The sequence below is a fragment of the Empidonax traillii genome, unplaced genomic scaffold (genome assembly GCF_003031625.1).
Source record: "Empidonax traillii isolate 1590-97213 ecotype Southwest subspecies unplaced genomic scaffold, ASM303162v1 scaffold830:size275092, whole genome shotgun sequence".
Taxonomy (NCBI): domain Eukaryota; kingdom Metazoa; phylum Chordata; class Aves; order Passeriformes; family Tyrannidae; genus Empidonax; species Empidonax traillii.
In genome coordinates, this window is record NW_020956023.1 from 98,624 (window position 1) to 165,188 (window position 66,565).

At 42.1% G+C, this 66,565-nt stretch overlaps 2 protein-coding genes and 1 long non-coding RNA gene across 8 annotated transcripts; 2 read left to right on the top strand and 1 right to left on the bottom strand.

Annotated features, from left to right (window-relative positions):
* The first annotated feature begins 6,099 nt into the window (after nucleotides 1-6,099).
* On the top strand, nucleotides 6,100-9,285 carry LOC114066916. Its single transcript, XR_003573260.1, has 3 exons — nucleotides 6,100-6,202; nucleotides 6,285-6,339; nucleotides 9,193-9,285. It is a non-coding gene; the product is annotated as an uncharacterized LOC114066916 (long non-coding RNA).
* A 3,061-nt stretch (nucleotides 9,286-12,346) lies between these two features.
* On the top strand, nucleotides 12,347-40,682 carry MFSD6 (major facilitator superfamily domain containing 6). 5 transcript variants are annotated; one of them, XM_027901977.1, is made up of 8 exons: nucleotides 12,347-12,583; nucleotides 20,667-22,262; nucleotides 27,310-27,407; nucleotides 32,848-33,009; nucleotides 33,594-33,692; nucleotides 35,835-36,115; nucleotides 38,202-38,220; nucleotides 38,438-38,556. In XM_027901977.1, the coding sequence occupies exons 2-8, from the start codon at nucleotides 20,719-20,721 to the stop codon at nucleotides 38,446-38,448; spliced, it is 2,214 nt and encodes a 737-aa protein (XP_027757778.1). In that variant the 5' UTR covers nucleotides 12,347-12,583; nucleotides 20,667-20,718; the 3' UTR covers nucleotides 38,449-38,556. The 5 variants fall into 5 exon arrangements, with proteins under 5 accessions (XP_027757778.1, XP_027757779.1, XP_027757774.1 ...); XM_027901978.1 differs by having other exon boundaries at nucleotides 38,197-38,220; nucleotides 38,438-38,489; XM_027901973.1 differs by lacking the exon at nucleotides 38,202-38,220 and having other exon boundaries at nucleotides 12,348-12,583; nucleotides 38,438-40,682.
* A 2,749-nt stretch (nucleotides 40,683-43,431) lies between these two features.
* NEMP2 (nuclear envelope integral membrane protein 2) lies at nucleotides 43,432-54,652 on the bottom strand. 2 transcript variants are annotated; one of them, XM_027901979.1, is made up of 9 exons: nucleotides 54,508-54,652; nucleotides 52,092-52,207; nucleotides 51,169-51,397; nucleotides 50,918-50,990; nucleotides 49,830-49,923; nucleotides 49,014-49,128; nucleotides 48,161-48,386; nucleotides 45,978-46,154; nucleotides 43,432-44,161 (listed from the first exon to the last, which is right to left on the bottom strand). In XM_027901979.1, the coding sequence occupies exons 1-9, from the start codon at nucleotides 54,635-54,637 to the stop codon at nucleotides 43,939-43,941; spliced, it is 1,383 nt and encodes a 460-aa protein (XP_027757780.1). In that variant the 5' UTR covers nucleotides 54,638-54,652; the 3' UTR covers nucleotides 43,432-43,938. The 2 variants fall into 2 exon arrangements, with proteins under 2 accessions (XP_027757780.1, XP_027757781.1); XM_027901980.1 differs by having other exon boundaries at nucleotides 51,169-51,390; nucleotides 52,085-52,207.
* Nucleotides 54,653-66,565: the final 11,913 nt, after the last annotated feature.

Here is a 66,565-nt window from a genome sequence, read left to right on the forward strand (position 1 = left end):
TATGTAAGATTCCTTTTGGCCTCCCCATTTTGTCTGTTGTTCAGCTGGAACGTGACATGATTCGGTGTTGAACCATCTGCTTCCCTCTCAGGGGTCGTAGTGAATGCCTAGTTACCTATTTCGTTTCAGTCAAAATCACAGTGAATTAAGCACAAAAGCATTTGATGCTAATTAGTAGCTTTCTGACAGACCAGGAATTTGAGCACCTCAGATGTTTATTTCAAGAATTTGTTACTCTAAATTAAAGTGAGGCTCTTCAGCAGGGCAGTTTGGCTGACAGAGTGACAGTATCTTATTAAATGGATGTGATGTATTCAAACCTTTGCATGTTTCCCATCTGACACCTCACAGAGGTATTAATTTTCCCTTGAAAAGATCTACATTTGATTTTAAAAGTAAGCATTAAGAATACTTTTTAAAATTTCTTTCTGTTTTATTTCAATCTGTAGTACAATGAAAACTGCTCATAAAATAATGAATTGAAGAACATTGCCTAGGGAAAGGTATCTCATTTATTGCCACAAATGATGCAGAGGACAGCAAAGCAAATTGGAGAACTTAGAAATGAGGGAAAAAACAGGTCAGTAGAATAAATAGAGGCCTTTGAGCTATTAAGGATAAGCATATATCATTCACTGCTGCAGATATATAAATTATCAGTGTCCAATATGGGCTAATAATGGGCTTTGATGCAACTCAGCTTACCAGCTCTGTGTATAATGGTTAACCTGGTGGAAAGGATGTGTAGCAAGTCAGAAGGAAAAGTGTTTGTTTGCCTTTTTTTGTTTTGTTTTGGTTTTTTTTTTTAAGAAATATAGTCATCCTGGATCATAAACAAACGTGCAGTGGCAGGGATGGGGACAAGTACTTGGTTGCTTGAGCACTTACTGAGTGGACATAGTTCCCCAGTGAAGAACAGCAGTGGCAGCTGTGGCAGGGCACAATAGAGACTGAAGTTGTTCACAAGGAAATACATGGTCTGCATTATCATTAGATCCTCCCTGTAATCTCAGGATCTGCCCCATGGATTTCATGATGCCACTGGTTCTCCTGTGCAGGCCCAGGCTGTCCAGCTCTCACTGTGTCTCTGCACCAGCAGCCTGGAATGGAGGTGCATCTTCCTAAGAGCACTGTATGGGAATATATATAATTATTTCAGAAATAACATGGAACTCAATGTGATTTAGTCATACTTTGACACACCTCTGTCTGCCAAGAAAAATGCAGGCACTCCCTTATAGAACTGTTGCTAAGAGCACTTCTTCAGGCTCTAGGAGCGAGAAGGTGCTTTATTGTATGGTTAACTGCCGGAGTTAACAGCAGGGTTTCAATCTGGGACCTGCCAAGAAATTAAAGCATGTAATTAAAGGCTGTGCTTCTGCCTAGGAGATGTCACACCATGTAGAATTAGTCTGGGACATTATTCTTAAATTTAAGACACTTTGAAAAGGGATTTTATTGACAATTGTAGCCTAAAAAAAAAAATAAGAGAAAGTTCTGGCCAGCATCAAGAAGAAACATCTTTTATTTGTTTTATTCTAAATTTAAATAATTTTCTAAGAAAGCAGAGACTTTAAGTTAAAACAAACAAACAAACAAAAAACAACACACAAAAAAAGCCCAACCTTTTTCAACCTGAAATGTTAATGGAAATTTTTTACCCCTTGACTGAGCAGGAGAATCATGAAATTTATTTGGTCTGTGCTTTCCCTTTCCTGTGACAGCACTAACATTCCTGTAGCTTTTGTGAGCCCTTTGGAACGTTTACCATTGATGAGTTACCTTCCTAATAAGAGACAGGTGAATTTTGCAGGTACAGCTGTCTGACTTCTCAATTACAATGGCAACGTACAATTTTCAACATATTTCAAATAGTCAGAAGAAGCAGACATTGAAAAATAACTTTGTAGCCTTTTCTCTATTCTGCTTTAGTTTTCGCTTCTGTATTTGACTGTCTCATTGTAATATCAACATTAAACTTATAGCTGAAACAGAAAGATGCAATACACTGGTGATAACAAATGGTATCTTGTAATTACTCCTATTATTGAGCTAAAGCATAAATATAGTTTATCTCTATGTTTGTGGTGCATATACCACAAAAAAACCACATAGTACAATGACCCAGGATTATGGGATCCAGAGAGAGAAGGATTCAGATGCTTTGAGTTTCTGTTACAAATCAAGACATGGAATATATTTCCCACTTCTTTAAGAAAGAAAAGCTGTTCTGTAAACTGTTATGAACAGATATCCAACCAGAGCCTTCTATATATGTTAGAAGGGACACGTGCTTTTTCTTTCTAAGCAAATAATTTGACTGTGGCTTTACAGGTGAGCCTGTAACACTGCTATCTATCAGTTCTGCTGAAGGAAATGAGCCTGTTTTTTAGCACAGGACAAACAAATCCACAATATATTAAAACGCACTGACTCAGCCACACTCCTCTCTTCGGGAGTACTTCAATTATCTTTTTTTTTTTTTCAGAGGAATTTACCACCGAAGAATTTCTCACCTTCTTCACTCCAGTGTGCAGTTTCAGGAGGTTGCAGAAGCAGCCAGCTGTCTGTTACACAGGAACCATTTGCTTTTGTTAGTTATTCACAATCAGCAGTCATAATGCTTGTAGGTAACATAATTACCACAGAATGACTGCAACAATGGACTGTGACTTTGCCACGGCATAATTACAACCAGAAGCAGATCTCTCAGGAATATGTGGCGTTATTTCTAGAAGTTGTAGGAAAACATCCTCCCTAGAAGGTGCCTCTTTATCTTAAATACCTGGAAACCTGTTGCCAAAGACTAGAGTGACCCCCACTGTTTAACCTTCACCTTTCTTGTTTAGGAAGGGGAACTGTTTGCAGATCCGTGACAAACTTTCACACCTGTCTAGTAGGTAGGATGTGGGCAATATTTACTTATCTCAGAAAAAAACTATAGCTCAGATGTGGTTTTCAAGAGTTTCAGCTGAGGAAACAGCTGAATTGAAACTGTAGTTCTCGTTTCCCAAATAGGCCTGGGTTAATTAGTAGCCAACCTTCCAATACCCATCTCCTTTGTTGCCATTTCCATATAAACCATGTGTATTTGTTCAGCCAGTGCTATTGCAAGGAGATCACCCCCACCCTGCTCAAGTCCAAAGGTTTACCAGTTCTGTTTGGCTTATAAATATGAGTAAGATAAGACAGGTTTTGTAAACAAATTATTTCATTGTATTTTGGTGATATTGCATTGACTTAAAATTTGGTGCTGTTGGGTCAAAATTTAAAATACATTGCAGTTTGAAGTCTTTGGAATTCTTCTCTAGTATTTGGAATGGTAGTTCATGCTTAAATTAATAATTTAGAAAGTAAGTAAGAGGTACAAGGGAGACAGAAAACCTATGTGTTATGTACATTTATATCTATCCACATTTTCATTTTTGCTAATAGAAATTATAAATAACACACTTCACTGGAGAATTTTCAAGATCAGGAGTCTTACTTCTCAGAGGGCTGTCTGAAGGGTTTTTAGCCATCAGGAGGGCTGATTCACAATTGTGTTCCACAGTGTTTAGTTTAATTGTTTAACTTTTTTATTCCACTACAACCTGAACAACAAAACCCCCCTGTGGTTCAGAGCTGATGGCATTTGCACTCTCTTTAATGGTATTATTCAGCACACATGCTCCAAAGAAAGAAGGAACTGAGACCTTAGGCTTTCCTTAACATTCCCTGATGTTACTGTTATCAGTGGCCAAGGCTTTGGAAGACACAAGGAACATTTGACGACCGTTTTTGTGACTTAGATACAACAAGAAGGGGCCAGCTGATGATAATTTGCTCTGGCTTCTCCTTCTCACTCATAAACTAATGGACCTGCACTAGTAGGAAATGCTGCTGTTTTAAATACATTAGAATGGCTCTGCCATTCAGGAATAGGAAAAGTGCCTTCCCAACTCAGCACACCTGTAAACTATTGTTTAAGGCAAAGTATGAGGATTAGTAACAGTTATGACATGGTGGCCCAAGGAGCTGGAGGGCCCATGACACCAGTACTGGCCCAAAGGTGAGCTGCAAAACCAAAGCTAGTGTTTACATGAAACATTTCATTATAACACATGATATTTTGAAAAACTGAAGGGAAAATAAACTGTGGTACAAAATGTTTGAGAACTAATAATTTATTGTTATTCTAGAATCTTTTAATTGTTCCCCAGAAGATTACAGGTTTTAGTAAAGAAAAAGTCTAGTAACCTGGGGCTTCTCTTCTCTGCATGTGTCCAGCCTCCCCCAGAACCTGACAAGCTTTCAGCATCCATGGTATCTTTCCAAGCTTTTGACAGGTCTCCCACCAGCTTCATTTGATTTTTCCTATTTCCATGTATGAGAAGAAAGAGTAAATGAATTTGCTTTCTTTGATTCAGGACACCATAAATCTGCTTCATCCCTGCTAATTTGCCTCTTTTTCTGACTGGTGAATACTAGGCTACTCAACTGTTCCAGGCAGAGAAGTCAGCCCAAGCTTTTAAGCATCCTTCTCTGTACCTTTTCCAACACTAATATAGTATTTTTTGAAATGAGGAAAACCTCCTGATTTTTTTTCCCCTGTAATGCTCATGGGATCCATGCCTGAATTTTTCTGCATATGAAAAAAACAAACAAACAAGCAACATATATTATGCTAAAATAGAATTATTTCTTACTCTGCAATTGGTTTTGCACATACTTATTTTTTCCTCCCCCAGAAGTGCTTTGACAGTTTCAAACCTCCTGGTAACAAACAGTTAACAGCATGTTGTAGCAAGACAAGAAATCCTCAGGGAGCTAGGTTGTACATCCTAAAAGCAGATAAAATTGTCCAACCCTACAGGCAAGAGACATTTTTTCAACTATTTATAGAACAGGGGGAAGAGAAGGGAAAGAAGAAAAGGAATTAGTAAATGACTTTTAAAAGCATAGGTACTTAGAATTCATAGTTGATGTGCTGATTTAGGAAGTCAGGAGGTATGACATTGAAAAAAGGTAAGAAACATTAATGCTGTTACATAGACAAAGACTATGTTTTTTCTGCTTTTGTCACCTTCCTGTGTTTTGGGTTTTTTTCTTTTCCCACCCCACCATTTCAAAGGCATATCCTTGGAATGACGCATCAATTTTCTGTCTGCTTGAGGTTTAGAAATAGCTGAGTTGTTATAAATAGATCACAATCTGCAGGAGACAAAGAGAATGCAAATACTGTAAAAGCTTCGCTGAAAAATTTAGATGTGGACTGAGATTTCGGCTGTCTCCTGGAGTAGAAGCAGTCGGTTTGAAATGCTTTATTAAGCAGGGCAGAGGAGCCCGTGCTCTGTGTGCAGCGGTGGGGAACAGCCAGGTGGAGTCAGGCGGCGCTTGTGGTCACGGTGCCAAGCAGAGAACGCCGTCCAGCCCCGTCCCCGGGAGCTCACAGTTCCGTGACGTGGGAAGGAGGCACCTTGCTGTTCCTCATTGCGCAGCTGAAACACAAGAGGCACTTACTCCTTTAGACACTGCAGAGCCACTGAGTCACAACGTTTTTACACCATCATTTTTCTGGCAGTACTCGTGTGCTCCGATTTGGTAGCGTTCATCGAGTTTGCTCCCTTTTTCCACTCTGCCTCCAAAACATCTTAATTTTAGTGAGGTGGTGTGTAGCATATGGTTGAAACCCTGCCCTTGTCCAACAAGACAGTGAGAAAAAAAAAACAAACTGGGAAACAGTTTAATATCCTTTTTTTTTCTGACTACTTCCTTTGTAAGGTCATTTAGATCCTGCTGACGCTTCCAAACAAACTTTGGAAGATCAGGGAGTTGCCCTGCACTGAAACCTGATACCTGGGAGTGGTACTGTTCCTGCAGCCATATACATAAAGCTGAAGTCCATTTTTTTAATCTTCCACTATATAATTCTGTTAGAAAGACTGAGAAAGATGCTTTGGTGAGTAAAATAAGACATTAAATGGAAGGGACAAACTTTCTCTAAGATTTTTTTTTTTCTGTTTTGAAGAGAAGCTGCTTCCTGAAACTAGGCTGGGTTTCACAGCAGCTACATCATGGCAACAAACTTGACATAAGCTATACTAAATCTCTGCCAAACACGATGTCACACCACTAATGTAGGGCCTGGTCTTGTCTAGGTCTGTCTCAAACTGTCACTGGTTTTAACAGAAGTTTAGGCCAATACACACTGCAGAATCAGGTTCTTCAAACCTAAATTAGCATTCTGTTGAAAACTAAACATATGTTGGAGTTTTTTTCACTGTCAATAATTTTGTTTCCAGGTTTGGAAAAGAAACATTGCTGGGGAGGAATCCAATGAATTTATTAATGAGCTCAGTAAGTATGGAGCTATTAATATCCTCTGAGATTTTTGTTTGTCTTATTTTTATCTTCAACTTCAGACTCTGAAGTAAACAGATGTTCTGAAGCTTTCCACTGAGAATAACTACAGTATGCTGTCTTAAATACATTGTGATCATTTGGATATTGTAGGAAACAAGTAAATAGCTGTGTAAAATATTTCTGAAACAATATGTACCATTACATGAAGTCTTCATATCACATTACACTGATAGCCAAAAAGAAAGCAAAAACATTTAAAGCATTTTTTATATGTTATCAGGGATCTTTCTCTCCAGACAGAAATCTGAATACAAAAATGGAAAAAAGCGCAAACCTTTATTTTCTAACATTATCAGAGAACATTTAATCTGCTATTACTATTCCATGGCATGACTGACAATATGGTTTACCTGTCCTTAACACATTTTCAATAGTTGAGTGCTTCTGTTTGCCTAAAAAGCTTCTATTTATTTCACAATCACTTTTGATCAGAGATACTGCTTTGAGTCTCAGTGGGACTGACGTCTGTGGCAATTCTCCTACTGACACTACTGAGGTCCTTTGTTCTTTGCACAGAGGAATATCATCTCAAGAGCTTGAGAAGGGCATCAATAAGCTCCTCATTGTTTTTCCACTTTGCGGAGGGGGAACTGTTTGAAATTCACCTTGAAACTAAATTCAAGTAGCAGTATCACGTGGATGTCCTCTCACTAACCAAGACGTTAAAAGAGGTTAACCCATCAGTTATGCTGGAGGTCATGAGACAAAATATAGAATAAAAAGATCAGTATGCTATTGGGGGAAAGAGGTCAGATGGTTGGCTAACACTGACTCCCTTCTGTATGAAAAGTGGCATTTACTGCTCTTATTTATAATGAGGCAAACTCAGCTCTGCAGCGAGTTAGATGTGAGGCCTCTGAAGTCAGCAGCTAGCCTTGGTCTGAATTTGGGGCAATGTGTCCCCTCAGTACAAAGGATTTTTTCACTGCTTATGACACACAAGTAGTTTTCATCAAAAATCACATTTACGTGTACTAAACAAAAATGTCTGTCTTAGTCTTGGTCTAGGTTTACAAAGCTACATTGTAGAAGGCCTGTATTTAGTCAGGGAGATAAGATTATACAACTGCACTAGAATCTGATTAAAATTTAAAAAATAAATAAAAAAAAAACCTACAAAAACTAGTTCAACTGAAAAGTACTCTTGAGTTATCATTATTTTTTTAGATATATAAATGGTGAGAGCTAGTCCTTGTATTAAATGAGAAGAGTATGTAGTGCTGTGTAAAATCAGAAGTCATGTTCTTCAATAATTTTTCAATATGTAGAATCCTGAGCCTCAATTAAAATTTGTTTTGGCCAGGAAATATTTTGCTGTGCAGTGGCATTATATTTCCTTTAAAAGCTGTTTTCAGAAATTTAATTTTGTGAAAAAGCTGCGAACTCAAATTCCCATTGACCTGAAGTCACTGACTAGTAATTAGGAAAGCAGGGATATCTGACCCTCTATGTTTCTTTTGTGGATGTAAAGGACAATGATAGTAAAGAATTTCTTGCTCGAACGCTGGTATTTGCTCCACCTCTTGCTCTCAGATGGGATTAGAGAGACATGGTCAGTTTGCTGTCCCTTAGTCATATACCTGCAGTTATTAAACATGTCAGACATAACAGTTACTTTGTACACTCGGAACACAGCGTAGAAGACAAATCTTTGTGTTACTAAAGCCACGGAGAGCAAGGACCTGTTGTGCAGGACATGGCTGGCAGAGGAGGTGGGGGTGTATGACCTATTTTTAAGTACTCTGCCTGCCCTGCTCATTTGCATTTTTGTTTTAACACTTCTAAGTGTTTGTTTAGAATAAGATGTATGTGCATGGGGGAGCTATTTGTTTAAGTTTTAGTTGGATCTTTCCTGGGGACCCCACACTATAAGAGAGGGTGTAAGTGGATCCTTCTCAAAGCTCTGACTGGTTAAGATTCCCTCCCTCCAATTCCATCAGTGCCAGCCACTGCTGCTCGCACTACATTTTAAGAATTTAATATTTGTGAGACTGTCACTGCACAGCAAATTCAATACCTACCAGTGGATTCAAAGGTTCTTGAGGTGAGGAAAGGCTGACTGCTGTATAAGCAGATACCATACAAACAAACATCTAAATTTAAGGGGAAAAAAAGAGGAAAAAGGTCTATCCAGTAGGAGGAAGTTTGTATATACACACACAATAAACACAGTCACAGTATACACACTTTCTGTATTGTTTTATGCACTGATTTTCCCTTCTCTTTGCTAATGAATGTAATGCTTCCAAAAGTATTTGATCAAAAATTAGAGGAAGGGAGTCCTCTGCTTCTCTGCCAAACCAGACAGATCACTGCTATGGTTGTCTCACTGGCTGGGAATATTTTGTCCTTGGCTACCATTAACATTGCTGCAGCTGTGTATGATTTGCTGATTCACTGGGTGACTGTTCCTGAGTTCCTCTGTTGGGATTTTTCTCTTACTGGTGACATAGTTGCATTTCATCTTTGAAACACTAGGGAAAAGTCACATTTTTCCTCCTACTGACTTAGAGTCTTCCCAGATGTACAAACTGTTGTGTTATGAAGAACTTCCTCAAGAGGAAGAAATAAATGTCGTAGTTGCCTTAATGTAGAGCATCTCTTAGCAGAGGCTTGACAAAAAAAAAGTAGTTTTCATGTTATGCAAAATATATTAAAGATCTGATGGAAATGAAAGCTTTTCTGTTTTCTTTATTGTACTCTGGGGCAAGTTCTAGCAGCATAAATCTCACCTTCAGCTTATCTTTCTAATCTTACTGATGTAAATTTTTCGGGGTTTTGGCTCAGAGTTAAAAGCTGGTAAAGGACAGCAGAATATTTCGGGTCAACCAGAAATTCTTGATTTCAAAGTACAGCTCCAGCTTATGAAAGAAACCTGAAAGTTTTTCTATATGTTAAAATTTGAGCTCCTAGAAATGATTTCCATAAGACAGGGCTTTACCTTTGTCACTATTGCAAACTATCAGAAGCACAAGATGCCCATATCATTCATATAACCTACCAGCTGTTTTTTAGATGAAAGTTGTCTGTCTTATGCTATATTTGCTTTATTTCTCCTCTAACCTAAGGAACAAGCCATGGAGTCAGCTGACACTACGGAGTCCTTTTCAAGCCAAATCTAATATGTGCAGTCCCAGCAGCTATTTGTATACAATTTCGTTTATTTTCCTTTTAAGAGGTAACTAACTTTTCAGTTTACTTGGTACTTTCTTTTGACATTAAATTTGGTTATTTTTTGTTTAAGCCATAAAGCATTTGTAACTATTTTTGGCAAGCAATCTCACCGTGATATACGGTCAAGTTGGATGGGGAACATAAATAGAAATCTTTATAAAGTGACATATGCATTGAAGAAACCCCCCCAGGAACACACAGGCATGGATAAGTTTAATCCAGTGTGGCTTTACAGTACAGAGCTGATTATATGGCATGTGTATTTATGATTTATATTTATTTTTTTAAGTATTATTTCTGAGTATTCTAATATCCAGGGGTCAGGTACATATTTATTAATGCCACTTTATTAGCCAAGAGCAAAAGATTGTTGTTTGGTATGTCACATTTATATATCACATTTTACTGTGATATATAGAGCCTGAACCAGAGGTCTTTGAAAAAGAGATATTTCGATTAATTTAAATGGATTTTACACCTGACTCAGCTTGTTATTTTGTTTTATACTAGCAACTATTTTAATAGAAAACTTTATATTTCAAGTAACTTACAACTACATTTCCTTTCCTCTGAACATGCTTTGCCTAGAAATATTTTTGATAAAAATACAACAGGACAGTTTGTGTGCCGAGCAGCAGTTTCTCCATTTTTGATAACCCTCATTTCCATAGCTGAAAGAACTCTCTGAGCAAGTGTAACAATGTATAACAGGCTGTAATACAGATGTTTACACACAATCTCACTGAAAGAAATAACCATGCAGAGCCCCCCTAGGTTCAGTTTTGCTCAGGCTAGAGTAGCTTGTCAGGCTGGAATAATGGTGTTCTGTGGTCAGGCTTTTCACAACACTTCCCACACTGCTGGATTGGGCTTTTAAACTCAGTAAGAAAACATTTAAATATATATATTTAAAATTACATTTTTATACAATGTATTATTTATAATATATAGATTTATATATAATATACATAAGATTTTTATGTATATATATATTTATATATAAAGAAAACATTGTACATCACTCAGTCATATTCTGTACTCTGGTCCTCAGCTGTAACTTCTTTTTCACGTACCTGGTTATGCAACTGCCTGCAAAGAAATGTTACATATTTTGTTTTCAAAAATAATTTTTTTTTTTTTTAAATCTAGGAAATGTCCCTGGCACCTCCAAAGCCCAGTAGAAGGAAGGGGGATGATCAGGATGCAAGTCCTAAAAAACACAACTCCAAGAAAAGGTAAAACACAGCTCCAAGGAAGGGAAAAACACAGCTGGAGAAGATGGTCACATTCTTAGTGTGTGGTGGGCAATGTTGAGTTATCAAGAGTTTAGGGAAAGACTGTTTTTATGGCTCCAGTAAATGTAGTCTGTGACTACAAAATCAGCTTTCCCTTTTCAGTTCACAAACAATGACTGGAAATTATTTGAAATACATGTTCTCCCTAAAAGCATTTGTAGTATTTTGCCAAGAAAGTCTCTATCAAGATTAAATAATTTCAGTTGGAGCAGAGAACTGATTTATTACAGTAACATTTTGTAATAAACCCCCCACTACAGGAGCTGATGGTTGTCTGTCTGTGCATTCTGCAAGATTACAGGAGGCCTGTGCTCCTGGTCTCAGACGTGGCTTCTCTTTGTGCTTAATTAGCCACAGGGGAGATTCTCAAAGATGAAGAGTTCTGAAAATCCTTCCAGAGACAGATGATAAACAAGCCTTCTCCTGCCCCAGGTCATCTCCCCTAGGAAATTCAGCTTTGGTCTCCTGCCTCCTTCAGGAGAAGCCTTTACTGTAGAGGTAGGCAAGATTTTAACAGGACAGTGTCCTCATTGCAGGTGTATCCATGTACGGAGATTGTGCCCCAACAGTATATCAGGGTGGCAGGAGAACAACCTGGAGAGAGCATCACCTTCCATGGAGTCTGGAGGCCCTTCCACTTTGGTGAGGACTCCAATCAAATGGGTTGAAGACCCATGGTGCCCCCGTTCCTGTCTGTTTGTCTGCCTCAATCATGCAAACGTGTGGTTTTATCTCAATTTCTGCCCTTGGGCAAAATCATGCAATTTTTTTTCCTTGCAGAAATGGGGATCCTCCCTCAGAAAAGGGAGGTACAAATATGAAGATGCAAGTAGTAATGCATTTGTTCTGTGGTATCCCAGTGAACAATGCAGGTCAGTGTCCCGAGCAGAAGCTGAGAGGGATGGCCAGTGGAGTTTACTCACTTTATTGACCTGCTTGGACTAGGGCCCAGTGTGAACTCTTCTGTGAAGAACACCAGCACTTGAGCTTAATCCTCAGACAGCTTTAGTACCTGCTTTAGTTCAGCTCAGGGCTGATAAACACCCCAAATCTCAGGCTGGCCTTTCACTTTCTGACCATTCCCTTTCTTTAGTTCAACACTTCTGACCTTTTGATATTGCAGTACGGCTCAGCTGTTGCTCAGGAGTCACTCTGCCTTTTTCTGCCTCAACATTATGGGGAACTGGGGGAAGATTATACTGTTGTTGTTTTAAGCATTTACGTAATTTTATTTGAGTGTTAAGTCTAGAAACAATGCCGCCGAAGGGGTGATGCCAGTGGCTGCGAAAGGCACCACAGGTAATTAATTCGTTACGCTGTAATACGCGTTGGGAACTTGCGAGGAGCAGGAAGCGCTGCGAATGCCATTCGGCCGTTCGAGGCCCGCGAACGCTCCGCGGACACTTTTAAAACCCGACTGGTCCCAGCGTAGGTACAGACCCCCTTTCCCCCAAGGTAGCAGCTGAGTGCGGAGCTCCCCTCGGGCAGTCGGGCCCGAGCCCCGCGGAGGCGGCGCCGGCGGGGGGCGGCTCCGCCCGTGGCTGCCGCCCGTCCCTCCCGCAGCGCCCCTGCGCGGCGGCGGCGGCGGCGCGGCCGGGCCGGGGGGGCGGGAGGTGCGCGGAGCCGCCGCCCGCAGCAGCAGCCGCGGCGGCAGGAAGGGGCTGCGATGCTCCCGGCCGAGCGCCCCCCCGGAGCCGCCCCCGGGCGAGGTGAGTCAGCGCGGCCCCGCGGTGCCCCTGCTGGGGGCCGGGCCGGCAGCCAAGGCCGCCCGCCGGGGCGCCGCCGCCTCATCCCCTGTGCCCGCTCCGCGGGCACCCACCGGCGGGCCCCGGCCGTGGCGCTCCGGGCCGGGGGGAGCCGGGCGGCCGCCGGGCGGGGGAGGCCGTGCCCTTCCGGGCTCTGTCCCGGTACCGGCGGGCCTCATCCCCGCGGCCGCCCGGGATGCTGCCGGTGGGCCCGCGCCGGAGCCTTTCCCGGCGCTCCCTCCCGGAGGCTTTTCCTGCCGCGCCGGGGCCAGGGCCGGTCAGCTGCGCCTCGGCGGAGCCGGGCGGCCGTGCCAGCCCCGCCGGCCCTGCGCTGTGAGCGGAGCTCGGCGGGCCCCAGCCCGCGCCTCCAGGAGCTCGGCCCCTGCCCAGAGCCCGCCGCCCTCCCCGCGGCAGGGTCGTGGTCCCCGGGGGTGGCCGCTGATCGGGCTGTGTCCCGCGGGAGCTCCTGCACAGGCATCCCGCACTTCTCTCCGCCGCCTGCATCCAGGCGTGGCGTTACGTGTGGCTGTCACTCGGATCCAGAGCACTTACATCCTTAAAAGACCAGGGGCTTTAGTAAGCGGGTTGTCAGTTGTTCCTCTGTTTATTGAAACAAGCGTAGGAATAGATGCTTTTTTAGGAAATCAGTGCCGAAGGTGCCATAGGTGCTACGGATGCCTGCTATGTTCAAGTTTGACGGAGTTTAAAACCCACGTCTGCTCAGCAAGCTCTGAAGTTTTAACAGCAGGCTTTTTTTTAAATGTTGTGTTAAAGAAAAGGGCAGTGTTGGGGAGCGATGAACTTGGAGTTTAGGAGAGAGGATAGTGGCTGTGTGGAGATTACACTGAAGTGTTTCAGTAAGAATTCACCTCAGACATTATTACGTTACATTAAGATACATTGGGTCTTATGCACTATAGTTAGTTATGTCCAAGGAAAGAGATTGTAAAATGCTGCTTTTCTAGCTCGACTATTTTTATTGTGCATTTTTTCCCTGGATAGAAATAGTAGACAAAGGTGACATTTACTTTATTGTTTGCATTCTCTGAAGACCCACTGGGGAATAGGGGAAAAGAAACCAATTCTCTCTTTAAGCATAGTGTTTGTGATAGCAGTCATAAATCCAGGGAAAACCCTGAGAAGACTTAAAAAAAAATTTCAAACAGGTGAAACGAGAGCACGAGAGCAAAAGCTGACGATGTGAGGAAGCTGTGGTTGATCACTAATGTGGCTGGTGCTAGTGCAGAATTTAAACACCACCTAAAATTCATCTTAATTTTAATCTGGAGCACAATGGGCCTGAGTTTATATAGCAGTGTGGGAAAGTGAGCCGGTGACAGCCAGTGGCGGTTGGTCCCTGAGGCTGGGAATTGACAGGAAGGCCTCTCTGTTTTGCAACAGCCCTCTGCTCCTGCCAGGCTTGGTGGGGCAGCTGGGTGCCTGTGTCCCTCCCCAGCACTGGCAGCAGTGTGCTCCTGGAGTACTGCAGCTCTGGGCACTTGCCTGGTCTGCAATTAAAGAACTTGTTATTTACCGTCATTAATCAAGTGTAAGCCTTGGCCATGTGGGTACGTAGTTGGCAAATTGAAAACTGGTTGAAAGAACTGGAGACTAACGCTGACTAAAAATAAACTGTTTAACACATAGAGTCTACTAGGATATCTTAATGTGCACGTAGTAAATGGAGAACAAGACTGGAAAGCAGGAGTCCTAAGATGTGAGTTAAATGGTTTTCTTAAACACGAGGCTCTGATAGTGTTCTTTTCTTTAATGTTAATCCTAGCACTGTTGTAGCAACTTGGCAACTTCAGACCTATCATAAGTGCATTAAACCTGTTTTAAACCTGATCTTGACATACTTCAGACATGCTGTTGTCTCTCAGTGTAATTGACTAAATGTGTCAGTGTGTAGGGTTTTTATATGCATATTGAACAAGTGGAAAAACCTATAGACCAACACATTAAGTAAATGCATATCAGCAACACAAAGCAATTTCAGGAGTTAAGTGCTTTAGAAGGAGGTGGTTTCGCTTCATGGAAACCCTAATTACGGTGGTTAACGTTACCATACTTGTGTCTTACTTCAGACCTGAAACAAATACATTTCCCAGCACTTAGGTTAATTCATTATATGTGAGTTGTTCCTGATTTTATAAATTCAGAGCCAGGTGTCCATGTGACGGCCTCTCAGGAGGAACTGCTTACCTTTAGAGAAGAGGGGATGATGTGGGGCAGGTGGGGAAGCCTGTGGGAGTCGGTCTTGTATGGCTTGGCTTAGAGAACAGCTCCTCCAAGGGCTCTGCCTGCAGGTTGGCTTCGCTGGGAGAGGTTTGGGAACGTGATGCAAGAGTAAATGAAGTCTGTGCACTCCGCTGACATGATGTAAGTTGTTTGCATAACATTCTCCTTTTTGGCATGGACACAGTCGACAGCACCAGGCTGCTCCTTAGGGATGAAACTTGCTTGAAAATGGAAAACATGGTCTATTATTCATGTCTACTGCTGCGGTGCTGTGTAGGCCTGCGGGATGCAGGGCTTGGTTCTGGAGGTGCTGCACGGATACTCTAGTAGAAAGACTCTGATCCAAAGGTTTTGTGGCTTGGGTCAATGAGACAAGTGGGGCTGAGGAGGAGGTGGTGTGCACGGGCAATATGATGGATGCACTCGTGGCAGTTTCACCAGCTGGGGAATGAGGGAGGTGAGGTTTCTTTGGAAGATGGATGGTTTTTAAGTCTACTTCACTAGCACAGACCTGTTCTGAATCAAACAGTAATTAGTGGCTGGAAAAAAAAGGATTTTGAAGAAACATGTTTTCTATTAGCAGATTTAAAGGTGTTGGTATGAGAACTTCTCATGGAATTTAATGTATTTGCTACAAAGTCAGTTTTCTAGTCAATGAAATTCTGGAAGGGATGAAAAAAAGATGTGGTGCCATCCTGGCTGGCTTTGATTTATCCACACAATGCGAACAGCAAGCTAGTCTGCTCTGTTCATACAGCTACATGTTGTTTGAGAGATTAATTGATGATTCCTGTTTTAAAATTCCACTTTTGGAGTATGTTTTCTGAGACTGTATAAATATAAATTTTCTACTGTGAGTCATTTTGCTACGTAGGGTTAAGCCTTTAGATCATTTGCACTGTGATGAGCTGTTGTGGTGGTTTGTTTGTTTGTTTGTTTGTTGTTTAACATTCATATACATCCAAACCTGGATTTTGAGGCTCTGCTTTGTGAGTCTTAACTATGCTTTAATTCTCAAAGCCTAGTGAACATAATATTTAGGCTGAATTAAACTTCACTGTAGAACAACAGTACTCCTTCACCTCAAATCTAACTTTTTGTTGGTCTGCAAGTGAAGTTTCAATGCCTGGCGCTGTAAGTGCCGTGGTGTTTTCCCTGAGAGGTTTAGGGATTTGCTACCCCAGTCTGATCTGTTGATTGGCTTTTTGTTTTCTTTTTCTGTTCTTCCCCCTGAGGTACAGTACAAAGCAGGTGTTTGGTTGGGGTTTTTTCCCAAGGTTTTGAGAAGTGACTGAGGGGAGCGCAGAGTTTTTAGTATACTGTATTATTATTTTCCTTATTATAATTTTCCTCTGTTTTGCAAGAAACTTCTTGTAATGTAGGGTTGTCTTGAATAGATTATCTTTTTATCCTTTCTGATCTTGAAATCCTCTTAATTATTGGGAGAGCCAGAGTAAATGAGGATCAATTTAAGAAATAAAAAAGGCAAGAATGCCAAGAAGATACTTAACTAAATGCAGAATATCCATATTTGCATCTTTTTAACTACCTGCCAAAGAGCCTCCTTACAGTCATTAAAATGACCCCTGCATTGTCATCACTGAATTCCTTGGACAAATTGTTTTTCCTCCATTCCTCAGATAGTTGCTCAGAGGTACAAGTGTGCAGGGAAGATGCCGTGGCCGTTTGCAGAAGATGACCGGATAAAAAAAAAAGGTGTCATAGATTTAAGGGTTTGAAAGTGGATTTTGACTTGCTGGAGGAGTAGATATAAAATCAGGTGGCAGGAATCTGTATCAGGAAACTTAGAAAAAATTATAGGCTCTACTTACAATAATAAAAAAAAAATCCTCTCTGTGCAAATCTTGAAGGGAGAGTAGCCTTGTGGTTAACAAGCACATTCTTTATATCTGAAGAGAAGCACATGCAGTTGTGCATAAAGAGGCTCAGAGCACATGTGATCCTGCAGAATAATTCCCAGTCTGAGGGAGCTGGGTGAGCCACGAGCTTCCCGTGCAGCTGTGAGGGCTGTACGGTCCCGGGCCAGAACGATGGGTCATGAGCTGGGGGGGAATGGGTGTTTCAATGAGGTCTTTTTCCATCGTAACCGTGTCAAGGATGGCCAGGGAACAAGGCTCGGTTCCCTGTTCCGAGCTGTGTAGTGGTATGGAAATGTAAACCTATGTCAAGAGAAAAGCTTGTTTGTCTGCCAGAGGACAGAAGTGCACTCCTGTGATGTACATCTGATGTGCTGTCTGCCTACCATGCCTCTTCCCTTTCCCTTTGCTGGGCTTTCTCAGGATGCTTGCAGAAGTTCCTTCCAATTTGCATGTTAGAGCTTTGCTGTGTGTTTGTGCACTTGTTTGGGGAAAACAGCCTTCAAACTGTTACTCCTGTTTTTTAAAGTGATGGTTTTTTAGACTCAGAAACCTCTTTTGTCTCGCTTGTCATGGCTGAACTGATGACATTCAACAGGCCTCTACCAAAACTTTGTGCTCTCTTCAGCCTCAAATGAGTTAAAATCTATATTCACTCTAAAATCCATTCTGTTTACTCTGTAAACCTTCCTTCCTCTCTCCTGTTCTCTGTTGTTCATTTTAAACTTGCCAGTAGTGCTTGTCTTTTGCCCTCCTACCACCTTGCGCATCAGAAAAAGTTTTTGCAAAATGAAGATCCAGTATTTGAAGGTTGTGGTTAAAATAACCAGCAGATAGCTAGTTTGTTCTTACTCAGAAGTACGTTGTTTTTCCATCTGTTTGGTTTGCTGCACGTTCAATCCCCGACTGGCACGGGGGTTTTGTCAGTAGAAGGAAAGCTCTGTAGATTCAGGGGTTTTTTTGTAGATTTTTCAGTAACAATACCCCTTTGTTCATGTTGTCATTTTCAGGCATTTATTTTTAGAACTTAAAAAATTGCTCAATACCAGTTTCAAAAACCTGACTCCTAAACAAACTAGTGATCAAAACAATAAAGAATGCCATATGGTTCCTACCAGTCTTGACGCTGTTATATCTCTGAAGAGTATATTCTGTGTTATTAATAATATTCAATGAAACACTCTCAGTGTGGGAAAATATTTACTGAAATCATTATGAAATATACTTCTCATAGCATTCTAACCCAAGATGTTCTAGTCAGAATACCAGGATTTTTGGAGTAATCCTTGCACACAGTGTGTTAGGAGAAGATGGATGCTGAGACATATAAATTATTGAGGGGGGCAGAATATGCAGCAACTGAAGTGTTTAAAGATTAACAGTATAATTATTTGTAATATACCCACTATTCATATGACATGTGAAATTTAAGTTCCACTTCAGTAGAAAAAGGAAACTAAATTAAAAAAGATTGAATAGTAATTGATCTGAAAGCCTTTGGTATAATTTATATGAAACCAGATGGCTCAGAGCTCCTATACAGGAATAAGGAATATGGCTGCGTTGCTTAAATCAGGATAATTTCAAGTCAAATACTTGCAAAGAATATGTCCTAAATTATTTGTCCTGAAATATCCACGTGGTTAAAATGTGGGTTCTATCTTGTCGTGATAGAAGAGGGAACAGGGAGGAAATCTGTTCTTCACAATTAAATGCTGTCAAGCTCTGATGCAGTTACATCCCCTTGACATAAGTGGGGCCCTGCACAAGTTCTGGAGTCTTTGTTGTCAAAGCAAGGCGAGGCTTGAAGAAAATAAGAACACTGATCTAATTTACGCATTAGAAGGGCTTGTTTTCTGGATGTAGAAACGAGCAAAAAACCCACAGTCCTTCCAACAGTCAGGTGGATGTGGCTGGCTGAACCAAAAATTGCAGGAGCTCGCTAGACGGCTGCTGGGTTTTGGTTCATGTGGCTTTCGATGGTAGCAGGTAAGAGCAAGAAAGTGTGCTTTCACATTTGATGGTTCTAACAACCTAATTAGGACTGTCTAGTTTTTTGACACTTTACATGCCTTTTTTTTTTCTTTTTTTTTTTTTTTTTTTTTTTTTTTTTTTTTTTTATTTGATTGTCTCTGAAGAAACTGGAGGAAAAAAACCCAAGGCTGTATGTATGTGCTGGCATTGTTTTTATTCGTTTCTGACCTCAAATACATGAATATTTAAGGTTCCAAGATTTTTGTGCGGCCTTTTCTCTGTAAGTGAAACCAGAGATCCTCACAGATAATATCCCCTAGAAATGACATTTAAAAGTGAAAAACATACACAAACCTAACGAGTGTTTGGGAGTTTAGTGATGGTATTTTTAGACTTGTCTATCACTGAACTGTGTAAAGCTGAGGTTATTTTAAAGAACTTTTGTTTTTAGAAATACCCCTGGCTTGTTTTGTCAGCCATTATTTGATTTTTGAATCAGTAAGAAACAATTAATGTAACATACTAGTGAGTGTTAGTCTCTTCTCTGTTATAAGCCTTGTACCAGTTTTCAAATGCACTGTCAGTATTTAAATATTGATGAATTAATTAAAGGCTCTGAATATATTAATGCATGACTAATTTTAAGGGGTTGAAACTGTGCTTCCAGTTGAGTTTTGAAAGACTGTTGATTTCATTGTGCTCTTCTTCTTGGAATAAAGTGCAGACCTGCAAAAAATACTTATCATAGAATCATAAAATATCCTGAGTTGGAAAGGACTCACAAGGATCATCCTCTCCAACTTCAAATTCTTAGAGAAGGTCCAGGTCATAAATTGAGTGCTCTTAGAGAAATTTCAGGTTCTTCTGACATAAAATGTTCTTTTCAGATAGCGGTCTCTCAAAAGGTTTCTGTGTGATAAAAACACCAGTCCAATGAGCTAAGCTTCCTAGGTTAAATTTACAGATACTAGTAGAGCAAAAATAGTTTTCTGATAATGATTTTGAGCTGATACCCTGCTGGCAGAACTCGTTTTTATTCCTTGAAATGGAAGCTTTTCTTAGCTAGCCTAGCTTATTGGAACGAGTTGTTGTTTTTAAATGTGAAGGCTGGTTGGTCAGCTCAAAGTCTTAAGGGCTGGGGAATTTAGTTTTTAGCATTGCAGTTTTGTGGTCTTTTACTTCTGCAAAGGATAAGCGTGTGCAGTTGCAGTGCAGTTATCTCCCAATCCACCATTCTTCAATTTCAGAATTTGACTTGAAGATACCATGGTAGGGCCTGTCTCTGTGTTTCTTTGCTCCGAGGTCTTTGATGTCTTTGAGGTTGTTATCCTAATTTCAATCTCAAAGCCCAATCCTAATTCCCACCTCTCTTGCCATTCAGCCTAGAAGCTCAAACCTCCCACCGATTTCTGCTGTGGTTGGTTGTGGAGTGCTTAAAAAAATCATTTTTTGAGAGGAGACTGATGAACCTTTTGAAGGCCATCATGAGACTATGGATAATAATTTGTTTTGATGATTAAAAATACCCATATATATATATGTGGCCACATTATTTAATTACGAAACCATGGCTATTGTTTGGTACAGTGGGGAATACTGAAAATAAAGCAGGTAGCCTTGGGGGAGAAAAGACAACTTGAAAGAAGAGACTTGCAAAGGCTAGCACTTAATTGCCACAGTTACTCTGAATATATAAATTATTCTCTGTCCTAAACATGAAAGATGTTTTATTGCACAATGTTAAAGCTGCTGTTGGGAGAACTTCACAGAATTGGTCGTAAAATACCCTACCATGTACCACTAGTCTAGACAAACGGCCTTCCCCACTCTGATACTGCATTTATTGCTCAGGAACGTCACTGACAAAAAAGAAGCTGCCTTTGTCCTCGATGGCTGGCATTGCAGGTCTGTTCCTGCGTGGTACCTTACCCGGGTTATGTTTTGTTTGTTCACAGGGTAGCCCTCATTCCTTGAGAGTCCACCTGGTACTGGATGCTGTGGTGAACCATGGCAGCTGATGATAAGGTTGCCATTCTAACCGATGATGAAGAAGAGCAGAAGAGAAAGTATGTGCTCGCTGATCCTTTTAACGGCGTCTCCAAGGATCAGGACTTGCCACCCAATAATGAATCCCCTTCGACGGAGACAACCACTGTCCCAGAAGAAGAGCTGGATTGGTTAGAAAAGCACTGTGTCAAAATAAACAACGATCTCCTGATCTCAAAGGTCTTTTATTTTTTCTTCTATTCTGCATATGGCTCTCTTTACCCCTTGCTGCCCGTGTATTACAAGCAGCTGGGTATGTCACCCAGCCAGAGTGGACTTCTGGTGGGCATCAGGTACTTTATTGAGTTCTGCAGTGCTCCCTTCTGGGGAGTGGTGGCAGATCGCTTCAAGAAAGGCAAGATCGTCCTCCTGTTCTCGCTTTTGTGCTGGGTTTTATTTAACCTGGGGATTGGGTTTGTCAGACCAGCCACCTTAAGGTGTGTACCAAAGGGCCTTCCCCCAGCACACCCCACCAACGCAAGCAGCCTTTTAACAACAGTTTCCCAAAACGCCTCGACGTCCCCTCCGCTGACAACAGTGAGTGCTGCGTCCCCAAACCTTCGTGGCAAGAGAGACCTGCTAACTTCCAGTCCAGTCACTTTGGAAACAACAGGGACAGCTAATCCTGAAATGACATTCCTGTCACCTACACAGAGCAGCGATGTGAATTTTATCTTGGAAAACAGTACCCATTTGATTCTGAAAAACACCACCACTAGCCCAGCCTCACCAGGGAACGCGACTCCAAGTGCCACCCCAACTGCCGTCAGCACAAAGCCAACGCCTTCCGACCAAGCTGTGCTCGTTTATGATCAACAAGAAGTAGAGGCCATCTTCCTACTCATCCTGCTGGTTGTCATAATAGGAGAATTTTTCAGTGCTTCCTCTGTTACTATCGTGGACACCATAACCCTGCAGTACCTCGGCAAACACAGGGACCGGTATGGATTGCAGCGTATGTGGGGCTCCCTGGGCTGGGGGCTGGCCATGCTCTCCGTGGGAATCGGCATCGACTACACCCATACAGAAGTTAGCATTGAAGGTCAAGGATGTAAAGCCCCTGAGTACAAGAACTACAGGATCGTCTTCATTGTTTTTGGTGTGCTGATGACGATGGCGTTAATCGTGGCCACCCAGTTCCGGTTTCATTACGCGCACTTCAAGCAAGATGAAAATAAGAGGAAAGAGGCAGAAATCTCACAGGTAGACAGAAATGCCTCCAATGAATCCTCAGATAACACTCCTACCAGCATGAGCCAGTCGCAGTCTTTCAGTTTTTGGGACCTAATAAAACTGCTGTGCAGTATCCAGTACGGCTCCGTGCTCTTCGTGGCGTGGTTCATGGGGTTTGGATATGGCTTCGTGTTCACCTTTCTGTACTGGCACTTGGAAGACCTGAATGGCACCACTACTCTCTTTGGAGTTTGTTCTGTGCTCAGTCACGTGTCTGAGCTCACTGCCTACTTCTTCAGCCACAAACTCATTGAACTGGTTGGTCACATCAGGTAAGATGGTAGCAATCATTAAAGAGCTTTACCAAAAATGACAGTTCTCAGGCTCACCCTTGTGCTACAAAGTGAAGTTCAAGCTAATCCTTCTCTTTTTTTTTTTTTTTTTTTTTTTAATTCCAAATCCTGTTCAGTTACACGGGCTCACATGATGGAGTTCTGGTTATTTTATGAGTTGAAAATGCTCTGAAATGCTTCCTTTGTGTTTGAGTTGCATGTCAGTATGTGCTTTATGCCTGGCACCGTAACCTCTCGCAGACGGTTCCAGGAGACATCCTAGTTCCCTGATGCAGTGCTGTGTTAGAGGTCTTTACAAATTGCCACCCACTCAAGGGTTGTCTGTTTTGACATATAAATACCATTAATTTTTCAGGTTTTTTTCCTGTGAGTAGCAGCATTCTGGGCACCTCCTGCTTTAGCCTGCTTCCCCTTGCAGGGCAGTTCTTTGCCCCCGCAGTAGCCTGGAAAGGTGTCAGTTGCAGGCTGAGAGGGGAGAAGGATGAGATGAGGAAATGAGGTGAGCACCTCCTGTGCATGTGGCCTCGTAATCAGACTCTGGGTGTTGGCAGAATGAGGTTGCAGCCTGGCAGTGTCACTTACCAGTTCAGGGCTTGGCTCTCCTCTTTTAGTTGCAGCTACTGAAGCGAGGTGCCTGCAGGGCTCCTCTTGTAGTTTTTTGCCTTGTGTAAGTGAAACTGACTGCTTCCAGAATGTGGAGAACATTATTTTCCACTAATTTCACAATTGACCTAATTTCCACATATTCTAAATCTCTTCACTACTCTTTAAAAGAAGCTCAGAGGAGGAAAGCTAAGGGGGGAACTGAGTTAATGAAGTCATAAAGATTTTTTTTTTTTTATTTACTCAGGTGCTTTGTGCACCTGAGCATAGAGTTCTGTGTGTTGTTAGCATCATACCCTTTCCAAATGCCCAGTTTATATTTATACACTCATTGAGATGTAAGTATTTTTAAACTGTTTTCACTGTTCTTTTTGTGCATTCCGTTGTGTGGTTTTTCTCTTTGTTTTGTCTTTATTGGGATGAATTTTTTCATTCATTTGACCTCTACTAAAAGTGTCTGAGATGCTTAGCACAGTAGTTTGAGAGATTACTTAGAAGATGTGGGTTTTTTTCTTACTTTAAACTGAGGAGGATCTCTTTACTTTGAGTCAGTCTTCTAATCTCTGAATTTGACAATAATTAGTAACAGAAAATGACACCTTGCATGCAAAGACTGGAGGAAGGACATGATGATGGAGGAGTGGTGAGAACAGATCACAGTCTTGACAGCTAAAGATAACTTGGGTATGCTCTTTCAATGTACATTGTTATAGTACAAAGTTCAGGCTTAGACTTCAACTGAAGAAAGAACGAAAAACCGAAGAGTGGTGGGGTTGTGAATAAGATGAAATGGAAGGGATAGGAGTGTTGGCCAGTGAAAGGAAGGATGATGTATGGGATTAACTCTCCTTTTTTTTTTTTTTTTTCCCTTGCACTGTTAAGCCTGTGAAGCCAAGACTGGATCGAGATTAAATTGTTCTAGTTCCTATTTGCCGTGAAACAGCATTCTTTATACCTACACCTGGGAAGTGCACATTAGTCATATTTTAATGTTATCTAATGCTTACTTGTATTTAGTCATCACAATCTGAGACATCTCATGGTTGTTTCTGTTATTGTACTTCCTGAACCTCGTATAATGCATGGTGTGTTGAGAGGAGCCATATTCTTTGACAGTTCTGTACATGTCTTGACTGCTACCTTGTAGTACAGGTATTCATCTTCCCATTAATAAGGGCCAATAGCCTCCAACTATACATCCTTCTTGGAACAGTCTTAGCCCCAAGCATTTGGGATCAGTATTTTGTTGGGAGTTTGTTTTAAATAGCTCAAAATTCCTTTCTTCAGAGTTGTTAGACTGCATGTAGACAGTCTTTTTGCAGTATTTACTTGAATGTTTATCATTCCATCTTTCTTTCTTGTCCAAATTGTTTGAAGGCAGGCAGGAGTACTAGAATTGCATGCAGTGTCACAGTAGCGGAAGAAAACTGTTGAGTGTCCTTTATAGAACTAAAGAAAATAGTCTTTACACCTTGCCAGATAGAAACTCAGTTTCCCTTTTTGAGCCTTGTGAAGCTTTCTGTTCCTACCAGTGTATGTGTTGGCACATAAGACCCTTAAAACACTCTGAAACCTATTCTGTTTTACAGGGGTTTTTTTTAATTAACACTCAAATTATTGTCCAAGCATTTTAAGCATGACCATATTAAATATATGCTGGTTAAAATGCCCAGTTTCTGACTTCACTAGCTCTGCTGTTCATACACTTGTTAACTGCATGTGTGCATATGTTGTACATGCTTCTAGTGGTTTTTTTTGAGAGGATATTAGGAATAAATTCTTTACTGTGAGGGTGGTGAGGCTGGAACAGGTTACCAGAAAAGCCCTGGGTGCCCCATCCCTGGCAGTGTTCAAGGCCAGGTTGGATGGAGCTCTGAGCAACCTGGTCTAGTGAAACATTTCCCTGCCCACGGCAGGGGAGTTGGAGCTGGATGATCTTTAAGGTCCCTTCCAACCCAAATCATTCTGTGATTTTATGATACTAGGACAAAAAAGTGTACAAACCTGGCTATCAAATATTTAGTCCCCCTTGTTGAATGTCAACATGCAGAAACACTCATAACTGCCAGTGACTTTAGGAAGATGATGTTAAACTCTGAAAATACACTCCTACTTGAGGTTAAGTTTGAATGTGTTTGTCTGACCGCAATTCCAGCATGTGTTTTTATGGGAAGTAGAGACTGGTAGTCATGGCTGTAAACAGCTTAGTCTCCTTAACATAAATATAGATTCAGTGCTTTAAATATTTAACGTGGTAATTGAATATGGTGTCCCTATGGATACTGCATATAGGGTTCACAGGGAAAATCTCTTTATATTTTCCACGTAGGTCAGATAAGGAGTCTAAGTGATTATTACAAATACATTTTTGAAAGGACTCTCTACATACACAGAAGTTTTTGTGATGTGCCCCTCCAAAACCATAATTATTGAAATCTTCATAAACTGTAATTTACCTGAAAGTCTATACATATTCTGATAAATTAAGAGGTAGAAGTTGACTAAAGTGCTGCTCTTAAACTTTGAATCCAAATCTTTCTTCAAATGTAATGTATCAGAAAAGCAGAGGTACATGAGCGTGTTAGTGATGATGGAGAAACTGAAGCAGGAGAAGACCTCTTCACATCTCTTGTCTAGCTGTGATAGGGAACAGTTGAGATGGGAAGAAAGTTCTTGGTGAAAAGCCAGGTTTTTGCTAGACAAAAGTGAAATTTAGCTGTCAAGAACATGTCCTAAGCAGAGAGCTGGGCACCTCTGCACTGCCGATGAGGAAAAACAAGTGTATGGGTACGAGTATTTGTATCCCCAAGAATGTGCATCATCCTGAGCCTTTCTAGTAGGGGGATGGAGACAGGACCCTGCAGACCTTACATATTTGGTTACTTTTGTGGCCAGTGTGTCCTAACACGCTTCAGAAATGTGGTTGTACATAAGAAGTACATCAAGTTGTGGCTATGAAAGGAACCAAGTTATTTGTTTGGAACAGAAGGCATTAATTAAAGGATGAGATGAAATTTATGATGCATGGCACAAAGAACAAGTTTGTTCTCTTTATTGTATAACAGCAAACATTTTCATGGCTTTCCATGTTTTCTTCCATGAGTGCTTGGGCTTGTGTTGCCTAAAGGCAGCTTAAACCAGCTATTCATGGACCTCACATGTATCTGGAAGCAGCAGAGCTTGGTTTGATGTGTGACTGGGTGGGGATGACTTCCTGCAAACTTACCACTCTTGTTGAAAGTAAATTCATGTTGTTGTGAAATGCATGGAGCTGTCTCTAGAATTTTGAATGTTTTTTATATCACTGATGTGATGAAAACAGTGGTACTGGTATTTTTGCTGTCAGCATGTGTGTTTGGAGACCTCAAGTGTTAACGAGATGCTGCATTTTTGTGATTGTGTTTCACTCTTGATTTTCAGTGGCTCTGGACCATTGAATTAAATCTCAGTCTGCCTTTGTAGAATAAATGACTAAAAAAGCAGCACAAAGAATAAAGAGCCCTTTCACTGTGTCTGTGCTTCACCTTGATTATCAATTGTCATTTATTTCACTTGTGCTGAACCACGGGTCAACCCAGAAGCCATATTTGAACAATAAATTATCCTTGTCCCTGAAAAAAAATCTTTAAAGATGGCAATAGCATCTTTTCTCAGGCTGTAAACATGTTTTGAATTAAGTCTTTGTTTCCTAAGATCCCTCTAAAAATAAGAGAAAGCTGGATGAATGAGCACTCTGGAGGGAAGCTTTGCTAAATGGGAAAAGTGGAAGGGGAAAGTCGTCAGGTTAAATATACAGTGGGAAATGCACTGCACAAATAGTCTTTGTGTTTCATTGTTTAAAAGCTGATGTAAGAGCTTTATTTTCTCCAAATTCTGAGATGCAGCATCTGCTGCTTTTCAACAGGATGGTTAAGTTTTATCCTGAGGCATGTTGTTACAAACCATATTGCTTCTGTGGGATGTGTTTTAGAGTAGTTCTGAGCAGTTTTCAGATACTGGGACTATAAACTTGTATTAATTGGAGTAAAATTAATTCCTTTAATACAAACCTGCTCCAGGCTTACACTGAAAATGGCAGAATGAATCTCTGGATGAATAGAAAATAAGATTGTTTGGAAACGAATGCACTTTAAAAATGGTCTCTGAAATACATTCCTGTGCAGAACTGGCATGGAACTACAGAGCTTAGTTAAAAGCTCAGTGGATCTGCTGTCTGTTTGATTTTATTTAATTTTTTTTTTCTGTTAGGATTTTGAATATGTGTTTGGGGTGGGCAAGAGGGATATGTTTTGTGTTGAGCAAATGCTTCAGACTTGCAAACTGTCCACATGCAAATAACTTCTGAACCAGTAAGCTGTATTATAACGTGCCAGAAAGGGAAAGTGCAAACTATCCTGACTTCTCTTTTCCTTACTTCCTTTAGAGTGCTTTATATTGGTCTTGCCTGTAATACAGCACGATACATCTACATCTCCTATCTGGAAAATGCCTGGACTGTTCTTCCGATGGAAGTACTTCAAGGTAAGACAGCTCAGTGATCACCTTCCAGTATAAGGTGAGGTGCTCCCATTTATCTTGCTTTTAAGTGAACTATATTTAAGTAAAAAAATCAGTATTTCTCTATTTTTTGTGGCCACAAATGCCCCAGAAGACACATGTTCATAAAGCACATAAACCATTCCTGTTTATCTTGGGAAATATTTGACGTCAGAAGGGAGGGTGTGCAGCTGATTGTGCACAGTTCTCTGTTTATTCAAACAGAACTGCGTGAGACCAACACACCCTTAAACTAAACAAAGAGACTGCAAATCCTGTTTGGTGATAAATGTGAACTTCATTAAACGTGAAAGGTTGTGGTTCTTGAAAGGATGCCGTTAAAAAAACTCGAACATAGTCTTGAGTCGTTGTCTCTCTTAAAATATTTTGTAGTTTTTCAGTGGTATTGTTCAGCCAGTACTTGTAGATTATAGATTTTTTTTTCTTTTAATAGCTAGAGAAGAATTTCTTTCAGTAGCTTTCTCTCTGCTAATAGAGCTTCTCTAAGATACTTGCCCTTTCACTGTCTTATTTAGAAGGACAGAGGTTTGGCCTATGAAAAGTAATTTGAGTCCTGTTGTCAAGTCCTGTTGTAGAAGAAGTCTGCAAGACCTTCGTTGCAGTGTTAAAGAATAAATTGTTCCTATTTAGATTTTATGACTTTTTTTTTTTGGTCTTTGTGGTGGATGCCACTTCTCAAAACCATGGAAAATTGTAACTATTTTACTTTCTGTTTCTTCAGTATTTGAAGAATCAGTATTTGAGGAATACTGAAGAATACATTTTTGAAAATACATTTTTTTACCATCTTTTTAAAGCCAATATTTTGGATTAATACAAGGAGATTTAGAAACTTTTCCACAGGTTAGGCTTAGAAGTTTTATTCTTCTGTGTGCAGCACAACTTGAATTTAAATTAACTATTTCTATTATATTTACAGAAGTCTTTGTCAGCTAGATTTTAACATGAGTTATGCCATTGGAGAGCAATGTGTAGATCTCTGTGTACACATAGAAAGAGATGCTTGTGTCCTGTCTCCTTACCCTCCCAGCTAATAAAACAGTTTATCATATCAAAACTGCCACAACAGCAAGCTTCTGAATTTTGTTATTAAAAAACTCTTGAACCACAACTGTTCCTACCAAGTGTTAAAATAGGAAAATGTTACAAAGAACCTGAAGAATGAATGAATATGTGTTATACTCTTACCTGCTTAAATGTCAAGGGAAAACAAATGAATACAAAGCTTTGGTTGTTGCCTTCTAGGTAATCTTGTTTTAAAAGATATCCCAACTCAAAATATAGGGAAAAAAAATTGTGGTTTTAACAATACAGGCATACACTAGTGCCTGGAAGCATCCTGTAATTCATGGCTGGGAAAGAATTTTACTTTGAATGTGGTTTTTATTCTGCTGACATTTCAATATGAATTGCACAATACGTAGGTTTGCCTTTACAGCAAGGCTGTGAGGGAGCTGTTTTGGTGGGGTTTTTGCGTGGCACTATCATGAATAATTGAAATTTGAAGAAAAAACTAAGGACCTTCAAAATAATCCTTTCTCATAAACATATCTGCCAAACTTTATCATATTTAGGCACTGCTGAATCATGTACTCTTCGGTCAATCTGGCTATTTGCAGTTATTTATAGTCAGCAAATGAGAAAGTTCAAACCAAACCAAACGCACCCACGCACAGACAACTTCCCCCCTCCAGCCCCCAGGTCTCTGTGTTCTGTGTGCACTTCCAGCCTGCAGCAAACATCACTTGTTAGTGTGCACGAACTCCACAGGTGCCCTGTATGTGTGTCTGACCACTGTCACTGCATTTGTTGGATTCCAGTCATCTCATTCAGTGTTGGCAAATGGGAGATCAAGGTTAACTTTTTAGAAGTGCTGTTGACTTCTCTCCCCCTTTATTCATTTCCCCTCCTGCCCTTTCTAGTTTTTATCTCTTATTGATTCGTTATTTGTTTTGCAGCAGTTCCAAATCCTGTTTCTTTGGGCTCTGCTCTTCCGCTTTACATAACCACTGAATATGTTAGTAGTGATAAGAAGTGGCACCTTAATGAAATTTGGTGAGGTGGAAGCTCTTATTTTTAAGTGAGCTTGTTGACAGAGGGAAGTAATAGTTATAGCTGCTTTCCCTAGGTAAGGATTAGAAGTATTTAAAAAAAGCAAACAAAAAACCAGAGTAGATTGCGCAGACCATGTGGGAACCACGTGGGCCACATGGCTGCATCGAGTTGACGGACCTTTGAAATCCTTCAGTGAAGTCCTAATCGCACATCACCTTTTTCCAAGAAGCTGTCAAATTCTATGTAGATTCCAGTTCCATCAGCTCCAGGGGTTTTAAGGCTAAAAATAGTTTCAGCTGAGTTCTGTAAAAAATTTATTTTTCTTTTTAATGTGTTTCTGCAGTACAAGCAGAATTATCCCCCATGTGCTGTGCTGAAGGGCATGAGGCATTTCTGGAAGATGACTCTGCAGACTGCATCTATTGATTGTAATCAGAACCAAGCTGTGTGTCAGCTGCTGTCTGTAATGGGCATGGGGACGGCTCCTTAGGTGTGTTGCACTCTCAAAGGAGTAAATGAGGAGGTTTAAACTCCTCTCTTAATTTAGAGTTTTGAACCACTATGCTGTACGGCACAGACAATATATGAAAATAAGAGCTAAGGCTGAATCTGTAATAACTGTAAATGTCAGGTATCCTCCTAGGCAAATATGTACAGTGTATATATGTCATCAGTCTGTGAGCACACAAGCAATCTTGTTCATTTTGCACCTAGAAAATGAAGTTTTGTTATGCTAGTTAGCTGCAGCTTAGTGTTCCAGAGCAGTGGTCCAGATTCTCTGGTGACAGCTCTGCTAGCACACCAATTTGCACGACAGGAATTTTCTAAATTACGGAACTGTATTGTTAACCTGAAAATTAGGTGTTTTCACTTGGCAGTTACTCAACAAAATCCGTAACAAATACTGTTCTAAGAAGTGGCTCCTACTGATGTTCCAGCAACACAGGGATGCCTGGAGAGCAAAGAGCTTCAGCCTTTAGCTGGCAATAATTATAGTACATATTTATCTTGAAATAAATTGGGATCCCGAAATCTTCAGTTCATGGTTTATATATAAATCAACATAAATTTGTGAAACATTATAAGCATAACACTAGGATTGTTACACTTGTTGGAACTGTAGTTCAGATGATGAGATGGTGGTTAGTGGTTTTAGCAAATAATGTCACAATATATATCTTGTGAGCAACTTCTTTTAAAAAGAATTGTGGTTAGCAGTAATTCAGACCAGACTTCTTATGCAAGTTGTTGTAAAAACTGTTCCAAATAGTCACTGTTGTATAAATAATTATAATAAAAATCACATTAGTAATGTACACATACTTAAAAAAAAAAAGAAAAAAAGAAAAAAAAAAGACTGTGCCTTTAAAGACAATTGAAGTAAGCTAGTTTAAAGGTATGGATTTGTTTTCAGAGGAACTGGGAACACTGTGTTCTAACTAGAGTGCCTAGAAAAGGTGAAAACATCCAAGAACCTGTTGGTTAAGTTACGGCCTTTTGTGTTTGTACAAACTCAACGGTATTGTGCTTCACGGTTCAAATCATTTCTGATGTGTTTTTGATTTGCCTGGCTTTAAAACTTGAGTTACTCCTAATAGCTTATAAAACTGCGTGGTTTATGTTAATTGGTGTACTTTCTAAACCAAAACCACTTTACCTATTTAGATTAGTTTTGCCTTGTTCTTGGGGCAGTTCTCGGTTGCTATTTGCAATGTGTGCATGGAGCTGCATAAAAACAGCAGTTTTAAAACTCCTAAGATTTTTGCAAGGAAACTCTGTGACTTTTGAAGCCTTAAACTGTAAATGATAAGGTGATATACACTCACCTTAATGCAAGCTTTTTAGTTTTCAACAAGGGGATGGACTATTACCAAAACACCCCTGCATCTCTCATCTTTACAAACCCAAGGCTTGAGAAGTTTTGATTTGGAATGAAGTTGACCTGTACAGCCTGGTGGACATCTAAACATGTACACCTACACTGTATCAACTTCAGATAGTGCTATTTATCATTGTACACCTCAGCAAAACCCAAGTTATTTTGTGCGTTACAAAATTGTGGCTTATGGCTCTTAAGAGTCTTCAGCCTAAATGCCGAAATAATTATTGAGTGTCCAACTCTTAGTTCACTGATAACTGAAGTACAGGGGACAGAAGCACGATGACTGAATCACCAGTTGTGCCAACGTTTTTTTAAAGCCGAGGCAGTAGAGCTTAGGCATTGGTAAGCTGTGATGACTATTTTTAATACCTCTCAAATAAGAAAAAAACATTCCCACTCAATCTGAGGGTGGCAAAATAGTTCAGGCTTATTTTTAATGTGTGATGAACTACAGAACTGTTTTGTTTTTCCAGCTTCTGCACGATCCTGCTTTTCCCTGTCCGGTTATTCGCCAGTCCACTGATGCCCCTCAGGCAGATGCTCAGAGGCGAGGGCTGCACCTGCAGCCAGTCTCTGCATGCTGAGGGTCATGTGCTGCCCTTCCCTTAGCTCTCCTTCTGCAGGAGGAAAGAGTGTTCACAGACCTGAATCTGCCAGGCATGTGCTGGAAAGATACCTCCAGCATCTCAGCTGGGGCTGTCTCTGGTTGGTGGCCATGGCTGATGAGTGAGGAGCCCCGGGCTTGCTCCCGGAGTGGGAGTGATGAGGCGGAGGTGGCACAGTGCCCACGCAGGATGCAGTCACAGCGGGAGGGAGGGCTCGCTGGCTCTGCCTCTCAGCAGCAGGCGTGAAAAGCAACATCCTTGGCCTGCTCTGAGGAGCTTCTGTGCTGTTCTCATCCGGACTGTTCGGTGCTAAATGCAGAGCGTGTTGGTGTTGAGTTCAGAAAGAGTTTGCTGGGAGGCGATGGGTTTTCTGGGGGAGTGAGAAGCGTAGGAGGGGATTCATCCTTGCCTGTGAAATGGCTTGGATATCTCTGATACAGTTTGGATTTCATGACCTTTGTGCTGCCTTCATTGTGGCAGAAAGGAGACTGCTGAGAGACATCAATGCTTTAATTGCCTGCAGCTTGTGAAATCAGTACTGCATTCCAAAAGCCCTGGGCCGCTTCTGAAGGCACAGAGAATCTGGCAGAGAGACTTGTCTTCCTAGCGACTGTGTGTCAAGAAGAGGAGTGAGGTCATCTTAGAGGGAGAAGGAGCTGTTGCCAGGCTGCAGAAGGGGTTGTGCTGTGTCCCTGTGGCTTGGTTTCCAGTATCTCACTACCAAACACTGATTTGTACTTCGCAGACATTTGGGATTGAGGGGGTTTTGTTTTTTTCTCCATGTGCTGATGGGTGCAGTTGCTCAGGTGTGGTGTTGGGACACTCTGGGCCTGGTACTCCTGACAGTGTTCCATCTCTGCAGGTGTCACACACGCAGCCATATGGGCAGCCTGTATTTCGTACCTCAGCGCGGCTGTGCCTCCGGAGCTGAGGACGTCAGCCCAAGGAATCCTGCAAGGGCTCCACTTGGGTCTGGGCAGAGGATGTGGAGCCATGGTTGGAGGAGTTTTGGTCAACTACTTTGGTAAGGAAAAACTCTACTGAAAAATTTAATTTTATTTATTTATTTATTTGATTTTACTGAACTATCGGCTTTAAACTTATTTGTGCTTTAGGTATTGTTATACTTTAAAGAGTAATACACTTCTTATGAATCATAGTCATAGAACTGCTCAGGCTGGAGAGGGTTCTGAAATCTCCAGTCCAGGCCCCTGATCAAAGCAAGGTCAGCACTGCATTCAGACCACAGCGCTTTTGGCTTTGTCCTGTCAGTGTTACAGGTTCATTAAATATGTTATGCCTAAATATTTTTAGTATTGTGGAAGCAAGTCTCCAACGTGATCCATAAGTAAGATGAATGAATCCTTTGTTAGAGAATAGGTTGATGCTATAAAGCCTCTTGATGAAAAAATGAGAATCTAATTACTTGGTTGAAAATCCTTTGCAAAAATACTTGGTTGAAGCAGTGCTGGGGGAGGAAAATGTAATGAAACAAGCTAATAAGAGTCTGCATGGGCAATCTATAGCCAGGGAGCACATAATGCTGACTCATTTTATTTTATTAAGTAAGTAGGTTCTCAATTTAGAAAAAAATACATCTCATTACAGGTCCTGCTGCCACATTCAGAGGAATAGGGATGGCTTGTTTAGTGATTCTGCTTCTGTTTGCCCTGATCCAGTGGCTGTTGGTTCCTGATGAAGAAGAAGGTAAATGTTCATGTCACTGAGAGACACTACAGGATTAGAGCTAATGAAAAAAGATCTGTCTGAAGCTGCTTCTGCAGCTTTAATTTTGTATGTTTGGTGTCTTGACTCAGATTTTAGCAAAAGAGTTTGTTTTGAAGTGGGGAGTTTTTTCCTGAACAGTGAAGAAATTGAAGTGATGTGCTGCTGCTGTAAGAAGGGCAGCACTGAGTTCTGGAACATCAATAGAAGGAAAACATGACGTATTTTGCTGCCTGTACATCCTCTCAGTTCTGGGAACCCCTTAGGTTGGTCTTTACAGCTGTACTGAGTCATTTTAGTTGCATCAGTTCTTTAAGGTCACCTCGATCCCACTCTGTGCTCTCATGTTCTACCAGTGGAAGCCACCAGCCAGAAATTGTAGAGATGGCTTTCACAGGACACAAAGTTCTATAGATTTTTTAAACCTGAGATACCTCCCCTCTGGTGGAACTTGAACTTCTTAATCTCTAACTTTATAATAATAAAGGCTAACCAGAAATAAAATACTTGGTGCAAACTTAGGGAACTAGCATAAATAAGATTCTTAAAAAGACAACAAAACTCTAGCAAGTTTTGAAGAGTCATGAATTTTTGATCTGTTTTTACCCAGATGTTACTTTCCAGTATGAGCTTTGAGTATGACATGGAAGTTAATGTTCTTTAGCTGGAGTATTAAGTTAATTGCCCTTGACTAGATATCAAGTTGCCTGTACTGAAGTGTTCAAATATTTATTTTGCTAGTATTTTCCTCACCTCTGCTCGAATAATAAGGGCAAAAATTGGAAAGCAAAAGGGGTAGTTGCTGCTTCAGTTTCCCATCACCATTTAGTTAATATTACATGTGAACCTACAAAAGACCAGGGTGTTCACGGTGGCCTTACTCTGTTGGTTTCTGTCTTTGGGTTTCATTAAATACTCACTACCCATCTGAAGTGTGTGTGTGTTAATTTTAAGCCTGACAGTAATTAGGCTGCTTTCACACAGACCAGTTGGATGAGTAAAATGAAGCATGTGGTCAAGTGTGTGCAGGATTAGTCTCTTCATTTCTTTGCTCCTGGGGAACACCCAGCCCTTGCTTAAAATATCTAATACTGTCTAGGCGTTTGTAAACCAAATACAATTTTATAATTTGAAGGTAAAAAAAAAAAGTATTTTTAATTGGTAAAGTATTTTTAATTGGAATTTTTTTTTTCAAACTTTACATAATGTGTTGTTTACAGAGAGCATACAGCTCTTACTGAAAACATCCCTCAGTTTCTAACAATCTGCCTGATTACTTTCTGCATGTATATAAATACTCTGGCTCTCTGCGGCTTTAGAGCACATTGTGTTGGGTCATGACAGTCATTTTGTGGATGACATTTCAAGACAGTTAGGAAAACTATTACAGTAACTGGTGTCTCAGTTTAATGAGACATAAGGGACAATTGGAAGACCTCAGATATAAAGGTCTCTTTGGAGAGACCTTTACCTGAAACTCTTTGACAGATAATTTGTCTCCTACAGTGTGTCACTATCCTTGTTCTTTTCTCACAAACTGTGTAACTCCATAGTAACTATTAAGGGATATTATTATTTTCTTTAAAAAAAAAAGTAGTGAAGATGCAGAACAATTTTTTCATTCAGATCAGTATGGTTAGAAGTGTTAAGATCAGCAATGATGATGTAGGCCATATCTCTTCACTGGCTTCCTGCCTGAAGCCAGTGTTTAGTTATGAGTATGGGTCAGTTGGAAGGTGCAGGCTTTATGCAGAGACAGAAGTTTGCTACAAGTCTAGAAGACTTATTTTCAGTTTGCACGTAACATGAAAATTAAATCTTCCATGTAATGTGTAAATAGGAATTTCTAGTGGCTAGCTGAGAACAAATGGACTGTTCCACACTCCTCAGCCCTTCAGTGTGGGCAGACATCTGACATCCCTCAGTGGCTCAGCCCCTGAGCCTGTGGGGCAACAGCCACGTCATATTTCCCTGGCTAGACTGTGGTGTGTGGCTCCCGGCTGCTTTCAGGGTGGTGATGACCATGGTGTGAAAGCAAGAAACACTTAGTGTTCATTGTCTGCATCAGGGTTTTTTTTTAATGTGTGTTGGCGTTGCCAGTGATTATTTTGTTTTAAACTTCAGAAAAGACAATGCTGGCGGAAAGGATCCCAGTGCCTTCCAGTCCCGTTCCCATAGCAACTATTGACCTTGTACAGCAGCAGTCGGAAGATATCATGCCTCGGACTGAGTCCAGACTCCCTCTAAAGAAAACTAAACACCAAGAAGAGCAGGAGGATGTAAACAAGCCTGCCTGGGGCATCAGCTCTTCTCCGTGGGTCACCTTAGCTTATGCTGTCTACCAGATAAAAGAGATGGTTAAACTATCAAAAACCAATCCAGCTCCTGAGAACCAGCCTTTGCAGGTAATCTTCTAATGTGCAGGGAGTTCTTTCTTACTTTTTAGATGCTTAAACACACATATAGCTATGTAAATCTGTTATTACCTGGAAGGTATTTTCTGTCAGCTTGTAATAAAGCTGGACTTGCGACATAGTAGTTAAAATACTGCATGAAATAGCATTGCTTTCTGTGTATAATACAGCAGGAATAACTATTTTTGCAAGTATTATCTTCCTGAAGATGGGAGGAGAGGAAGAGACTCTGTTTTATGGACTCAGATATACTTGAATTCCCTTAAAATCTACATTACTTTTCGTATTAGTTGGAATGTGTGAGTTACACATTTTGCAAAATTTACAAGGTGATAACTGAACACGAAGATGCACAGCTGGTTAAACAGACTGTAAAATTATTTTTATTTAGTTTTGCTTCCTTGGGTGATGCTGTCAGACATCTGCATGGTTGCAGAAATAGGTGTTCCAGACAACTCCTGATGGCATACAGAGCCTTCTTTTCAAATAAAGTTAACCTCTGTTTTATCTAGAGTTCCACCAGATAAGAGCCATCTAAGATAAGACTTAAAATGTCTCATGGCTGGTCCTTACTTCACACCATTCTATTTCTGTCCATTCACCCCCAAGAAATGCTTCTAATAGCTTCATCAGTTGGGTGGTCTTGAATCTTGAACTTGTAATGCTCTGGCCCTGCCTTTCAGACTGGAGCTGAAGCAAAGTGGGGAAGCCCTGTCCATGCAAGTTCTAGAACAGCATGGTCAGCGTCAAAACCACTGTGTTTACCTGTCTGGAAGGAGTGGGTGAGGTTCTTTCTCATGCCCCCAGTAGGCGTAAACACAGAAACACTTTTTCCATAATTGCTGTCTTTAGAAATGGGTAATTTGGGATATGAGTGTGAATCAGCAGAGCAGTGTGTAGGAATTTCACCTGGTCAGTGATCTCCTGCCTTCTTTACTTGACTTCTTTCTTGAAAATACGTTACAGGCTCGTCTGCTTTGGGTTGTCTGGGTTTTTTGGTTGGTTTTGACCTTCCCAGAGTCAAAGAATGTGAGTTTTTTTAGTAGTGATACTGATCTTTCACAAGGTCTCAAGATATCACAAGGACATCAAAGTAATTTGCCCAGCTTAATTGCTCTGTTTCCCACTGTAAACGTCCTCAGTGTCTTGGTTAGTGTAAGCTGCCCCCTGATGAACCAGAGAAGTCACACAGAACGTAGGAAAATACTATTTTGTAGGTATGCGGTGTCTGAGAGTGACTTGTCCAACGCTGCTGAACACCACCCACCTGCTTCCCTGAGAACTGTGCAGAGGCCAGAAGGACTTCAGTGCCTGTTCTCTATGGCACATATCTCTTCATTATTCTTTTCTTTCTGCAAAAATACAGTGCTGATATAAACACAGTTCTTGCTCCTGTGCCAGAATTCAATGCACCACATTGTATCATTTACATCATCACCTCTGTTGTCCAAAATCTCTTATCCATGTTTCAGGTGCCCCAGGATGACAAACTTACTCCAGTGTATTTTGGGGTTTGTACTCAGTCATTTACTTTAGGCTGATGATATTAAATACTGAAACTAGGAAAAGGCTGCCTGGCTTTCTTATTAAATTTGGAAAATAGCTTCCCTAAAATGAAAATAAATCATTTGGAAGGAGGGTCAGTGCACAGAGAATTATTCCTGACAAAAAATTATTCCTTCTTATTCCATTAAGATTTTGGATTGATTTTGCTTCTGCTTGCTTAGACTCTGTCAAACAAAGGGACATACTGGCCTTATTCTCTGTGCTTCAATGCAAAACAAATAATCACAGGTAGTGTGTCACCTTCTAACGAAATGTATTTGCACGAGCACTTCCTGGGATGGAATTATACATCAGTACTGCAAACTTTCTGCCAGTGAGACAGTCTGAGCAGTACCTTGGGCGGGGAGGGGCCTGTTGAGAAAAGCTGTATTTAAGGAGTGTGAAAAAACATTATAGACTTGCTTGGTCAAAAGAATGATCTTGTTTAAACACTTTGAAGTCCAGTTCATTGTTTTTTTTCCCCTTGAAACACAACAAGTTTGTTTTTTGCATGCTTCTTGGGAAAGTGCAGTTAGGAAAAGAGATGGAAGGTAAGCTACTGTCTGCTTGCTATCACTGTCATCTGGATTTAAATGTACTTCTTTTGCTTTGCTGCTTTAAGTTTGATTTGTTATGTTGCGGGCGTTCAAGTAAGTGCTTTGTGAATTTCCAGCAGTGCCTGAATGCATCTGGGGGGTGTGCTGGTGGGGACAGTGTCCTGAGTGCTTATGTTGACTTTTCCCATGCAATCCTTTCCCCTCTCTTTAGAAAATCAGTGAGAACTGCAGTGCTTCATCAGCCAGCTCAGCAAGACAGCCCCAAAATCCGACAGATTCTGGGCAGTCCGGAAATTGTTCAGCACCAACACCTACAGCAACATCAGATTCCCAAGTAGATGGCAGCCGTGTTGTGTCGGATCACGATGCTCAGCCTGCTGCTGCAGGGCCCTGAGATGCACTCATCTTATCAAATCCAGTGCATGGAATTCTGCTTCTCACCTGGGAATCGCTGGAGTAGGAGCTCAAAAGTAGGACTTCCTTCATCTTAACAATCATAATGTGATGCAGTGCAAGCTTTTAACTATATAAAGAATATTCATATGACTACACAGAGCAACATGAGCAGGGAAGCCAAAAGTTCGGAATTCTTGAGGGAAGTGATGTTGGCCAGATAGAAAGGTAGGAAGAATTCTTGGCTGCTTTGCTAAAGCTGAGTCAAGTGCTATGAGATCTCTTTGCAATCTGTAGAAAAAAAGGAGTTCACTCCTCGCTTGCTGAGGCACGGAGTGTCTGACTCGATTGGATAATTTTCTTCTTTGAATTTATTCCCAAATTAAAATGAAGAGACTTTTTAAGAGCAAAACTTGAGTTTCCCTGAATAGTCTATCAGAAAATACCAGATCCAGTAATTACAGGAGTGTCACGAAACTGTTTTTGTAAAGATTTCTCAGAAACAGAGTAGGTTTAGGAAGTGTATCTTAATGTTATGGTGACGGATTAAGTAAACCACACACGTATTCAAAGAATATGTTTTTGAAGCCGAGTTTCTCTTGTTTGAGATGAAAGGTTTAGTTCTGCGAAGCAAAGGTTTTGAACTGGCATTTTAGCGAAACACAAAAGCTGGAGGAAGGCTTCTGAAGAAGTTACCCTCAGCACTTGCAGCCCTGCAGTTGGGCATAGGTTGTGTGTGTTTGGGCAGTTTTAGGTTTGATGTTGTGTTGAGACGAGAATCTTTGATCAAGATTGCACAGCCTGAGATTGGTCAGGGGTTTTGATGGACATTCAGTCTTCTGGGGTTTTTATTTCATCATCTATAAAAGGGTTTATTTAATGCAGTATAGTTACTATGGTTATTTATTACGAAAACAGTAAGCTTTAAGTGCCTAGGGAAGGTGGGGGGTGGTAGGGAGGAAATCACCTTAAAATCTTAATGTTTAGAATTATAGGGGCAAAGTAGTTGATGCAGAAATCAAGTAGAGTGAGTGATTCTCAGGAGGAAGCAAATGTAACTCAACTGCAGTATGTTTAGGAAGTTACTTTGCCCGATGTCAAGACACTGGAGGACTTTAGATTATGTTTTGTTATGCTTCTCAATACTAACTGCAGCCAGCTTGCGTGCTGGTGCACGGTGAACATTGCTGCTGGAGGGAAATCCTCGGGCTCAGGGAGGAGTCGGGAGGGGTTTAGTCAGGATAGTGTTTTGGCCCATTTTCTTACATCAACAGCTTGTTCCTGGGGGATTCTGAGTACTCAGCTCCCTAGGGACCGAGGGAGCCTTGCTCAGCTGCCCTCCTCGAAGTCACACGTGTGTGAGGTGTCAGGCCTTCCGTGAGGAAGGTGTGTGCTGTGGGAGCGTGCAGGGAGCCAGAGGCAAGGCCGGCAGGAGCTCAGGGGTAGGCAGAGGGAGATGGCGGCGGCTGAGCAGGAAAGGGGGTGCACAGGTTCACCCGCTCTGACATCTGGTGAGCTTGACCGAAGGGGTGTCCCGTAGCTGTGCTTTAGCTGTGCTTTTAGAACAACCCACGTTCTGGCAGTGCCTGGGACCAACACCACAGACAATAAAAAGAAACATCAATGACTAGCCACTAGTTACTTTTTTTGCACTTGAACTTAAATGTACTGTACTCACGTAAATCCTCATGACTTGTCTAAGTGTCCTTTAAAATAAGAAATGTATTTATTTTATGTTTGTATAAGTTGGGGGGGAACTAAAGACTGAACAGGTGACAGGACAGAAGGATGCTAAAAATCATCTTGAGGCTAACCAACCATTTGTTGAGTTCATGCTGTACGGTGTTACCTCAGCTGCTACTGCATAGCACCTGGATTGTGAAGTGAAGAGCTTGTACACTGTGTTTACACTTCAGAATTGTGTATTTGAAATGCCTGCTCTTTTTGGAATTGTATAGTCATTCTATGTTGCAAAATGGACATGTACATCTGGATTTTGATATTTGTGGAACTCTAAAAACTGTGGTAAGAAATATAAAATATCCATAACATATTTAACAGTATCAACCTGAACTTTTATTTCATTTGCTCGTATTACAGTGTCAGCAGTGAACATAACCACCTGAACTGAAAACAATTCAATGATAATGACCTTTTACAAAGATCAGTGGAGAATCCTGAACCAGGAGCCTGGGAACTACTGTGTTAAAGCAGTGTTTCATAATAAAATCTGACTGTAGGCACTAATTCCCTTCTGTGGGGGTGCAGGACTATGAGGGATGCACACCAATGTGCATCATAAAGTGGCTGATATGGAAATGTGCAGGGCATCATTGTAAACACTGTGAAACAGAAGATAAATGTAGCATCCTTTGTTAAGGAAGAAAAGCTTTTTTAACAGGGCAGTGGATTAACATCTAGGTTCTCTTCCCAGATTTTCTGGCTGAACAGTGGACAGTATGTAGCAATTGTGTTTCAGTAAGCCTGTGTCATCTCCACGTATCACAGGAGCACTGTGCAAGCGAACTCGCTGTTGGCAGAGGGCTCCGGTCACAGCAGCTGCTTTGGGCAGGTTTTGTTTATGAAATGCTTCCAGTGTTGGAACAGACTTGTGAGGATTTTTAAGGTTAGTATTAGATATCCGCTAAAGTAGACATCATCTTTCCCACATTGCTGCACTTCTGTCTTGCATGCATGTAGTAGTTTCCTGCTCAACTTTGGATAGTATTTACCCATCCCTGCCAAATGATGGATCTCACAACTGCACAAAACATGAGTTCATTTTAATTTCTTTTTAATTTTTCCTCGTTGAAGTAGGTGTACCTGGTATTGCTGAATAATTTAGAAAAAGGGACAGTGTCTGAAAACATGGAACTGCCTGAACTGGGGGAGCTGTTCCATTTAACGTATTGCTTAGGTAAAATACTACCTTGATGCATAATCTGGGCTATTGTATATAAATACATATTATGTACTTATATATCTCCCTATTATGGAAGGAAAATCATCACCACCTCAGTAAAGAGAGGACACCCAGAAAAACTGTGTGTTTAAGCTTGGACAAATCTGATTCTCCCCCTTGGCCTCAAATTGCATGGATGGGAGTTCTTGGCTAACACTGCAAAAACACCTGTGTACTTAAAAACCTGCAAAAAACATTCAACATTGACATCTCTTCAAGGATCCTTTGGATAATCTCTAATAATTTTAAGTACTCCATCTTCACAATGGTGATACAGGTAAAGGTAAAATACATCTCATTTAGTCTCCTATGCTATCAAAGATAATGAGGCTTTCCTCCATTTTTGCAGCGGCTTGTTGCTAGTGCCATAGCCCCAGTCCAAGCCTGAGTTCCAGAGTATGGGTGGCAGTTTAGCTGTGGATTTGGTAGCAGCCTCTCTTAGGCTGAGTCTTGTTGCTCGTGGCCTTCCTGAACAGAACTCCTGCCCTGTTTTTGAATGTTGTGGAGTTAACAGTGAGTATATTTTGGATCACCTGCTTGACAGGGCTTCTTTCTGCTACTCGTGCTTTAGATTCTGCATAGGTCCTTATGCATTTATGCCTTATGGCAGTAAAGGGGGTTAAGTGTCTCTTTACTGTCAAGTGGAGTGTTTGTTCCTTGTAAAATGAAGCAAGCTGAAGCAACATAAAGGAGGAAGAACCGTGGAAGTCAGGCTTTTTGAGCACCAGCTCCAAGTCCTGTGTTTTACACAAAGGAGCTCTTGGAATACAGTGTGGCTGCCACTTCTTAGCACTGTTAAGAGGTAAGATGTTTTCTTCCTTGTGCAGTGCTGGACAACGAGAAGCACATGCACTGCTGAAGTCAAGCTGCACCATGAGGCACGTTACAAAGAACAGGTACCCCTCCTAAAGCAAATATATCCCAGTCTGACGTGCCCTTCTGGAGCACTGGTTCCTACTGCTGGCAATTCCTGGTGAGTTTTGTAAGATCAGGCAGTGACAGAATTGATGGTCTTTTGTTTTCTGCAGTTTGGAAGACAGTAAAGGAAAACAGGCAGGTAAGAACGTAAGAATATAGGGATAGTCTAAAGAACAAAAGAAGGAAATGACCTCTGCAGGTGGATGGACTAAGGGTACAAGCTCTACTCCTTAGCTTAGGACTCTGTAATACATAAGTTAAAAGACACCAGACTGCCTAAACTTCTCCCCCTGTTCTGTCTTCTCCCCACACACCTCCTGTGAGAAATCCCACAGAGGGCTGAAGAAGGGGAGGTAGGAGCCAGGTATCATCCCTTGTTGTGCCAAGAATGACTTTTTGCTTCTTACTGAATGAGCAAACTCCTGAGTAGTCTGAGGGCAGTGGAGTTCTGTGTGGCTTATCTGCACTCCTAATTACATGGTCACAGCAGCCACTCCAGCCCTGCTGACGGCAGTTTCTCCAAGCAGCTGAAACAGCCCCAGCCTGTGTGGGCTTTTCTGGGCTGTTGAGAGGCCTGGAATGGACAGAGCACCTGCCTGAGGTGAGGTGGCACTAAAACTGAAGGCAATAGTAAAAATATCTTTGGGGATGAAAATCCTCTGCTAATTCATCTGCACTGTCAGAGCTGGAGAAGCAGAGGGCTGAAGAGAGGTTTAGCAGAAGTATCCACAGAAAAGGGAAGAGTAGTGTGTAAATAAACAAAGACATGGAAAGAACAAAACACAGTATTAACTAGAACAGAGACCAAGAACGGAGCAATAAGGGCAGAGGGTGAAAAGTCAGGCAGGGTTTTGAGGAGTAAAGGGAGCTTAAAAGTGGAGAGGCAAAGTGAAGCTAACAGACATCAAGCCCAGCCAGAAGAGCAAACCAAGCTCGTTTAACTGCCTTAACTCAATGAAAAGTCTCACAATAAACACAGTTTATCAGCACTCTAATGGCATTAATAAAAGTGTTGACACACAGTGTACTTAATAAAAGCAGAGTATTAAAAACTGGTTCTTCTCCCTCTAGTGCTCAGCACAGAGGACTTGAGGATGGAAGGAGACAAAACAGGTTCCCTGTTTCCTAGAGGTAGTATCCTTGGTAGAACAAGGCATCTCGTGGGACAGGCTGCTGCCAGTACTTTCCTTGGAAATAAGCAATGTTTGCTTTCCCAGTTAAAATACCAATAGTATGAGATTCCTTTTGACTGGAACAGCCACGATGGTTTCCTTCTGTTGCTCTAATGGGGTAAAATCAGTGATACAGGAAATATTTTTTTCAAAAATCCTTGTTTGTCCACCAGCAGCCACAAGAAACGGCCAAATGGGAGCTGTCAGCCTGTATCCTTCCTTTCTGGGACAAACGTGTTTTCCCTCTCCTTTTTTATTTCCCAAAGCTCAGAGCAACTCAGTAGCATATGGAAATGAAATATGTTTATGCATTTCATCTTCATTCTCCTCATCTTCATGGATGGAATTGGCTGGATCATCCTGCTCAGACCGCACCCTTGTCTCAAAGAGCTGCTCCTCCAGGAAGGAGCTCCCAATGCCGTATTCCTCGTCGTGTGCCTTCGCTTCTGCAGGTGAGACGTGGGGAAATCCCAGAACAAAATCTGCAAACCTGCCAAATTTTTAAAGGGAGAAGTGATCAGCTGAGAAATTAAAAAAAAAAAAATACAACACCATCTGTAAATGCTGGGGATACCTGCTGTTTAAAGCAGAGATGCTTTAAGAACATGCTCACAGGCAGTGCAGGTGAGGGGAAGTTGCAACAATGGATGGCAACGGCCCTGCAGATTTTCCTGCCTCATCTTTTCAGTCTTTTCTATAGAAGTAACTTTTGCTCTTCTGGAGGCCATCCTGCAAGGTCTTGTGACTAAGCAACAATATCTGACTTCATTTCCTCATCTTGTCAGTGCTAACAGGGTAATCCAGAGTAAGCATTTGTACAGTTGGATAGGTGGTACTTGAGCTTCTAAAAATAAATGAAAGCTGTAGCATATTTGAGACAAAGGCTCTAAGAATTCTTGTAAGTTGGTATTGCTAGTGAAAGGAAATATGGGGAGAACTCTGCATTCCTGTATTGCTGTGCTATCACCTTGCTTCTGGTGCTGCATGCACACTGTGGGCAAGTCTTGCCAAGGAATTCCTGCTTTTGGTGAACCCAGAGCTACAAGCTGGGAATTCTGCAGCTGCTCCAAGTAAATGCCAAACTGGAGGTCTGGCAGAAGAAAGCATGAAATCAGCACTGTCCCTACATTTCATTTGCCACAAATCCTACTTTCAGTGGACAACTCCACTGACGAGAGAGAATGGAACTGGAGGTTTCTGGCAAGCGTGTGGGAACAGACGGCAGTTCTGACACCTGGGTAAGTGTCGACAGCGTCAGAGGAATGTATGAAAGAGGAAACGCAGCTACATTCTGGAGTTCTGGTAAACTGATCAATAATTTACATTTTAGACCTAACATTTCTGTGAGATGAATGCTGTCACCTCGCTGTTCTTGGAAGCTCTGTTAGTCTAAATGGGGAACAGCTTTGGGCTGGCTGGTTTGCAGGTTTGCCTTGTGATGAACTACCGTCTGATGCTTAATGGGAGCTTGACGGGCTTCAAATCTTTTGGTTCTCCTTTTTGTTTTTGTATTCTTACCTAGTGAACAGTTTGGAAGAAAAAGTGATGTCTCAAAAATACACATCTCCATTGTTTTTGGCAGTATCTGGTTGTACAATACTGCAATAAGCTTTAACAAGTCTTTGTGGCTGGCTAATATGTGAAATTCTGTTTCTGATATCGTAAGTTTTGGTTTTGATGGGAATACACCGTTATGATGACTAATTTTATATTCTGAAAGGTTTTCTGGCTTTGTTTGTCTGACCCTTCCTGACCTATATTTGTTTTAAGTTTGTCTCTTAAGCTATATTTATGGGATAGCTCTTCTACTTGTTATACTTGGTGCAGGCACTGATTTCTTTCTCTGTATTCTTAGTCCTTGTTATACTTCAAGTAATAGGATTCCCTGCCTGTCCAGGTTTGCAGTTGGAGAGCTTAATATAAGTAATATTTGAGTATGTATCTTCAGCCTGCCCAAATTTTACACCACAAAAAAGTGCACTCCTCTAGAACCTGAAGGAGGGCCATTCCCTGGTCAGAGAGCCACCAGCTCCTACAGCCAAACTATAGGAGCTTACAGAGGCACTCCAGGAAGCCTGGAAGTTTAATGACTGTCACTTAGCTGTGAATGTCTGCAAACTCTCAAGAGTAATTTATGGTCAGGGGAGAACAAACAAGGATTTAATACCACCAGCAAATAATTGGGAGGTGTGGCTGTGATCTTGAGCAGGATATGCAAGATAAACTCACCTGGAACGGTGCCTGAAGTGGCATTTAGGTCTGCTGTGCAATGAGTTTCCTGGTTTAGAGGAGCCAGGTTTTCTTACCTGTGTGGGGACCGGAGCTTGGACACAGCTATCCATGATGGGAAATCTGGGTTCCTGCAGAACGAGCGCAGCTCCTCCAGAGCTCTGACAGTTTCACTTTCACCTTGTTCTCGATACTCCTCTTCGGTCAGGTATTTAAACACTAACTTTTTCGATTTAAAGTGAGTCTTCATTTTTCTAGAATGAAATGAAAACAACTGGTATCTCTAAAGTCTTCTGGCACATAATTATTATCTGCCCTTTTTCTCCATTACCAGCTATTAACAAGCATTAATCAGTTCTTTTAAAAGGACAAGCTACATTTTTGCATTGAGGACAAGGAATGTAATGTTTGCTGCCCTTTTTACCCTAGGTCTTAACTGAAGCTATAAAATTTCATATAATTATATTTAATGAGCTTCAAATGAGCTTTGGATCAGGTCCTTGTTGTGTATGCATGGACTAAAATCTCATAGAATTAAATAGATGGCTGCTTGATCAGCCATTTTTAGGTGCAAAATGCAAAATGTGTCTCTGCAGAGACGGGCTGAATCAAAACCCAGTCTGCATATGTTACTTCAAAGATAAGCAATGCTCTAAGCCTGTTATGAGTTGTTCATGTTGTTTACTAGATGGCTTCCCTTAAATCTTGCTTTAAATTACAAAACTGAGTAGTCTGAGGCCAAAATGTTTACAATCTGATGTTTTTTTAGCTGCTGCGTAGCGATGTATAATATAATTAGATATAAATTAGAAAGCGTGCCATGTTCCGTTCCCTTCTGTCGACTGCTTTCAATTTAAATGTTGTGATGAGTTAAGATAAGCAAGGGCTGGATGCCCACAAAACTTTCAGCTCTGCATAAAAACACCTGCTCCAACAGCAGCATTCAGCTTTCCTCCTTATTTCCCTCTAAAGCAAGAGAGAACCGCAGCTGTTGTTCAGATCAAATCGTAAGGGTCTTGCTGGCTCAAATAATGCAAGATTCTGAGTTACTTTGATATCTCTGCAGCTCTGAACTGTGTATCTGGCATCATGTCCTCACACAGTGCTAGGCCTGGTGTTTTTAAACAGAAAAAGAAAATCATTCTCCTAAGAGAGATTTGTAGAGCTGTATTTCTTTATAGAAGCATCAGTTCATGAGAGCAACAAAAAATAAAGAACCACGTGACAAATGAACTCCAGCGTTTCAGGGTAAACAGGTATGTTCTGTGAACTTGTGGCCACATCACACTGTTTTCAGAGTGTGCTGAACCTGCTTACATCAGGTAGGTATTGATGTTGCTTTTGAAACAGCTGGTGCTTCTCAGCTGCAGGCAAAAATTGGTCTACAAGTGATAAATTCCACCTACAATAAAAAAGTTTCAACTCAGTCCACACTTCAACGTGTAGAAAGAACACAAGAGCAAAGCAGTATGTTCCTCAAACTAAAAAAATATGTAAAAAAACTAAAAACCAAATCATTTTGGGTTTTATTATTCTGCCTATTCCAGTTCTGGCCTTTGCCTCTTTGCAATTCTCTGTGGTTCAGCGGAGTCCACAGCTACAGAACAGTCTGAACCTGGATGGCATCACTGAAATAAAAACCAGATGTAAACTGGTAGGGCTTCTTAGAATTTTCATTTGAGTGCTGCACTTGTGATAAAATGTGCTGCAAATCCAAGGATGAGCAAACATGTTGTTCCCGTATTGCTAATGAAAATACTTAGCAAGGTAAGTGACATTTTTGTGGACATGTGATTTTAGTCTCTGAAGTCTATGCAATTTAACCTACAAGGACTGTTACTTTTGAACAGCTGCTTCCCTTGGTGATGGTACTGTTTTATCCCGTAAGATTCCATACAAGTTACCTGCAGATTCTCTCACTGCATGTGAAGCCAAGGCAGTATTTGCTGCACTCTAACCAACCAGGCAGAAATGTTCTGGTTACCATATGCTGCAGACTAAAAGGTGCTGCATTTGTCCTTAAGAGCACGGTCGCATTTCTCCATTATCCATAAAACAAAACTCATGCTTAAAACTGACAGATGGAAAATAATTCCTGTCTCTCAGAGACTTTTTCTGTTGCAGTTTTACATTTGGCAAAAATATGAATTAGTACTAGGGATTCCTGAATCATCATTGAAGTGTACAGGTTTTTTTCATTATCAGCCTCCAGTATTTCTTGGTGAGCCCGGGACCTGGACATTCCCAAATGGGTACAAACCTGGCTACGTGACAAGCAGCGCCAAGGGGATAACACAGGCCTTTGGAGCAGAGGCTGACTGCTATCACTGCATATGCAACTTGAGGTATGGTGACACCACAGTAAATCAAGACAAAGGCTGTTAATTGCAGCGTCCACGTGAACGAGGTTACGCTGAGTTCAGTGGTGAGTGGCCCGTGCTGATAGCAAATGGCAAAGCTGGTGATCCCAACAGCCAGAAAATACCCTGCAGGAACAGAAAAGTAGGAGAAAAAGATGCAAACTACCCCGTAAACTTTATCAGTTTGCTTCACAAAACCTGCAGCTGCTGTGAAGTACAGCCTGAATCTTGTGTTGTCTTATAGATGCCTGCACTGGTTTATGTGGTTTGTATTTCAAAGGTGAGCAGAGATCACGAGGTGATCTGTGCACAGCCTTTAGCTAATGCTGTGACCTGCACATGAATTCTCCTCTTGTAACAATGGTGCAGGATCAATAGGTTTGTCAGCCCCTGCAGCCACCTCCAGTTGGCAATTTATGCACCCGGTTTCCACCTCCAGTGAAGTACAAAGCAGAGGAGGTGCCCTTTTGCTCTTACAGGAGAAGTATGTAATGGCAAATCAATGAACAAGTAATACAGGCAAAATCTGCTCTGAAAACTTCTAGTCCACTACATCAAACTCTTTATTTAATAATACAATGTAAGTGCTCATTTGAGTGGATTAGGAACCTTTGGAATATCTCAGCATCTACGGCTTAGGAGAAAAATGTACTCCATAAATGAGTCACTTGATTTCCTTTTTTATGGGCAGGTATTCACCTGACCACTAAATTAAACCAAAATCTGCAACACATTTTTTGATAATTTTCTTACCCAACAGGTAGTTTCTGTGTTCAGACCACAACCACTGCATATTCTCTTTGAAGCAGTAAATAAAATAGAGAGAGGCCATCCAGCAGCCACTCATTAGGATCCAGAAGGTACTGTGCTGAAAATTTAAAAAGAGTAAAAACACTTAAAAAAACCCCAAAAAAATTTCAAGTCAGAATCAGGATCATTGTTTACAAAGGAACTCAGAGGCAGGAGCAGATGTGATATATTCTTTAGACCTACAGGGCTTATGATTTGCACTGAGACTTCCCCTGCACAGTCCCCTGCACGCTACAACAAAACAATATCAATGCCAAGTGGAGCAACTGCATCTCTGTATTTGTGTATCATGTCCCAGTGTCACAATATAAGCCTATTCCTGTGTATTCCCAACTAACATAACTCAGTAATATTAAGGGAATGCACAGGCTTTGTCAAAGTAAAGGATAAATTCACATCTGCCTTGCAATGAATTGCCTTTGGTGAATGGAAGAGAATCTGTCCCAGTTGCCACTAAAGCTATATTTTTATTTAGATTAATTCATAGATTCAAAAGTAAGCTTAGCTCCAGTCCAATAAAAATAATTTATGATTCAGAATCAACATCTTGTACATCAACAATCTTCAGTTTAAACCCTGAGGAAGCTAAGTAGAACTTGATTCTGACCTAATTATATTTACTTGATGCAAGCAATCCTCCAGTCATTTCAGTGCAGCCAGCCAGCCACAAAACCAGAGCAAGGTCAGAATCTGGCTCTGTACTCTCACTTCCTATATTATGATGACTATTATTATTTTGTTTTATAAATGTAGATTTACCCTTGGAATAAACCTTTTAAGTGCCAACAGGACAAAGACTAGCAGAGCAAGAAGACCCAGTGTTATTCCAGAAAGGTAAAAGAATTTGGTACTCCTGTAAAGAGAACAAGAGAGAATATGGTGAGAAGCGTAATTTTTAATCGGTTAAGATGCCAACATTTGTAAAAACAGCAGTGATCTTCAATAAGAACTTAACACAGCTGAAAGTGGGAGTTGTAGTTATATGGTTAACAGTCCTAGTTCAGATATTAAATCTGTGGAAGGAAAAATCCCCAACATATACTAAAGGTCACAGGAGTTGTTATATGGTAGGAGACTGTGTTGGGTTTTTTTAAAGCTCACACTATTTCTGATTTCATTGACCTCCTAGTCTTTAGTTATTTCATTTTCTTCTATCTACCACTATGGTTCTATACTGCAAGAGAGGTTTCATTTTAATTTAGAATGTAAAAAACCCTCCACAACCCCACAGGCTTTTTTTCTAAGCCTGTGCATTATGAAGTCTGACTTACTAATTCACAGTTAAAGCTATAAAACCTATGGCTGCTCTGCTTGTTTTAGAGGTGCCTCCTGACAATTATTTTGTGACTCATTTTGCTTTGAAGTCATGGGCCACATATTTTGCTATAATAATTAAGTATCCTCCCTTACATGCTATGCAAAACATGATGGGAAAAGGGTGGCACGAAAGTGGAGGCAGAAGAGGCCCCAGATGGCTTCATCTTAAGTATTTCTCCCCAGGAAGGCATTGTTGCTAATATGCAGCATTATTAAGCATTATTTAACCTCACTGGTCTCTAAAAGGGAGAGAGGATTCTTCTGAATCCACATACTTGCTCAGTGAGGATTGTCTTGGTGTCACCCAGTGCAGGAAGCTTGGATACAAAAACCCCCTAACCCAAGTGATTATTGGAGTGCAGCACTCCAAGGTGTGTCACAATCTGTCCAAACACAAATGGTATGAAGAAGTTTTAAATATATGTTCAGTTCCTCCTTTCACTTTCCCAAAGAACCATCTCTTTAGCTTAGCAAACAGACCAAAGATGCACAGGCTTTGGGAAAGAAGATCAAAAGCAGCCAGTACTCACCTGCTCAGGCTGTTTGCAAAATGGAACAGAAAAATTCCAGCTACAAACAAAAACAAGAGCTTTCCATCTAGCACTAAAAAAAAGGAGGAAAAAAAATAGAAATTGACTTTAGGCTAGTTCAGTCTGACATACTGATTAAATAAAACAGCAACAGAAAAGTCCCAAGCTTCTCACAGCAGAGGTGGCACATCCAGTAGCACTGGCAATACCGAGCTATCTGCAATCTAAACTCTGAAAGCTTTGGTACTTACTTTCTCGTGTCACCCTCACAGTGTACGGTACAGTTTTGAAGGGTTGTATTTTGAAACAAACATCCTCTCCGTATTGTTTTATGCTCATGGAAGTTTCTGTACATGTCTCTGGCTTCCAGAGGATTTGAACAGCACATGCAGCAAACTCAAAAACAGTTTCTGAATTCCGACAGTGGCTTTTTTCTGAAACAGGCTCAAACCTGAACTTTTCTCTGCTGTTAACTTTAACCTGGAAACAAGGAAGAGAATACACAGGGAAGTAGCTCAGAATCACTATGAGGTTTTGTTTTTCTGAGCTGTATAGCATATATGCTATACATGTGGTAAAGAAAATCAATCTTAGTTGTTTAATGTCGGTTATTTACATTATGCAAAGATTAACCATTTACAATTAATCACCTTACAAGTTGATTTAGACAACTCATCAGCAGCAATGTTCAATAGAGAGGCCTCAATCCATCCAAAAGCTCACTGAGTTTGGATGACACTTGTCCACACACAAATTTCTAACAAAACCAGTAATGCTTGACACAGTGAGCATGTCACAACTGCATTTTGTCTTCAAATGTTCACATTTCATAAAGGCGTTTGGTGATAAGCAAAAGCATTTGTTCCAGAGGTTAAGGGGGGTCCATCAGTAGAAAAGGTGTGCAATAAATAATATACAGCCCTAAGTTGATGTTTCTGTGGCACCATCATACTCTAAGCCTGGGTGACATCCTTCTAATAGAGACCAAACCTCGCTGCATCCCAAGAGAAGAATCATAACACTGCATTTTTATCACGGTCTGACCTATACACCATCGAAACTACTAATTACAGAGAGATGATGCTCTGATCTTGCCAACTGACCATGCACTTTGCTGGCAAAAGCTCACGTGAAATTTGCTGCATATCTGAATGATCCCCACATGGCCTCTTACCTGAAGAGTCGACCACAGGTACTGTAAGTGAATGGTTCTGTTTTGCACGTAGCAGTAACAGTTTTCATCCTGTTTCTCAATGACATCCATTTCCTGCAATAAGCTACAGTTTCTTCCTGGGGAGGAGAGGGAAAAACTGTTAATTTTAAGCATGAATCAAATACAAATGTATCACTTTAGTCCACTTCATTGTTATATATGCTGAAACACGTTCAGTATGATTTAGATGAAAATTCAATTTAGACTTCTAATCAAGTAATTTAGGCTCCAAAATAAACTGCAACACCTTTGAAGAAAAAAAAAAAATAGGGTGGTATTTAAAAAAAAATGTATTCCAGAAACTCCTGGCTTTGATATCAGTGTTTTGATGGCACTGGAATTGGGCCTCTGGGCCAAATTCACTGCTGGCACAAGTGGGCGTAACTCCACTGGAGTTGCCTGTACCAGTGGTGAGTGCAACTGTGGGAGTCTGAGCAGGTAAACAGGCTTACATATTAAAATAGTCATTTAGCACATGACACGGCTGCTGAGCACAGAAATCATACTCCTCTCCCTCAGAAATGTTCCTAATGTGAAATAACACAGCTCTTCTTTTTAAAACTTTTTTTTTTCCTGATATAGTTCCAGCCGTGGGACTGCACTGATAGCTCACATTGAATTAGGAATGCTATTTGTTCTAATCCTCCCGAAACCTTAGTGAGCCCCTATGTTCTTCAGAACTCAGGTTGCACTTTCAAGCAGAAATGGACCTAAAGGATTTACGGTGCAAACTTTGAATGACATACATTCCGATCCGTATACACGTGTAAAGTATACCCCACAGTGCATTACTGCAGCAAATTATGTTCCAGGAACATAATTAAAGAGAAGAATAAAGGAAATAATTACAGATCTGAAGAGAGGGACTCACCTGGCTTACTGAATAGAAAATGTAGGTCTAAGCCAAGCTCGGTAATAACTGCTAGCACACTGTCATCCACTCAGAGCAGCAAAATGAGTATGTGCAAACAGTCTCAATCTGGACAAGCAGATACTGTTTGCAGGTAAAAACCTGCTGCGTCTCTATAAGGAAGCTGAAATTAGGCTAAATTATATTTTAAACAATTTAATTAAGCCAATGAAAAACACCATGGATGTTCTTACGTAAGTTTATTACAGCATTCCAGAATTAGTGTCCACACATGATCCTGCTAAATTGGTTTAACCTTAAAATTTGGGCATTTTTATTGTGGAAAAATTAACCATCTGATTGTCATCCATGGCAAATCCAGTGGGAGGGAACACAACCACTCAGACAAGGGCTGGCTCTGCCTTTAGACAGGCACTTCCAACAAAGGTCATCAGATTAAGCTGCAAAAAGATTCATTTGTTGCTGAGGTGCTGCAAACCGACGCAGCAAGGTGGCCAGGCTGGGCACTACCCAGGGCTGAACCCAAGATAATCCAGTAACAGGAAATGGCAATACTCTCCCAGAAGGACAAAACACAGCCCAGAGCACCCACACCTTCCCTGCAGGGTGTCTTAGGATTTTCTGCCACTAGGGATAAGCTATCCATCCACATCAGAAGCAAGGTCATCCATATGCAACAGTAGCAAGTATTTTCTTTTCCCCCTTCGTTTTAAGGAATTTTTCTTGAGAAAAAGAATCTGCTTGAAACATTACATCAGCTCCATAGAGTGAAACTATCATTTTCAGAAAGGAAAGATGCTTCTGAATAGGTAACTCTGAGATGGCAGGAATTTTATGTACTGTGAGGACATACATGTGAGGTAACTCCCAAGTTCTGAGATGACAAAGAAATTTGAAATTATGAGCAATCGGCGTTTGCTGCAGAATCCGGTGGATGCCCAAGGCTCAGGATGTCAATGCAAGGAGGAAGCAGGTTCTCGAGCTCCTTACTGCTACTAAAACTGAGCGCAACAGCCTTTAGGGTTTTGACCGCCCTCAAATATGTTAATAAAAGCTCAGTTCTGCATCAAATTCCCCTGACCGCGAGAAGGCCAGAGGGAGTCGCACGGACAGCGAGCTCGCAGCCCCGCCCTCTCCGCCGCTTTGTCCGTGCGGGCACTGCCGGGCCGAGTCCCTGCGGCCCTGCCCGCCCGTCCCACCGGGGACCGCAAGGCACGGTCCCGCGGAGACTGAACTGCGATGGGACAACAGGGGCACACGGCAAAGCCCCTCAGGGCCGCGGCCGCCCCGACCCTCCGCGGCTCCCGGCGGGGCGCGGCGCGGCCCCGCCTGCCCGCCGGGCAGCGCCATGTTGGGCGGGAGCGGGACCCGCGGGGCACCGCGGAGCGGAGCGGAGCGTGTCCCCCCGCTCCCTGTTCCCAAAGGGACGGCGCTGGGGAACCCCCCAGCCCGTGACCACCCGCTCTGCCCCGCGCAGCCCCGCGGGCGGGAGGGGACGGGCAGTACCTGCTGGCGGCGCCTCCCCGCTGCCCGCGGCCGCCCCGGGCAGCGCCAGCCGGAGGAGGAGGAGGAGCAGCCCCGGCCCCGGCCGGGCCCGGCGGCGGTGCCGGCAGCGGGGCGGCCGCGCCGGACCCATGTGGCGGCCGCCGGTGCCGCCTCGGCCCTGCCGGCCGGCGAGGGCGGGGAAGGGGCGGTGCGGCCCCGCCGGCTGCGCCCCCCGCAGGGCCGCGACCGGCCCGGAGCTGCGGCTGCTCCCGGTGTGTCCCAAGCGCTTGGGGAGGGGTTGGGGAGGCCCGTCTAGGGTGTGACACCCCACCTTCGGCTTCTCGACGGTCTCTACCCTAAAGGCTTCCGTGGGGCTGAGAGGAGGGGCTTGGAAAGAAGGGGGGAAACCGTCGAATGCAATAGCTCAGCAAAAGCGTGTCCTTGCATTGTGGTCCCATCAGCCCAGCTGACCCGCAGCGTTGGCTGCCCGGTCAGGGTATAGATTGGTTCCAAACCAAAGGCTGATGTGAACAGCTGGTGACACTTCCAAACCTCAGCCAAGGCGGCTGAACGGGACAGTGAATATCGGCCTCCTTACGCATCCCGTTCTCCAGCCCCTTCCCCACCCGGCCCGAGGGAAAGGCCAGCTCAGGTCAGCAGGGTGCAGGCAACCAGCAGTGGCTGAGTCAGGCACTGAGCAACACACGTGGGTCACTCCTCTGCCCACCCAGCCCTTCCCCGAACGGAGTGTTATTAGATGCTTTGATGGAGGTGAACGTCCACAGCTTTCCCGTATTGCCTAGGCAGCCACAAGGAGAGCCTAGAGCAGGTTTCATCGTACCCCCGTCAGCTCTGTGAAGACAGGAGCGAGGTCCAACTCAGCTCAGTCCCCGCTTGCTCATCGCAGTCATTTTAGATCCCTTGTGAGTCACAGTCAGCAGTCAGGGGTGGAAAGGGCTGGAGGGGTTTTTTTTTCCTATTCTATGAAAATCGATAAACACAATTTTGCCAAGGCATTCTGGCATCACTGTTGTCTATTTTTATACCGAGCCCTACATTTGGCTTTTCCAACCTACTTGCTTTGCCACAATGGGTTCCCTTCCTTGTTCTTTAAACAACGCTATTTGTCTGCACGAAGGTTGGTTGTCGTTTTATTTTTTTTTTTAATTGTTTAGGGCTGTATCCAATTCCTGGGGGTGCCGGGATGGGCTTTTTTAGCACCTGAAGGGTGCTGCCCACTGCCTCGCACCTTGTCTCGGCGCTTACATCTGCAGGGAGTGGGCGGTGCAGGGCTGCGGCTCTCCTCGCCTCACCTCCTACGCCCGCTTGGCGCTGGCTGGGCTCGCATCTAACTGTGGATTTTTCCTCGCAAGTACTGAGGAAGTGGAGGATAAGGGCAAAAATAGTTGGGATTTGATAGCGCGTGCAACATCTGACAAACTTCAGTCTCCAAAGGAAGCTGCGATTGATTTATATCTTTGTCTTTTTGTAATTTGCGTGTTGTTTCTATGTAACTTTTCAAGCACTTTCTCTAGCAAAGTTGATGAAGAAAGAAATACAGGTGGTTCCCTGATAAACCCTTAGAAATATGTTACCTCTTGTTTGTGTGTCTGCACAACAAGGGACCATCATAGCCAAGTTATTAGAGGAATCCCTTTCACATTTTCAATTTGCAATATTTTTTCGGTTATGTTAACCTTCTTGACAGTATTTTTTCTGGGAAGGGAGAAATTCCACATTCAGTTCTTGCTTGTATTTTCATTTCTAGAGCTCTTTCCACTTCACTGCTAATTAACTTTCAATAACTGTCGTAGGGTTACAGTCAGTCAGCATGAATCAGACAGAAAATGTAGCTTCAGGGGACTGCACTCTGTCAAAAACCATTAGAAACCTTTGCTTGATTTCCAAGGAGAATATACTCGCTCAAGCAGGATACAGCAGCTATTAGGCAGTGTTCTACCTCAGTAAGAAAGCCTCAATAAAAGAGACTCCATGGTTTTGGCACAGCCCTCCTTTACGGGTGGCTCTGAGTAATTATGCAGCATTTTCCTTGCTTCACGTTTGTTTGAGTTCCTAAATGGTGCTGGTGGTGCTGCTTAGGCCAAAGTGTGGATTCTGAGCTTGAAGGCAATATTTTTACCTGTTTGCTCACAAATATAATTTGAAATGGGGAAGAAGGAGGAGGTCATTTATTGGGTGCAGGTCAGCTTGTGGAAGCTCTGCCCTTCTGAGGTCTTTTCAGTTGGGGAGAGTTGAGCGAGCTCAGCTCTTGGCTGGGAGTGCTCAGGGAAAGACTTGGCAGTGGTAGACAGCAAAGCTGGTGGTACCAGGAATGGATGACATTGCTGAGATGTAGCATGCAGAGCTCTCCAGCTCCATGCTTTTGATAAATTGCCAGTTTAGAATTAGGAAAGAGTCAGGGGAATAGTGCAGAGCCACATCCACAGCATGTGTTTTCCTCTCAGGCTTTTGGAGCCCTGTGTTATTCCACCCCATAGAGTCTGGCCCCTAAAACACTCCTTAACGTCTTCAGCAATGCCCTTGTCTAGCTGCTTAAAGGCTGACTGCAATGTTAGATCTGATATCAAATCCTCTTTGTGCTGCTGAACCCTTGTTCTTCCACAAAGACCCCAGGTTCTCACTGCTGCTGATTGATTTGGCCTGTGCAGCCATAGGAATGGGCCACAGCTGTGTGAGTCGCTGATGGGGAGGGAGTTCCTCTGTGCTCCACAAAGCCCTGCCTGCCTTGGGCTCCACTGCTCCTGGAGGCAGCCCCTCTCCCGTGCAGCGTCTGCAAGCCCAGGCTGAGGACAGGGCGCTCAGTTCTAACCCCATGAGGTAATGCTCGTTGCCCCATTGCAGCCTGCTGTTTACTTTCTAGCTGGAGCCAACGGAGGCTTTCAATTTCCAGCTGTGCTGTTAAAACCTCAACACGTTCTCCGGGTGACTAAGGCTGGTTTATTTAATTTTCGGTTTTTTCCCCCTTTGCTCTCCCTTCCCCCTCCTTGCATCAGCAGTGGGTATAATTTGTTTGCAGAGTTACAGGGTGTTTTATCTTTCTTTGGCTGGCCTCAAGTGCAGGGGGGTTTGAAGCAATGGCATTCTTGATTTCTTAGAGCTGGTATGTGGGTGTTGGATTGTGTCATTCGTAGGAGGTGAACGTCAGAGGAAGTGGGATCAACTGCTGGAGGAGGTGTGTAAGCCAGGTACTTAATATTTGGTTTCCTGGAAAAGCAAGGAAAAATAGCAAAACAGGCAGCCTTTGTATCTTTAGTTTTCCCATGAAATCAGAATAACACAATACCTGTGCATGCTTAAGCACAGTTTGAGTTGGCTTTGGTTTTGTTGGGTTGTTTTTATTTTGGGTTTGTTTTTTTTTTTTTCCCCCTTAGTTTACTCAGGATGGAGAACTACTATATTTTTTTAAAATAATTTCACATATTTTGGTGGATTCTGTTGAATGTTTATTCCAGTAATACAAATAAATTTATGTTCTGTAAGTGCCCTCACAAATAATGTGATTTATTATCAGCTACATTATGTTGTCTTTTTATTTGATGTAAAATGGTGTCTTAGAGTTAAAATTAGACAGAAGAGCCATTTGAGACTATTTTGTTCATCTCCAACCATTTTTTTAGAAGTGCATTAGTCTGAAGTATTTCATGGGCAAAATACTGAGTTATTTTGGGGGAAGAAAAATTGTCTATAAAAGAAAAGTATAGCTACTTATTTTTACAGTAGTTTTATGGTAATCTCTATTTTATTTGACAAGTATAGATATTGAGCTAGGTCGTACTCTGCTAGGAACATCTCTTTCTCTTAAACTGTTCTAGGTAGTAGGTACCTTTTGCAGTCCTTGCTCAGACTAAGCTTAAAAATTAAATAGAGAAATTAATTTTTTAAAGTGTACCTGTGTCTTATCTTATGGATTAGGTAAAAGGACTATAGCAGCTTTCTTGGTATTTAACTCTACGCTTATTTTCCCATTGCTGTCAAAGGAACCTGTAGGTCAGGAGAGAGGAAAGCTCAGCCAGCTGATAGTGAAGTGTTCTCGGGAGGACTTGTCTGCTCTTGCTGGAGTCCTTCCCTCTGACTTTAGTGAAGGATTCTGGTGTAAATTTATGGATCTCATTGATATTATTCCTGATTTACACAACAGTAAGCAGTAAGTAAGCACAACAGTAGGTTAAGTACCAGTGGGCCTTAAATATTTATCTGGTTTATTTTTAGAATGGCACTTGCAGCTATTTATAGAGCAAGGAAGTGGTGATATAAATCTGACTGGATTCCTCCTTTGCTTTGAATCCGCAGTACAGAAGCAGTTGGGGGTTTTTGACCATGAGCTCTTATTTACTATGTTAAATTTGCTCTGATTAATATGTTATAGACTTCATTTTTCAAGGGCCTCTTAAGCCCTGCTTGTAAGCGTAAGGGATCTTGTCACTTCTCTAAAGGAGAATTGATGCAGCCTTAAGAGCAGCTGAGAGATTGCCCTGTGGTGCTGTGCAGGCACTAATACCTTACATGGAGTTATCTGTGGGGAAAGGTCCCAGGAGAAAACACACTTACGGTTGGCCCTTTTCTTGCTAACAAAACCCTAGAATAGAATATATTCTGCAGTGATAGGCCTTGCTGGATGTAGGACAGGCAGGTGGGGTTGCTGCTGTGAATGAGCCTGTTTCTGTGCCAGTGTGGTAGGGAAGGACATTCCCTCTGAAAAGCAACGTGAGGGATAAACTAGGCCGGTGGATGGAGATGCCAGAAAAGAGCATGTGGTTATATGTGCTGACTCAGAAATTACCACTTTCGGCTCTTGGGCCGCAGGTTTATATGTGGCTTTGTTTAGCAGTTACCTAAATCTGTTGTTTTCTTTTGATTCCAGATGGTTTGTGGTAAGTAGATTGGTGATCCCAGCCTGGCCTTTAGCTGGCAAAGAACTGTATCACAAAAGCCAAGCCCTACCACTAATGTTGGCATCCCGACTGATAGTCTCAGACCGTACCCAGGGCTTCACTGCAGCTGAACAGCCCTCACCACGCACAGACAGGCAGGCAGGTCACCACCTCGCAGGACTGGTTTAGTTGCTGCATCCCTCCTGTGGAGAAAGGTTTGCCCACTGTCATGAACTTCAAAACATCATTCCGTATTTAATTTAAAAACAAACCTTGAGAGCCTGGGAAGGAAAGAAAACCAACAGAAGAAGTCAACCCCCCGTGTTTGCTATGAGAAATCACAGGAGGTGGCATAGCTTTGTCAGGAGGCCATGGGAGCAATGTTTTGTTTATGGATAAGTGTATGACTGTCTGTTTTGTACCTTCAGATTTATCTTTATATTGACTGTTGTTTCTTGTTACTATGTGTATGTAATAGCCTTCAGTAGTTTTCCTGGGATTTGATGAAGAACTTTTGGAAGAATGAAGTGCTAGCAGTATTAAACAAATGTGAAAAGAATTATTCTCTTTCCAACGTTTCTTGAAGTTAAATTTTAGCCCCGATGTGCTCAGCTACATTCAGGATTAATCTCTGTATTGTCGAAGGAGCTTGTCAAGGTCTTTCAGATCAAAGGAGGCTGTTTTGTATTTAGAAGATTCTGATAAAGTCTTCCAGCTCTTGGGTACAACACAAAGGCAACCCGTGGCTCTCTACTTCTGTTCAATCCATAAGTTTTCAGGTGTCTTGCTGCTTCCTATTTTCTTCTACGTGTGTGCTCTGACAGGTCCAGCTCAGGCAGGTGGCCATTAGCACAGCCATAACCAGGCACTTCCAATCTACCTAAAATATCTCCTTGTTCTCCCAGAGCCTGTCTGGTCAGGGTTGTTGATAGTTTCTTTTCACAGCTTGCTGTTGCTTACCAATGCACCGCTGTGCACCTGCACCCACATGAAATCCACTGGTGCACAATTCCTGTCACTGGCAAAGCGTGCCAGCTTGGTGTGCATCCCCTCCCTTCCCAGCATGCCTGGCCTTTTTTAATTCCTACTTTTCCTGCTTTCAGACATAAGTCCTCCTTCATTATACAGTTTCTGTGCACTTCTGAACAGGCAGTTTAATAACTTTTTTTTTTTTTTTCTCGTCGATTCAGAATTTTTTGACTGCTGCATTTTTCCTATTCAGGTATAAACATGGGAGAGACTAAGAAATAAGTGCTATGGAATGATTAGGTAGAGATATGCCAGTGGCTTTGCTTGATTAATGGATTTACATGACCCATAGGCAGCTTTTCAGTGTCTTTCTCTAAAACAAGTAATTTGATTAAAGGGCTCTTTTTTTTTGGTAAAATACTGATAGGAAAGTGATGCACGTATGAACATCTTGGATAGGATGTACAGTCATTTTGCCCCACTAGTCACAGCCACTCCTACAGGTACTTGAGGAATGCAGGATGTGTCCCAAACAGATCTTTCCAAATATTCCCTGGTGGAGTCATTTCAACCTTTCCTGACATCTGTATTAGCTCTTGCTGACAACAACAGGGTTTTCGTGATGGTGACTGCAGCAGAGTACAAATGCTTTTTCCCTTTCATGCCAGCCAGCAAGTGAAGGTAAAGACTTGCTACACTGACTCAGATGAAAGGTTAAACAAGCCCGGGCTCCTGCCTCTGACAGTGGCCAGAGAATCTTCAAGCAAGTTAAAGAACAAAACAAGCTCTTTTCCCTGCTTCATCCTCTTCACAAAATGAGTGTTTCCAGCTCTGACATATTCTGACGGGATAAGAAAGAATAACTTAAAGAAGTCGTGTGGCAAGGTGAGAAGAGAGGCGTTCTCTTCAAGGCACTAGCAGGGTTTAGTTTTCTGATCCGGCGCCAAATGCAACAAAGGTACTTGCCAAATGCCCTTGTTATAGGACTAGTCCAGGGGCTTTACAGCTTTGCACCTCGCTGTCCGTGTCCTGCTGCTCTGCTTCTGCTGTCGTCAGTGGGGATCCTCTGATGCCGAGGCTGCTGCTGAGCCCGTGTGAAAATCCTGCTGCATCTGACTGCAGAGTGTGAAGGAGCAGGAGAGCCCAGTCCATGCCATTAGCAAGGCAAGCCATTAGTGAGAGCTATTTGAGACTGGGGAAGGACTGCACAGGGAGATGGCCTGGCTTATCTACTGTCTAGATTATCACAGTCCCCTGTGGGACTGAGACCACCTTCTGAAAGTTAGGGTAGATGCTGGGCTGGTCCCTGTGATTCCTGTCATCTCCTCGTGACCAGCCTTGTATCATGCTCCCATTTCCTTGGCATGTGGAGCCATATTCAGTCTTGTGACAAACCTACTAAAGGTTGTGGCATCAGCATCAGGCTCCTCTGAGGCACAGGTGCCTGGACAGACCTGCTTCAGGATTAGGGTTAGTTAGGTCACTTAGCTGCTGGACTAAGTATACATGTACTGCAGAAAATGCACGAGAGATGGAGGCACAAGAGTGGCACTCCCTGTTGAAAGCCAAAACTCTGTTTCCATGCAGTGTCAGCCTTTTTAACTGCACAGAGCTCCTTTGGCCTCTCTACTTCTATAACACAGATATAAAAGCAAAGGGATATTTTGTATGTCTGTCCATTTTTATGTCAAAAGGTTAAAGTTAACTGGAGACTGAGCTTCTGACTTGGACATTTTCTTTCACTCCTGCAAAGAAAAAAAACCTTGTTAAGCTTTTCATTTCAGAAGCAGCATGGTCTGGAAGCATCAGGTTTTCCTTCTGTGTCATTAAACCTCAAGTCCATTCCCAAAACTGCATTTCCAAAGGAAAGCATCTATAGGCAGGTGTTATTTTCCGGCTGACTTGGATTTTCGGCCGTTCCTAGCTCCAAGCAAGCCTCCTCGGTGTGGAGACAGGCCACAGAGCAGGTAACCTGGCAGAGACTGTTCCTTACTTCAAAGAAGTTACAAGTACCAAACACACCAAGGGATCCTGCCAGGTCCATAAGCCAAACAGACTGCAGTCTGAGGAGGTCAGAAACAACTTAGACACACCTGGAAATACTCATAAAGCACTCGAGCCTCGTCGCTATTGCTCAAGGTGTCCAGCACTCTGCAAACATTCAAATGATGTCTGAGCGAGGCAGGTGTGGCTTCAGCAGCTTGGATGCCCAAACTAACTCGGCAGGCTACAATCACATAGCTGATGCTTGTCTGTTTCTTAATTTGTTCGTGTCTGAGTCTCTATAGTCTTTGCACGAAGATAAGATCCTGGCTTTTCTAGGTATTCACACTTGAAAAGGACAGGAATAAAAACATCCATGGTTGTGTTCAAAGATGGGGGGGAGGGGGAAAGCAATGCCTGCTGGCATCAGGCCAGGAGAGGCTCAGAAACATCCTAATCTGCAGGCAGGTGGCCACTGCCTGTGGCACAGCTCTGTTCCTGCCCTTCCCATCTGCACTGCTCATTGTCAACCACTGCACCTTCCAGCCCAAAACACCCCCATTCTCTAAACTGCCCTTGTGTGACCGTGGGAAGCCTTTAGAAAAATGTTACTTTTAGAGAAGGAGTACTGCCACTTACTGGGAATTAAGAAATCTTAGAACATCTCCAAGTGACCAAAACTTGCAGTGCTCAAAATCATTGGCCAATGTTATGTAGGCATATAATGCTCTGCAAATATTTCTCATTGACGGTTTTACTTCCAAGCTGTGCATTCAATCCAGGTGCTCTATTAGTTTCTTTCGCTGTGAGTCATAGAACTACAGCCCTGAGAGGCATCATTGCTACTTCCAATGAAGATGGAGACTTCAAAACCTTTGAAGAATAGAAGAAAAAAAAAAAAGGGAAGGTTGTGAAGGGGCTGCCTGTCGTACGAATAGATCTTGACATTGTGGGGAAACAGCAACAGGGACACTGCAAAGGAGCAGTGGCCGGAGTGTTCCTCAGACTCCTGCAGCAGAAGGGTGGAACATGTTTGGGTTCACTGAACTCCCTTTATTTGAAGGATAATTAACTGTTGAGCTTTGAAGTCTTACCTGCGTGTCTAATGTGCAGTTGGGATGCCCAGCAATGGGACTGAGTGCCAAGTTGTCCCACACCAATCTGGGTTTATGCTGTTGTGCTGCTGCAGCTGGGGCCAGCTTTCAGTGGGGAACTGGACCAGCTGCTGCTGCTCTTGTTCTAAGAGATAGAATTTCCTCCCTCATGAGAAATACTGATGAGATTTAAGTTGCTTTGATGCAAAGCAATGGTATTACAGACGTTATTCATTTAGTAGTATTTATACTTTGAGTGTGGCTAGCAGGTAGCCAGTGCAAATCTTGCTGTGGATTGCTTGGTGTTCCTCAGAAGCAGAGGTTCTTCAGACAGTTTCTTGTTCCCTGATGCTGCAAGACACTGTGCTCTTTCCAGTGCAAAGGCAGCATTCCTTCTCTGTTCACAACTGGCATCTGCAGGGAACAAATTCTTTGTTTCCAGGCTGAAATAATTCCTTCGGTGTGGTAGCTGTGTGCTGTGAGTGTATTGGGAGCAGAACATCAGATCAGAAATGGACCTTCTGCTAAACTGGCTGTAGAAGGGGGCTCATTGGCATTAACCAGTGGTGAAGCTGAACATCACCTTGGCAAATGAGTTATTTCACATTTAAGACTTGTGCTTTTACAACTGGGTCTCTGCAGTGTCACACCTTGAAGTGCTGGTATCACGTGGGATGTGGCACCTTGTTTGCATCAGAGCCAATTAGAGCATCTTGAAGGTCCTAACGGGGAGAGAAGGAAGCTGATGCCAGGACTAGGCAAAGCAGTATCACCATGGATGGCATACGAGTGAGCTGGGCCTGAAGAGTTTTGGTTTGGCTATTGCTCCTCTTAGGTGAGGCTTAACTATGAAATTGTGAACCTCAGGCAGTGAGGAACTGTGATTTCTTGCTCAGAGATGGTATATTCCCTGCCACGGCAACTGCATTAACTCCTTTAGTGACAGTTTGCAGCACAAATCCTGGCTGTTTAATTGGATTTATCGTGGCTATTGGGAGAATAAATGTGTTTACAGATTTGTTGTGAAAGCCTTTTTGTGTGTTTTTCTCATAGCAAGTCAACTTCCATGTGGTGCAATTATGTTCAAGATGTTCCCTGTAGCTCTGGAATAATGTCAGATTATACTCTGTGTGCATGTTGTTCTTCAAAAGGATTTTATCTGAGGCACGATGCACTGTGGTGGAAAGAGAAAATGAGCTTAGTTTTTATTAAGAGAGGCATACAAAGCTTAAAACACAAGAAATTCTGTCAAATCCTGTTTCCTTATTATAGGAAATACTTATCTTTGTCTACTGAAATGTGATTTTTTTCCCCCTATTAACTTCCTTCCTGTTCCATCCAACTCTGCCAGAACTCCGTCCGTGCAGCTTGATACTCTTGTGCCACAACCTTTTCAGCATTCAATGGTTGAAGCAAACACAGCAAGACGTTTCAGAGACAAGAGTCTAGGGGAAATCAAAAAAAGGATGACTTTCATTTAGTTTGGAAAGTCTCTTAGTTTTTGTTTGGTTTATAGTTTTGCCTGGAAACTTGCAGTGTGCTTAATGCAGTTGTACAGGAAGTGTATAACTTTGTGAAGCCTGTTCATGTTCCTAACTGTGGAGCTGCTGCTGAAGGGATGCTGTGGTACAGGAACCACTACTGGGTATCAGGGGCTGCAGCTCTGCTGGGGATGGAACTTGTCCCTGGTGCTTACTGTCAGATTTGTCTTATTATTTCCTTTTCTTTTTTTTTTTTTTTTTTTAAATTAACTTGGATAACAGTGCAATTTAGCAATGCAATTTCCTGTCTGATGGCAGTTCTGATATTAAATGTCACATCTGCCTAATATTTTAATTCCTGATTATGGCAAGTTTTCCTAACACTTTTAAAAGAGACAGTTGTGATATGTTTCCCTCCCTGCTGCATGAAAATCAGGAACCCAGATTTGTTCCATAACCCATTATTATCACTGCTAATTGTTATTCATAAGCCTTGTAGAGGAGTAACTTGGAGCAGCAGCACAACAACTGTCCCCACCGTGGGAAAGGTCAGGGTTTTCAGATGTCACCATTGGCAGCCTGTAACCTATTACTCGCTGTGTCAGTCACAGCTGGGTTTTTTTTTCAAAGTTGCACTGAAGGACAACTTTCAGGGGCGTGCCTCTGCTCTCTCTTGCTGCCTCCTGAGTCCATCCCCTCCCCACAATGCCTCTAATGAGGTAAGGGGGCAGGGGAAAGGACACAAGCAGATCAGAGCTCCGTGGAAAGGAAAATCCATATGGCAAAGCTGCACTCTGAAAATGAAGGTGAGTGATCCCTGGCAATTAAATTTCTGGTGGCCCTACACAGATTCACACCAGCTGAGAGCGTGGCCCCAGAAACTGAGAGTGGCAGCAGAGCTGAGAGCAGAGTAACTGTGTGTGCAAGCTTCAGGTCGTGGTTGGCTTAGTAAACCCCAATCTGCAGATCTACTTTGCTGACTGAAAATTTGGCCTTGATTTTAAAGAAGGAAAAGAAAAAAGCCTGAAGCTCTGTGCAGGTATGTAAGAATGTACTCAAGAATGTAGAAACACACCTCTGAGGGCTTAATCAGGTAGGTATTTGCCAAATTTTCCAGAGGAGTTTGTATATTCAGAAGTAAATCACCTTTAAAAATCAGAAAGCATACTTTACAGAAGCTTGAGGTTCAGGCCATTTTACAGATTTCAGGTTTTTACTCTGCTTCAATCAGGTTAAAAAGCTTGAAAGGTGAGCTGCTGTGAAGTATTTCACAAGGCCCGTGAATCATGCAAAATCCTATCACGTTCTTCCCTCTGGTTGAAATCGCAGAAGTTACAAATGCTCAAAGAGCTCTTAGATCATGAATAAAGAATGCTGCACAAGGGGTTGGTGAAAATAAATAAATACAAACCCCTCCCCTAGTTTTCCTTCAGCTTCTAATTCCCGGGGGAAGAATTTTAGAGGCAAGAGCGGAGTATCACAGCTCACCCTCAAAAAGGAGTGGCATGCAGCTGTATCCCTTGCAGAGTTGCTATTCCTTCTCTTGGTTTCTTTACTGCTCCAGGCAAATGGAGATTGTAATACCACTCCTTTATCTAGCACAGTTAATTTCCCCACCCTGTACCAGCTCAACTTCTCCGGCAAGTATGTTGGGGGATGG

Coding starts and splice junctions, on each gene's coding strand:
- NEMP2 (XM_027901979.1), bottom strand. CDS start 54,637: ATGGGTCCGGCGCGGCCGCCCCGCTGCCGGCACCGCCGCCGGGCCCGG. Junction 49,924..50,917: donor TTTGCAAACAGCCTGAGCAG/GTGAGTACTGGC, acceptor TTCTCTTTACAG/GAGTACCAAATTCTTTTACC. Junction 49,129..49,829: donor TTAAAAGGTTTATTCCAAGG/GTAAATCTACAT, acceptor TTAAATTTTCAG/CACAGTACCTTCTGGATCCT.
- MFSD6 (XM_027901973.1), top strand. CDS start 20,719: ATGGCAGCTGATGATAAGGTTGCCATTCTAACCGATGATGAAGAAGAG. Junction 27,408..32,847: donor TCCGATGGAAGTACTTCAAG/GTAAGACAGCTC, acceptor CCATCTCTGCAG/GTGTCACACACGCAGCCATA. Junction 33,693..35,834: donor GGTTCCTGATGAAGAAGAAG/GTAAATGTTCAT, acceptor TTTAAACTTCAG/AAAAGACAATGCTGGCGGAA.